This window comes from Numenius arquata, chromosome 21 (assembly GCF_964106895.1).
Source record: "Numenius arquata chromosome 21, bNumArq3.hap1.1, whole genome shotgun sequence".
Taxonomy (NCBI): Eukaryota; Metazoa; Chordata; class Aves; order Charadriiformes; family Scolopacidae; genus Numenius; species Numenius arquata.
The window spans coordinates 76,582-138,057 of NC_133596.1; the positions used below are offsets into that span (position 1 = coordinate 76,582).

The window sequence follows — 61,476 nt, forward strand, 5'->3', positions numbered from 1 at the left end:
GCTCTCGCCTTCCCCCCCGGGGGACCCCCCGCTGGCGGGGACCGGTTCCCCCCGCTCCCCCCTCCCGCCCCCAACCTTCGCCGGGGCCGGGGCCGGTCTCCGAGCGGAGCTGCCGGAGCCACCCGCGGCCGGGGCGGCCTCTCCCCCGCGGCAGCCCCGAGGGCAGCGCCGCCGCGGAGCGGCCCCGAGCGAGCCCGGCCCTCCCGCCCCGCGGCTCCCGGCGGCGCCCGGCGGGCAGGGGCAGCCGCTCCGCCCGCCCCGGCAGGCGCCGGGCCGCGGTCCGCCGGGGCAGGCGGCGGAGCAGCCCCCGCCGCGGGGCCCGTCCGGCGGCGGAGCCCGGCTGGCGAGCGGGGGCATGGCGGCGCCGGGCCCGGGCTCCCTGCAGCGCCGGCGGCAGAGCTGGCAGGAGGCGCGGCCCCGGCGAGCGGTGCTGGTGCGGAAGCTGCAGGCGAAGGTGAGGAGCGGGGGCGCCTGCCTGCGGGGAGCTGCCCGGGGCCGGGCCGCGGTGGCGGGGCCGGGGTGCCCGGGCCGCCCGCAGAGGGGACTCGGCGGAGGAGCCCTCGGGGGCCGAAGGCGCGGCCCCAGCGGGGCCCTCCCCGGGCCGGGGCTGGCCGGGTGCCGTAAGGACTCGGGCCGGGCTGGGCAGCGCTCCGGCATGTGCTGAGCTTGGGCTGCAGAGACCCAGAGAAAAGCCGGTGCCGGAGGAGCCGGCTCTGTCCCCAGGGATACTCGCTCCTCTCCATCTCGGGTCTCCCCCTGGCTCCTGCAGAATCGGCTGAAACATAGCGTTTTGGAAGGCAAGAATGCTGGTGTGCAACACAGAGAGCTGGCTCTGTGCTTTTCCTTCTGCTTCAGGGCTAAAGCAGACCTGGGAAAGGAAGAGTGGGAGCATAGGAGAGCATTCCTGGGGTTCAGGTGGCAGCGAGCACTCGCGGTCATGAGCTGAGGATACCCAACAATGGGAGACTGAGGAGAACTGATGGCAGCGACACCTTCCCCTCCCTTCCTCTCCGTAGTCACCACACTTATGCCTGGAAGAAGCCACCAGCTCCTGAGATACCCAAGGAATGGAGAAGAAAGTGATGGATGCGAACAACAGTGAAGGGAACACAAGAATTGGACTAAACATTCCCTATCTTGTCCAGGGATCCATCCCAGGCAGGTGGGAAGCCACAGAAGACCACGGCCTGGAGAAAGCCCTGCCTCATCTGGAAGACGAGCAGCAAAGGTACAAGGAGGAAGCGTTCCCTCCTACTGGGTGTCCTGGATGTTCCTGGAAGGGAGGCAAAAGCTGTCAGTGCTCCCCAGTGTCCCCACAGGAAGCAGTGGGACAAGTCCTTTTGAAAGGAGAAAGGTCTACAACCTGTTCTGTGGGGCAGTAATAGGGGTGTGTGCTGCATGGCTCTGTTTTGAGTAGGGGGTTCCTCCAGCTGAGCTCTAAGGGTCCCTTTCCAGCCTAAGTTATGCCCTGGAGCAGTAGGTGAGGGAGCGGGGACAAGGCCAGAGAAAGGGGATGCATCCAGTGATGAGGGAGCATGAGGGGGAGGCAGCCGTTACCTGTGGGCATTGTCCGAGCAGAAGAGGAAGGGAAACCAAAACTGTAGATGGATGTTGAAGGCTAAAGGAGAAGCAAATGAGTTTGCCGCCCGTGAGAGATCTTAGTTCACCTGAGAAAGTGCTTTTCCTGCCTCTCAGTTTGACACCAAAGTCAGTGTTGGGGGAGCCAGGAAATCCCAGGGCTGATGCTTGTGGAGGGGGGTTGTTCAGTGACCTCTTGGCTGTTCCTCCCTTCCCATGGTGTGAGGATCTGGTCAAAGGGAACACTGTCCTGTAGGAGCACCTCGAGAAAGCGAGTGAGGTGAATTCAGCCCTTAAAGGAGATATTGGAAAACTGAGGGCAGATTGGATGAGGGCACGGGAGGAGCTGGAAGCAAAGGAGAGCGAATGGTGCCAGGAACATGAGGTGAAGACAGGCTGCAGGAATGTCAGAGGAGATGCCGGTGTGGCATGAGAATGCATTTTATTTCTGGCCTAGAGACCTCGCTATGAGAAGGTTGTGGCTCTGTTGAGGATGTGTTGGTGTTGAGGAGCAGAAGAGAGGGTTGTTGCAGACAGAGCGATAGCCTTCACTCATATATTTATTGATATAAAATGATTTAACAAAGCTGATAGTAGATGCGACAGTTTTAACACAACTCAATGGCAAGGTAGACTTGGTTATTTACTGCACAGAGGCCAGGGTTAGACAGCTGCTGGGGACTCTCACGTTGAGTCAAGGTTTCAGAAAGGACCCCCTTGGCTTTCTGACCTTCCTTCTCAGAGAGCAGTCTGGGTGCGGCTGGATCTAATCCTAGTCCCAGGCTTGGTCAGCAGTTTATGACTAAAGGATTTCACGTGCACAATTGATCCTTTCTGTCACAGAATTTCAAAGCTTATGTGGTTTAGAGCATGCTAGTGAGGGTCTGTTGTGGCCAGGGATCTCTTAACGTGGTGGAGTAATCCTGAGCAGCATCCCTGCTCAAGGGGAGATGCTGGCATGCAGCCCCTGCCCTTCAGGAGAGCTCCAAAGGCTCTTGGGCTGTTCACTATTGATGGGGGTGAGATGATGACTTAAAATCCTGTTCGCGTGTTGCCCATAGGAGCAGTATGATGGGGAGGTGGGCGCATTGTCCAAGTCAGCCCTTGGCTGCTGTGGTGTTTTCTGTCTCCCTGAGGCCACCTTTGAGCCCTGGATGCTGCCATCAGGACTAGATGTCCCCATGATGACCCCCACAGGTGGTTATGGTTTGGGCAGGGTGATGGGAGATAAAGATGAAGTTGGTGCCTGGGAGGGGGGAGCTCACAGTCCCAGGGCTGGGAGGTGGAGGGCTGTCAGCAAATGGTGGTGATGGAAGAGGCTCCCCTGCTGTGGCCATGCTGCTCGGTCCTAAAGGCCAGTGCTGCTGCTGGGCACTGTAGGGCAGTGGCACAGGAGCGCTTGTCTCTTTGGTAGTTCTTCAGTCTCCGTCTGGAGCAGTGAGTGCAGAGAGGTCTGTGTGTTTTCACATTCCCAGCAGCCAAGGGAACAAGAGGGGCCTCCCTCGCCGACAGCAAATGTGATAGTGGCCTTGGAGAGGCTTGTCTTTGTCATCCTCCCCCAAGACTGTGAGACACCTCTGGAGGCGAGATGCTGAATGGGGGTCACTTGCTTTGCTGATGTCCTCTCATGCAGGAGAAGGGTGGATGTTCTCTCCTGTGCAGTCGGGTGGCAGGTCTGCCGAGCCTGCTCCTGTGGTGCTTCTTCAGTCCTCAATTCTCTCTTGGAATAGTTCTTGAAGGAGACCTGGCCATGGTGGTTGGACCCTCTCCCAGCTGAAAGACTTGTGCAGGGACGGCGAAGGCTGATCTGGCATTTCTTGTTGTCTTTGCATCTGTAGTTGTCTTCATGACAACTACGTAAGGGGTGAACGTAACAGTCTGCTTGGCCTGTGGCATCAGATGGACACCTTCCACCGTCATTTCCTGGAAATGAAGACTGCCAGGGACCAGTGAGTAGAAGTTGAGGGCAGATCTCTTGCAGAAAAAATGTCACTTCCCTTCACACCTCTCTGGGGTTCCTTTCTCTACACAAACACAAATAGCGCAGCCGTGATGGTACCTGCCTCTGGTGTCAGGATGCAATTTCAAACTCTGGGTTACTGTCAGCCATTTATCTTATTGGATTATAAGCCTTCCTGAATGCCTCGAGTGTGCCTGACCTACTATTTAATTCTCCTGTTCTTTGTGCTTTTTTTGTTACAACGTTTTGGGCTTATTCTTACACCACCTTCCTGAAATGTTTGTTCTGTAGATATTGTCGAGAGGCTCTGAGCAGTCACTTGCCGGGGTGTTCCTTGCAAGCCTGAGTGCAGGAGGCCTTTGGGGCAAAAAGGGCCATTTTGCAGCACGAAGCATCTTAACCTGAATCATTGTGTGACCCTGTGATTGTTGGATGGGAAATTCATACCCGTCTCCCCAAAGAGCTTGCAGGCTCTTTGATCCACTCCCTGCTGAAGGCAAAAGTGATTGTGGGAATATCTGGACTTTCAAAGTCTATCTGACCCCCAGAAGAACTTTGGCCAGGCTCGTATCCAGCATAGGAAGGAGGAGAGAGAGAAAACTAAGAGGCAGGAAGCTGTTAATTTGAGAGCACCTGAATGTTTTGGAAAGGTTCTGTGATTTCTGGAAGCTTGTTTTACTTTATCAATGCCGAATGTTTCGCCTACATCAAGGACAAAGGGTGATGCAGCTCTAGTCAGAAAATGCCAGTGTTTTGCTCAAAATTTGAGCAAATCGTCCCAACTGCCATTTCTGGGACATAGGATGTGCTCTTGGGTTTGGAAATGAGAATGTTTTTACATTCAAAACTTGTTTGTCTCTCCCCTTCTCATAGACTGAAGGACTTGGAGGCACTTGAAGAAAAATATTCCTTATTACAGTGAGAGTTGGTGGTTGTGAGCGAGACAGTGGAGGAATCGCACCTTCAGAGGGATCTGCTGAAGCAAGAGAAAGATGAGCTTACCATGGCCCTGGAGAAGGTATGGTCACCTTGTGATAGCAAGGCCACCACAGATGCTGTTTCTGGCAGCAGAAGACAGGGACAACCATAGACTCATAGAATCATGGATGTTGGGAGGAACCTTTCAAATTGTCGACTCTAACCACTAACCTCACACTGCCAGAACCTCCACTAGACCACGGACAACCCCTGCCCAGCGCTCTGCCAGACTCTTGAATCCTTAACTTTGCGTCTGTGTCCTTGTAGAAGGTACAGAATCTCTGTGTGGTTGAGGATGGGAGTTCCTCAGGGTCTGGTCCTGTCCTTTGCTGGGCCTGCAGCTGTAATAGACAGGATAACAAACAACAGGTCAGCCATCCTCACTCACCACGGACAACTGCTGCCCAGGTCTGTATCAGACCCTTGAAGCCTTAACCTCGTGTCCATGTCCTTGTAGAAGGTACAGAATCTCTGGATGGTTGAGAATGGGAGTTCCTCGTGGTCTTGTCCTTCCCCTGTCTGGGACTGTTGCTGTAAAAGGCAGAATAATATCAACAAAGAAAGAGAGCAGCCACCCTGATTAACCATGGACAACCCATGTCCCGGTCTCTGTCAAACTCCTGAATCCTTAACTTTGTGTCCTTGTAGAAGGTAGAGAATCTCTGGCACTGTGGCTGAGGTCAGAATTGCCCCATGATCTTACCCTTTCCTTGTCTGTCCCTGCAGCTGTAAAAAGGCAGGAAAATGTCAACAAATTAAGGCAGCAGAGACCATCAGTCACCATGTGTGAGAAACGCTCCTTGTCCAATAACAACGCTTCAGGCAGTGATCAATATGAAGCAGATTTTATTTAAACATTCTTGCAAGAGTGGGTGACCCAGTGAAAGTGGGCACACGGGGTTTTGGCACATTTTGTTTTTATTCCCTATTCCCGGCCGAAATTTCCCTCCCCTGTTTCCCCACTGGCTGGGTACTCCAGAGGTTACAGTCTATCAGAGACACCTAAGACTACTTCCCTTTGTCCCGCCCCTGTTTACCTCTCCCCGTCACTCTGCCTATATCAGTTATTTCACTTATTTATTTATTCCCTTCTTTGTTAATATTGCTCAAGTTTGCCGGTCTCAGTCAAACATTAATCCTCCTGTTCTGGCATAGACTGATTTCTCCTTTGTCTAAGATCCATAAGCATTCTTGCATGTCCCTGGGAAGCCTTTGTGTTGTTAATAATTCCCTAACTATACCTCAATGCAAGCTGACCAAGAAGTTCTTCTGCAAAAACTGGTTAGACTGTTCCTTTGCAAAAACAATATCTGAATTTTTCGTACACATGCACACCCCTGCCAAGGTCTCTGCCACACTCTTGAATCCTTAACTTTGCATCTGTGTCCTTGTAGAAGGTACAGAATCTCTGTGTGGTCGAGGATGGGAGTTCCTCAGGGTCTTGTCCTTCCCCTGTCTGGGACTGCTGCTGTAAAAGGCAGAATAATACCAACAAAAAAAGGAAGCAGAGACCATCAGTCCTATGGACAACCCCTGCCCAGGTCTGTGCCAGATTCTTGAAGCCTTAACTTCGTGTCCATGTCCTTGTAGAAGTTACAGACTCTCTGACACTGTGGCTGAGGATGAGTTCCCCATGGTCTTCTCCTTTCCCTGTCTGTCCTGCTGCCATAAAAAGCAGGATAATATCAACAAACTGAGGCAGCAGAGACCATCAGCCAGCATGGACACCCTTGCCAAGGTCTCTGCCACACTCTTGAATCCTTTACTTAGTGTCTGTGTCCTTGTAGAAGGTATGGAATCTCTGTGTGGTTGAGGATGGGAGTGCACATCTGTCCCTGCAGCTCTGAAAGGCAGGAGAATGTTGACAAAAGAAGGGAGCAGAGACCATCAGTCACCATGCACACCCCTGCCCAGGTCTGTGCCACACTCTTGAATCCTTAACTTTGTGTCCGTGCCCTTGTAGAAGGGAGAGTTTCTCTGGCCGTGTGGCTGAGGACAAATTGCCTTGTTGGTCTTCTCCTGTCCTTCTCTCAGCCTGCGTCTGTAAAAAGCAGGATAACATCAACAAAAAGAGTGAGCAGAGTCCATCAGTCACCATGGACACTCCTGCCCATTGATAAAGATTTTAAAGAGAACTGGCCCCAGTACCGAGCCCTGGGGACACCACTTGTGGTCAGCTGTCAACAGGATTGAACTCCTTTCACCACCAAGTTCTGGGCCCGGCCTCCAGCCAGTTTTTTACCCAGTGGAGAGTACTCCCATCCAAGCCATGGGCAGCCAGCTCCTCCAGGAGAATGCTGTGGGAGACTCTATCAAAGGCCTTACTAACTTACTAATGTCCAGGTAAACAACATCTACAGCCTTTCCCTCACCCACCAAGCGGGTCACTTTGTCATAGAAGGAGATCAGGCTTGTCAAGCAGGACCTGCCCCTCATGAACCTGTGCTGGCTGGGCGTCCTTCATGTGCTGCATAATGGCACTCAGGATGATCTGTTCCGTGACCTTTCCAGGCACTGAGGTCAGACTGACGGGCCTGTAGTTCCCTGGATCATCCAGTTGGCCCTTTTTGTGGGTGGGCATCACATTTGCTAGATACCAGTCAGCTGGGACCTCCCCAGTTTGCCAGGACTGCTGGTAAATGATGGAAAGTGGCTCAGTGAGCACTTCCAAGATCTTACTGGTAAAAAACTTAGTGGGCCCATGTTTGGCTGGGCATCGAACCCTCCAGGGCTTTCCTCAATTCCTGAATGATCTGCTTTCAACAATATGCTTTTAAACAAGAGATTAAAATAAATGCAATCTAAGTCTAAAAATTGGCTCTGCCTTGTGTCCATCATTATCTGATACTCCATCATTATTGGAGCACTGTGTCCAGTTCTGGGCTCCCCAGTTCACGACAGGGAACTGCTGGAGAGGGTACAGCAGAGGGCTACAAGGATGACTGGGTACTAGAATATCTTTTATGAGGAGAGGCTGAGGGACTTGGGTCTTTTTAGTCTAGAGAAGAGAAGACTGAGGGGGGATCTGATCAATGCCTATAAATACTTAAAGGGTGGGTGTCAGGAGGATGGGGCCAGTCTTTTTTCAGTGGTGCCCAGTGACAGAACAAGAGGGAGCAGGCAGAAACTTGAATATAAGAAGTTCCACCTAAACATGAGGAGGAACTTCTTTATTTTGAGGGTGGCAGAGCCCTGGAACAGGCTGCCCAGAGAGGTGGTGGAGTCTCTGTCTCTGGAGACATTCAAAACCTGCCTGGACGTGTTCCTGTATGACCCGCTCTGGGTGACTCTGCTCTGGCAGGGAGTTGGGGCTGGATGGTCTCCAGAGGTCCCTGCCAACCCCATATAATTCTGTCATTCTGCGAAAACTTCCCCCCGTCTCGGTGACTGTTTCCCAAGAGCCCGGAGGAAGGCCGGGCCCAGCACCGGCCGGGCCCAGCACCCGCCGTGCTGTCGCGGCCCCCCCGCCCCGCAGCGAGGGGAAAAGAAGCGGCCGGGCCCGCCCCCGCCCCGCCGCGGGAGTGCTGCGGCAGGCGGGGCAAGCGGCGGATGCCACCCCCCCTCCCCTCACCCCGCCGGAGCCCCGCACGCGCTCGCGGCGGGCTGCCGTAGCGTCCTGTGACGCCATTAGACAGGAGGTGTCCGCCCGCGGCCCCGGATGGCGGGTCGCACGGACAGCGACGCGCGCCCCGTATCACGTGTGCATCACGTGACCCCGTCCCGGGGCGATGAAGTCACTGGCTGCGGGTCACGTGATCCTTGCCTACGCGCAGTGGGGCCGGGCGCAGATGGCGGACGCTGAGGCCGAGGGGGCTCCGCGGCCCGAGATGCAGCGGCTGGTGGCGGCGCTCCGAGCCCGCCTCTGGCAGCTGCAGACGGAGCTGCGGGAGCAGGAAGTGTCGGAGGCTTCGTCCCGGGCGTACTGTCGGGGCTTCTGCCAGGTACGCTGATGGGGGCCGGGCTGGCTGGGCCGCGGCGCGGGCTGTAGGCCAGGCGGCGGGCCTGGGGCGGGCCCGGCGGGCTTTCTCCGCCGCGGAGCCCGCCCAGCACTGCCGGCGGCAAAGGGCTCCCCTTCCAGGGTCTCCGCCGGTTCCTCCGGAACTGCCGTTGATGTGGGCCGGGGCTGGCGGCGGCGTGCGCCGCTACTCAGCGGGGAGGTGCGCGCCTTGCTCCCGGGGTTGCCTCGTGGGCGCTGCGCTGCCAGCCTGAGGCTGCGCCCGTGGCAGCGTGGGGGCCATTCGCCCTTCGACTCTGACAGGGCCTGGACAGGTGGTAGCCTTTGGGAGGTTCTTTAGGGGTTCTTTGGGCAGGCGGGCCACACTGCGCTCTCTCAGTGCGATCTTGGCTCGGTTCCTAGAGTTCCGCTTTCCTCTTCTTTACATGCCCCGTGATCGAAATTATGTGTTCCACCTTGATTGCGATATGCCATGGAATAAGCAATGCTTGATGGTTTGTGAAGGCCTGCAGTTTGTTAAAGTCACTCAATGAGCTGCAGGGGTCTGCTGATCCTGTCTGAATACTTGCTTAATGCAACTCGGGCTAAGGATCAGCAGTTTCTGAATCAAGCCACAAAATTCGAGGAAGAGCTGATCTTGATTAAAGTTGAGGTGATGGAGATAACTTCTTATTAAGTAAACTCTTTAAATGGTTAAATAGTTTTTGTTTCCCCCACAGCATCATTTACTGTGAACTCTAGGGTTGAATAATTGTTGTTAGGTTGCTGGGTTGAAGAGCCATCCCTGTTGGATCTGAAGAAACTGTGGTATAAAAAAAAAAATCTGTTTTACAAGCTAGTTTAACCACCCCTCAGCTGATACAGCCACTGTATTTGACTGGCAAATGGCAAAATCGGATGCCAAATCAGACAAAAATTCCTGCTGGTGTGTTATAGATTATATTACCCTTCCATTTCATATCCACAGGTTGTGTACTTTACCGTGCCATTCTGGGAGGATGTTTAACTCATCGCTTCCCAAACCAACAAAGGGAGTTTGTTTGTTAGGTTTCAAAAGTCTTGCTTCTCAAACTGCAGGATGCTGCTGCATACTGTTACCTATGTCTCAAGCATACTCTTAAGATTTGTGACCTTGCATTTACATGGAGACTGGTATAATGCGTGTGACTTTCTCCATGTTTCAGGTTTTGCTGAAATTGTTTCCAGTGGAATTCGTTGCATCAAAACATTGAAACAAATATTCAGCTAACACTTAGTGTAGAGATTGTTATGGTGATCAATATCTATAGTGGTCAAGTCACCTAGACTAGTTTTGTGCAGGTAAAGCTTTAGAGGTACTTGATCAATGGGGTTTGATGAAATCAGTTCTGTTACCTAAAAAACAAACAACAAAAAAAAACCCCTCACACCCTGTCCCACAAAAAATGCAGACCTCTTTAGGTCATTGTGCTGTTATTGAGTGGTAGTCTCATTTTAGAACACTGTGAGAGATAGTACAGATAAAAATTAAAAAGATCTGTTTTGGGTTGCCGTTTGTTTGGGACATTTCTGATAGTCATGACTGTACACCAAGAGATACAGTGCAAAACATGAAATCACTGGTTTGTCGTGCAGGAGCTTCAGTGGAGTATAAATTTGTGATGTCATTGTGCAGTCAAACCACTGTGGTTAGGATGTAATTTTACATTGTGATTTCTCTTTCTGACTGGGGATGTTTGTGAATGTTGCGTAGAGTTTGAGAGATAAAACTTAAAAATAACAAGGTCTTCCCCCAAGTAAAATTTAAGGAGCTGAATTTTGTATTAAAAACTTGGAGGGTACCACTGGTATCTTCCTGTAAGGTTATTAAGCTACAGTAGAACATGCCTAGAGAGAAGCTGATTTGAACTGGGCTTAAATACAATCTTTTGGAAGTAGCTGTGTCCTATGAGGGTAGCTGAAATGTTTTAGGGCAGCAATGGATTTGCCATCCTTTGTACATTTGTGGCATGGTCCTGAAAGGTGCTCTTGTTTTGCTGTGGAAGTTACTGAGGCTGTTGGGACATGACAAACTGTGGACCGAATCAGTAGCTTCCCTATGCTTTGAGCTGTCTGGATGCTCTGTTTTTCTAGATGTAAACTTGTGCTGCCATGTGCAGCTTTCCAGTAGCTCTTCCTGGGAGTGATGCTGGATGGCACAGTTTCCCTGAAGATCCCTGGTTTTGAGGAGGGGAGTAAGATTGGTGTCCAGGATAACACAACAAGGAAACTTGTGAAGCCTAAATAGTGGGTTCACTCTGCAACTTCATATTGTACAAGCGTGAATGCTTTTCATATTCATCTTGGGGGAAAAACATGTCTGTTTAGTGGGCTGTTTGCATACATACTGAGCTCCCAGAATGAACAGTGTGTGTGTTTGAGGTTGTACTATATACTAAATATGAAGAGCAATTAGCAGTGAAGCAGAGGTTTTAGGACATCAAAGCGTTCTGTCTGCCAATACCCAACACCTGTTGGCTTTCTGAAATTATTAAAGGTGACACAGTTAAGGACTGTCAATTGTAATCAGGTATATTTTAGAAGAAATGGAAGGTTTTTTTGTTAATCAGAGACTTAAAGCTGTAATAACAGGTCAGGCAAGTTTAACACATTTAAGTTGGTTCTGAGCAAAAAATTGATGCTTCCAAAGAAATGTAGCTAAGCAGGTATTCCAGCATTGCACAACGTGAGAATCTCTGCAGTGTTGAGGACCTAGGCTGGTCTGTAGAATACACGGTAGGCAGACATGTGTGGCTGGCCTCTGCTCTTCTCACCCCACTCATTAATTAGATGTATTATTTTAGTTAAAGAAAGGAGGACAGTTAAAGTAGGTGGATGCGTGTTAACCAGACTTGAAATGTTAGAATACTTCTAATTACCTGAAGAGAGTAGTCATTGCTTATAAAATAGTTACTTGTTAAGCATGTAGATTATATATATCTGACAAGGTTAAAATTGCCTAATTTTATCTTTTATATAGACTCCAGGAAAAGTCTTTAGTGGACTACTAAAACTTACTGCTTGTGAAATGGCAGAAGGGCGTTTAAGAGCCTCTGTAATACAGTTACTGTGTTTTGCTTATTTGTCAGTATGCTAATACTGATAGCATAATAATATTCAAAACTACATATCTTTGAAATTCAAGCTATTAATAAGTCTCTTGCCTTGAATCTGTCCTATACACTGAAACCATCATTGCTCATCTATTTAGGGAGAAGTTTCGGATAAATGGCTACTCGATGAATTGCTAATATTAGCTGTAAGACTTGGATCTCAATGCTAGGATTGCACTCAAGGGTGCAGTGTTTTCTAGTAAGTCTGTTTAATCTTAGGAAATATTCTAACATGTTTTATGGTTTATGCAGACCAGATAGTTTATGAACTGTCTGTTTAAATAATTGAGTAATAAATTTGGCTTTTTTTAATAGAGTGGTTTTAATGGATGTATTTTTAGAAAAGTGCAGATTTGTATGTTTGACTTTCTATTTCTTAGTATAATGATAGCATTACTGCAGGGCTTACTGAACAGATGACTTTATGATAGTCATCAATGGAATATCTCTAGGGATTATAGCTTGACAGCCTTTGAATGCAATTTAATGCTTCTAATGTCACACATAATTTGAGTTATATTATTAAATCCTTCATTAGTCTGTTAGAGAATCACTTAGACTGGTTAGTTACTAGTCATTCATTGCTTCTGCTAATGATTTTTGTGCTGTGTTTAAGGATGATTTCTGTAAATCCTTAAATCTGTCTAAGCTTCCCTTCTCCCACCCTCCTTATGTTTTTATTAATATTGTGTGGCTTTTTGGAGAGCTTGTAACTTTCATTAACCTATGAGTTGTATAACTGATACTGAGTTCTAGGGGAATAATCTACAAAACAGTCTTGATTTGTACTGATTCTTAGATGGTTTGTTTTTTTTTTTCTGTTTGTTTCTTAAATTTCACAAATGGTTGTGCCAGTCTAGTGGATGTTTGCTGCTTTTCTTTTTTTTTTTTTTTTTTTTTTTACCCTAGGACTAGTATTATATAGTTAGATCACTGACATAATACCAGATAGTCCACAAAATAGTGTGTAGCTGGCCATTTATTTCTTGCTGTATTGGAAGTTAGGCTTTGTCTCAGAAGGTTCTGGCTATTATAATGACTGCACTTGGTTTTAGTAAGCTCGTTGTAGGGTCTGTTCAGTTGTGTCCTCCTTCCAGTCATAACCTGATATGATCATGTGTTTGTTTAAGGTGTTAAAATAAATTGGTTGTGTCGGAGTCCCAACTTGAAGTAATTTGAAGCTTGGTATGACCTGATCATCCTTTTAGGACAGTTTGGCTTGTGTTGAATTCCAGGCTGGGGCAATCTAAACTTTTTTTTTGTTCCATGCAGTCTTGGCCCTAAGGGTTCCAGAAAGCACAGTCTTTATCATTGTTTTTTGGTTTATTTGCAGCTGGCCTTAATCAATGTTGTTATGTCTAGGGAGGGTGCAACATGAGAGAGGGATTGTAACTGGTGAGAGTACCAGCATGACTGGTCTGGAGTTGTAGGAGGGTTTAGAGAAGGAACGTTACTTTTGAAGCAGCTGTCAGTAGAGCTAAGATGCCCTTAGCTCAGTGCCTTGCTTGCTCTCAATATTACTTTGTAGCCTGTAAGAAAATAACATGGTAGTGTACCAGAGCTTTAAAAGGCTTGAGAGATGCCACTGTTGTCCCTGTGCTGATTTTTGAAACTTATTTTGATTTATCTTAAAACTGGCTAGACTTTACGTTGCTTCTTCAGTACTGTGCCCGAGTAATGTAGAATTGCTATGGTCAAGTAGTAAAATCTAGGGTAATTTTGCATTTGAAAAATGACTACATAATGGTCTGATCTGGGTGTTGTATCCCCTTATAATGGATTCATGTTTGCTGTATGAGTAATGCATGTATCTTTAAAATACTGCAGCTGGAATAATGTTCCTAACTTTGAACTTCTTTCCTATTTTTCTGCATTCTTACTAGTCATAAAGATTCCAGTGTTACATATCTGGTTCTGTCTCCATGGCAGAACTTCTCCCTGAATTTTTATCTTAACACTTCACATTTCTGCCAGTTGCATTTAGCTTGCTCCCTAGAATTGAAATTCTTTATCAAAATAATGAAATAAATGAAAATAATTTTTAGTAAAAGGGAGAACTTCTGTTGAGGAGAAAACCTACCATTTTTAAATCTCCTTCAGAGTAAAAACTTCTCACTTCCAGAATTATTCTGCTGTCTATGCTTGATATTGCATATTGATATTTATTTTTTGGATAAAAGTGTGCTATGAGAACTTCTAATGATAACTCATTTTCTTTCAGACACTACTTCAGTATGCTGGCAGTCGGGGTGCATCGGAACATATTTTACCTTTTTTGGAAGTATATCGAATCTCCATCCAATGCTTTGCTAATGCACGACCTTACTTGACTACAGAATGTGAAGATGTTCTTTTGGTACTTGGCAGGCTAGTGCTGTAAGTTTTAAGTTGGTACATTAATATTAAAATAAAAAAAAAAAAACCTAAATGAAAGGGCAAGTTGTTGAAATAGTGTAATATTTAATTTAACAGCTGTATTTATGATCTATTATATAGTAGATGTCTTTAATACTTTTTTTAATCATATCACAAAAATGTACTTGAGCTTTTTGTTAATTAATATGAAAAAGCGGTAAGTCTTTGTTCTTCTTTATTTGGATAAATGTGCAGGTATTAGGAAGGTTCTGTTCTTTAACATTCTGAAAATTATTATTATTTTCTGTAGAAAAAGCTTTGTGTGGTCCTCATTAAACAGAAAATTTAATATTAGACTTTCATGCATGGATTAACAGCTCTGCAGTTGCTGCTTTCGTGTGTCCTCTCACTTCTAATGCAAAGTAGTTCTGAACATGCCCCTTTCTGAAAAGGAGAAGCTGTTTCGTGTTTATGGCAATATAAGCTGTGTGTGAGTGCTGTCGCTGTAGGATAGCAAAAGGTAAGAGTAGTTCAACCTGAGCTCTTTCACAAGTGTCTGTAGATATGACTTAAAGCATCGTAATTCTTCAAACAAGAGAGAACTCTTTTACAGTCCATCAGCTAAGATGGAATAACTTGTAGTTTCTCAAAGTCTGTTTGAATGCAAAGCAGCTATTTGGAATTGAAGAGTGTAGCCTGGGGGCTTTCACTTACGTTGGAGTATAATCAGTTACTACAGTTAGCCTAAAAGGGATAACTTGATGCACTGGTCCTTCCTTGCTGATAAGGCTTCATTCGAGGGCAGAGGACAAAGATCTAGAGCCTTGAATATAAAGATTTTCATAGAATAAAAGTAATTCTGTGGCAGTTTTTCAGTGGGCTGTTTTTGGTTTGGTTTTTTTTTTTTTTGTTATCAGTAGTTTACAGTCAGCTCTTCTTTGTGAGAAGGATTTTGCAATTAACTCCTTGGTCAAATACTTGGTTTGCAAAGTGCTGACTTGCAATATAAATCAACAGCTCAGAAACGGATATCTCCGTATGATACCTTGAATTATTTTTTTTGGAGTTATGAGAAAAATGTGACCTTGGAGTGGTTTTGAGGTTTTTTTTAAACCTGTTAGGAAGGGAAAACGCATGAAATCAGGAAAAGTCTGTCTTAAGTTCTTAACATGGAAACTGAAGACTTAAACTGCTAAAGTACTGGTACATAATGCATATATTATTGGCAAAATATGCTAAGTGCTTTTGCAGACTGTCCCTTTATGGGTAGGATATTCTCATCTTCATCATATTGTCATTAATTAGCTTGTGTATTCTGTTGTTTCCCGCTCATGTCACTTAGTTTGCCTTTCACTGTCTTTGTGTGCAGGTCATCCATACCTGGAGTACTTATATATTTTGCCAGTCATATACTTTGGGGCAGGAAAGTTCTGTGTCAGATACGCTTATCAAAATTGCTTTTCTCTTGTTGAGAAAAATCAGAATATTCTGCTTTTGCTCATATGGTTTCTTCCATTTTTCAGTGTGAGGAGTGAGTTTGTTGTGCCTTGTATATTCAGAAAACTGTGGTGGAGGACAGTAGAGAGGCTGACTTGCTGGAATCTCCACTGTTCTTCTGTTGATTACATATGAGAGGAATCTGAAGAATGAAAAGATAACAAGTGAGGTCACAGGGTGAGGGAAATTGCATACCTAGCTGAACTCTCCCACATTTTTCTTTTACATAAGTTTCCAAGGGAGGGACAGAGAAATTAGAGCAGGGAATTAAAGATAAATTAAGTTCCATGAAGGAGGGAGAATATTACCTGGTTAAGGACATGAAAGCATACTGTTCCCATGTAACTGATTTTTGGGGAGACAACTGGGTTACCCTCAGCTGTTGTACATGCTGTCTATTTTCAGACTTGAACTCTGATGAGAAATTAAATGAGCAAGCTTCCTTTTCTAAAGCACAAGTGCTCTACTTACTATTGAAATCCTCCTTTCCTTCCAACATCCCTCCAGGAGAAGGGGGAAGGAACTTCCTCCTCCTGACATACTTAGTGGGGTGAGCCAGTAACAGCAAAACTCAGAATACTGTGGCTTCCCCTGCCACGTGACTAGGGCAATTGTGTGTTCACAGTGTATCTGACATGATGTAGGTACTGTGCTGCCCATAAGAGACATCATGCTGATGCAGTATGAGATGTTGTTGGTACACTGTCTAACACTGTCTAACCGTAGGAAATAAGAGGAAAGCTTGAAGTGGTTGGTCTTGTAGTTTACAGAATTGGCAAATGATTGAGGAGGAACAGGAATGTTCTTGGCCATGGCTGTAAAAGTAGAATTCAGACTGCTTGTTTCTGCAGCCACAAAGCACAACACATTCCCATTAGCCCCCAGTATTACTATACCAAAGGTATTGCCTCTATAGAAGAATTAATAAAGAATTAGCTGTATCAAAGGTGTGATTCACTAAGATCTGGTTAGCTGGTTATCCTCATGAATCTTAAGAAGCCCTTGAAGCTGATTGTTCACTCGAGCTTCTCGAAGTGCTGCTTTTTTTTTTTCTGAGGATACTGACTACCATCAGTATGAAAATTTTACTTCCATCTGAAAATGGTTTATATGGTCCTAAAATTAATAGATTAAAGTTAACAAAGTAGAAAGAACGTTCCTAGTTCCTGTTGTGTTTGTCAGTAGCTGATATTTGACTGCTTTCTACATTTTCCTGTTTGCTCTGATGGCACTGGTTTGAAAGGGAGTTTACCATCTTTTTCTACATCTTTGAGAAGATGTTTATATGCTTTTCAACCATAAAAAGAGAAAGGAGAACTGAATGTCGTATCGTCTAAGTAACAAAACTGGATTCAACTCATAAGACCAGTCTACCTCAAACTGCTTGAGGTGTATCTCACCTACTGGTGCTATCTACTGAGTCTAACACGCCTTGCTTCCGGGAAGACTGTGCTTGCTTTCCATAACACCATGTGAGGAGGCACATACGATGGTTTGCATTTCTCAACACAATAAACTGTTGCAGTTTGATTCACTAACTTGCATTTACCACTCCACTGTCTGTCATTAAGAGCTAATGCAACTCCTAACAAATGCAGGATAAATCCTGGCAACAGATAAATTATTCCTGCTGATTATCCGATATACAATTTGTCACCTTTTTAACTCTAAAAAGCCTAGGATAAAAGTTTTCTAATACAATCTAAATAAACACGATTCTGGAAGCTTTTACAATTTATTTTTTAAAAGTTCTGTCTTTAAATACTAGTGAATGAGTTATAAAGTGATTATAGAATAGTAGTATGCAAATAATGGGTTTCTTTTCCCCTAGAGTTACTCCTTCCAAAATAAAGAAACTCAAATCTAGGAGACCATCTCCTAAAAGATATTTTGAAGTTGAGTGTTTGAGATGAATGATTATTTTTTTTTAATAATGGGGATGTTCAAGCACCCATTGCAGTTTATTTGTTTGTATTTCCAAAGTTTGGAATTGAGTTTTGTGTAGGTAGGTATTGTGGTACTGGTAGAGGGGGTAGAAAGGCTTGACTTCATTAAGTGATCCTGGTATTTTGATTTGTGGTCTTAGCCTAAATTCCATTTGATTGCATTACAATAAAGAAGGAAATGGCCTTTTAGGGATAGAGGTGTGTTTTGAAGTATTGTAGGAGGACCAAAAGGAAGAATTGAGCTAAATGGCCATTCCTCCCACGTGCCAGTGTGAAAAGGTGACTAGCCTTTATGCAGCTGTGTGTTTGAATCAATTCTTAGAACACAAACTTAGGCAATTGACTAATTATTTTACTGCCAACAAAATTGTAGCTGGAATGTCCTGAATATTACTTTTGCAGTTGTGCTGTAAGTTGTTCTATGTGGTGGCAATACACACGAAGCTCCAGATTTCTCATGGAGTGATTTCCATGGAGTGCTTGGTGTTGGGATCCTTAGGAAGACTTAAGGACTCACAACAAAAGAATTTTTGGTTCTTGGTTCAGTCCAGTGCTGTGTTACTACAACAGATGATAAAATATTAAAAGGAATTAGAAGAGTGGAAATAGATAGGACTGGTTGACTGTGCTTAAGTCTGAAAATGAGGTGTGCATCAAAAGCCTCTTCAAAAGCATGTTAACCGTGAAGTTTGCAAATGTTTTATTTGGTGGAATGAGTCTCTGTAGGACATGAAAGAAAATTGGACACATACTTAGTGATTTTTTGGGGGTTTATTTTTGAGTTTGGTTTTCTTTTGTTTTGGGGGGTGGGGGTGGGTATTGCTTATGTTAAAATTCAGCTGTTGTGAGACTTTGTAAATCTGTTTTTGATAGTGTAGTAGCAACCACCTGGGTCTAGGCATCTGAACTGGTGAATTAACTTGTATTGCCAGGCTTGAGTACAAGGGGAAAAAAAGTTAGTCCTGATTGTTCTATAATATTGAGACTTTTTCATGGGCATAGTAGTGATTGAGATTCTAGTGCCTGATGATGTAAATAATTACTGAATGACAGTGATGAAGGCTGTCATATTTTCTGCCTGTTTAACAGAACGCTTAGAGCGTTTGCAGGTCTAACCCTCTGTTAGGAACAGGATTGGGCAGTGAAGTCAGATTTCTGAAATGTGAAAAGGATGACCAGGTGTTAATTCAATATTTGTCTGCTTGATCTTGTTTATGATATATGACTGCTGAATCTGGCTAAAAACTGATTAGGCATAGCATTTTGCAGGTAATTGTTCAGTGTATTTATCAAAAGTCAGGAGGACGGGGGAAAGGAAAGAAATTCTTTTTGGGTGCTAAGCATTTTTGAAACTCATGTTTGCTTTATGATCATCTCTTCCTTTTTCCCTTCCCCAAGCTCAGCTCTTCTGTCTATGATAAGACTGAATGTGTTGTCCTGTTGCTCTTCTATTTAATATTTGGGAGTGGAGGTTTTGAATTAAAAATAGCATGAGTTGCAACTGTGTAGCAATGTAGGTGTCACTTATAGCAATTATTTAGCACATTTATTGTATGTGGGGTCTTAGACCAGTTTTCTTTCCTTATATTGTCATGATTTTTGAGAACATTTTTGGTGTTTGTAAATCTTGTGAATCTCTAGACAGTGTCATCAGTTAACCCATTTATAAAAACTAAACAATTGTTCTGTGCAGCAGTTTAGGTAATCCATATGTCCTGTATAAGGTTAGATAGCCCCTATTTGAGAACAATATAGGCAGTAGTCCTGCCATTGCTTTGTCTCCTAGAAAACAGTGATTCTTGTTCTCCAAGACTTTTCCCTGAAGTGAGATGAATGTGCTAAAGACATAGAGTTGTTCCCTTTTTGTTTCTGAAAATGGGTAGCATTGACCTGATGGTCTAAAAGAGGAAATGTCAACTAGGTCTTGCTTGCTTCCCCCTTGTTTTTGGAATCCTAACTTAAATTGGAATATATTTCCATACATAGGTCTCAAAATTGCTGGATATTTCAGAGATGTTAAAACTATATGAACCCTTCCTGCTTTCCTGAATTTTCATTTGGAAAATCGGATACATGGCAGAAGTTCACATGCCACTGTGATGGGACTGACTCAAATACTGATATTAATCATTGACAGTGTTGAAAATGGATGTAACAAAAAATCAAGACTGGGTGGCTAGGGTCCTATTTTTAAGCAGGAGCTTGGCTTGGTGAAAAAATAAGGAGATGTTCTTCACCTGTTTTGTGTAGAGAACTGAGCTATGCAAGTACAGCAGCTCTGTGAATTAACAATCTGGGAATTGTACAATATGATTTGTTTAACTCTGACTTTAATTTGAATATATTTAATATGCATATCAATGTGGGTGGATTTTTTTTTTTTGGTAATTCTTGAGCTTGTTGCAGTTCGCACCATAGGTATTTGAATGTTTCCCCTGTCCAATGCTATCAAAGACTCATAGGGTGTTTTTAAGAATCTATTCTGCGGGTTCATTTCTGTGCTGATGCACCTCTTAACAAAGCTTGTCAGTCTCTTGCTTTTAGGATACTGTTAGGGATCTGTTCTCTAGGTCCATTTCTGTGCTGATGCATGTGTCGTCTTCTGTCAAGCTGTTCTTTAGTTCTGTTTTCTTATATATGTCAGCACTGAAACTTTAAGTTGGGTAGAGCTGGCTTTCATTTTCCCTCTAGGCAAGGAGACCATCTTGGGGTCAAATGAGTTTTATTCAAAATGGATGTTAGGAGTCCTTTGTGAGAGGAAGGACCAGAAATCCTGTAATGCAGTGTTCCTGAGCCATGTTGAATAGACTACCTTGGATTACAACAGTAACTGCAATCTTATCCTAGCAAGGTTGTGCATAGTAAAAAGGAGCACTCTTTCCGTAGGATGACTCATGCCTCATTCTGGGGCTGTTTCTGGCCTTTAACTGACTTGTGCAGTCAAACATGTTTCAATGTTACTGTCATTTCTTATCTGAATGCTAAGTAATGTGTGCCACAGATGTCATTTAATGTAATTGCAGAATGTGTCCAGGTAGCTTGCTTACTTGCCTTTTACTTTTCCAGGAGTTGTTTTGAGCTACTGCTTTCAATTCCTGAAAGTGAATTGCCGCATGAGGTGTGGTTAGAATTCCATCAGTCCATACAGGTAAGTGTTCTGAATTCCTTTTTTACAATTTACATATTTTTTGGAGGGGAAAAAAAAAAGGCTGCTGTTGGGCTCCTGGTTTTGTGGGTTTTCTTTCCCTACTCTTCCCCTGAATTCCACCTGTCCTGTGTTGCTGTTATCCAGGCAGCAAGAATTTCTGAGTGGCCGAAGACTAACTGAAACATCAGTATTGGCAGCCTTAGGCCCAACAGCTGATTTGTAACTACACAAACAATGGCAACTGCAGCAAGAGACCTGTAGCAAATCTTGATCTGTCTAATGGTTTGTATGAGTGAAAGACTGAGTTAAATGGAGTGATGTATTACTTTGAAGATGACTAAAAAAAGCTTTTGGGGAGATGTGAGTGGCAAGTTAGTGTCTACACCTGATTTCAGAGGGATGAAATAGTGAGACAGGTCTTTAGTCCAGGTAGTTCCTAGAAGTGTTTCTTCTGAGGTGGTGCTGAAACAAGGTCATAATACTGCTATTCCTACACTCAAATGAAGATGGCTACTGTAGACTATGTAGGAGGAAGAGATGTTTTCCAGGTTTTAGTCTGAAGGTAGTACCCAGCTGTCTGCAAGGACTTGTGTTCCTTGTGGAGCTGTAAGACGGGAGTGGTAGTCTTGCTGTGTTCATACTAATAGACCCTTCCAGGACCAGGGACTGATTGTTGCTGCTATTGCCTGTTCTGGCAATCAGCTGTGACTAATGGTTGGAAGCTAATATTAGGTACAAGTTACTGAAGTGAAGACTTCAGCAGGAAGTAGTTGGAAGGAAGTTAACTTACACCTTGTAGCTGTCCTTGTGCAGACTTTACCCCAAGACTTTATACCCCTATGACTGGGGATTTCCTCAGTCCCTGGGGCTTGGCGGCTGCTGCTGCTGCAGTAGCTCTGAAGATGCAGGTATAAAGGTTCTGACGGAGCTTCTACTTTTGTTTCACCTGTAGTCGGGGGAATTGCACATGTGAAAACTCTTCAGCAGACTGAAGATGAATAAACCTGGCACTTTAAACTGAGAGAAACAATCTAGTAGAGCTTTGTAGTCCTGCTAGTAGCAGAAGGGACTGAGGTGGTCTGTGACTGGTGTTTTCAGATGTGGACAGACCTTCTTTTCCTGAAATAACCATGAACTACTTATTGTTATGGCAACCCTAAAAACAGTTGGGTGTGGTGTGTACTATGTAGTAGAAAGAAATGCAGTAGGTACAGTTTAAACCCTATGGTCTTAGTGGTGTCAAAGATTTTTCCTTTATTTTGAGTGCTGGTGCACAAGTCCTGTAACTCCCTTAGTGACTGCAGCAGATGATAGCAGACATTGCAGCACTCCACAACCAAGTCTGAAGGTATATCAGTTTATTTAGACAATACCCAGCTATGCCACCTATTACACATAGTCTGTAGCTATTAGCCATGATGTTGCAGAGGCTACCTGTTCATTTGTGAGGATGCCACAGATAAGGTTGGTCAGCCATAGGTTCATCTTTTGCGTTAGGGCTGATGGAAGAAGTTGGAACTTACTGTTTCCAAGGTAGCTCTTAAATTCGCTAATCCAGTTGTCGTTGGATAAAGAGGAGTGAATCAAGAATCATAGAATGGCAGGTTGGAAGGGACTTCAAGGTTCATCTGGTCCAACCTTTCTTGGCAAAAGCTCCCAGTGAAGACCCAGCACTGTCCAGCCAAATCGTAAAACTGTGCAGTGTTGGGGAATGCACCACTTCCCTGGGGAGATTATTCCAACGGCTGGTTGTTCTCATTGTGAAAAATTTTCCTCTTGTGTCCAATCGGAATCTCCCCAGGAGTAACTTGTACCCATTACTTCTCATCTTCTCCAGGTGGCTTCTTGTAGAAAGGGAGTCTCCATCTTCTTTGTAGCCAGAATACTGGAACATGATGATAAGGTTTTCTCTAAGCCTTATGAGCTTACCATGCACTCAAAGGCATATAGTAAGTTTGTAACCAAGATGGCCTAGGCCTGAATCAAGATGTTATTTCATATTCAGAGAATGGGAGGGCATATGCAGGCTTTTCCCCATTATAGCAGAGGTATAAAGCAACTCTAAAAATTACTAGCTTTTAACTGGAGAGGTCTGCAAGGAGAATTCTTGTTACCAAGGAGAATAATTTCTATGATGTAACAAGCATGTGTATTTCTAGGTTTCTGAAGCAAGTGATTGAGCTTTGATACTTCTGTCAATAGAGAGTTTTTAGTTGGATGAGATTATTTTATTCAGGCTGAGTATGTTGGAAGGAAACTATTAAATTCCAGGGTGAGAAGGGTGACACAAACACAGATCTCTCAAGTCAACTTTTAGAACAGAGGGAAAATTCAAGATGTGCTGCTGCTACACTTGGCTTTTTTACTGACTTTCTGAAACTGTGGCTTCCGAGTTTAGCACTCGTGTAATAGCACCCCAGAGTAAAAGATTTGGGCAAAGCTTATTAAACACGGGAGTACTCTGCAACCTTGCTGAAGAGGTTTGTGGACTTTTACAAACAGGTGCTTCTAATGAGGTTTTTAAGTAGCACTCTTGGAGAAATATGAGAATGGGAACATTTGTAACCTGCCCTGGAATATAGTAGGAACTCACTCCTCATGAGAGAAGAGGAGAGTAACAGAGAAGGAGTATGCAGTCATACAGAAGGCAATACAGACCTTCAGGCAGGAATCACTCGTAGTCTCTCGCTTGAGGACTTGTAGCTTTAAAGCCTGTGACCATGTTAATGTGCCAATCTCCAGACAAATGTGCTACAATCTCCGGTAGCAAAGCACTGCAAAATTATCTGTCCCAGAATGACAGATGTGAATGTGCTTATTCCTTTCCTAACAAAAGGGGTGAGTGTGGCTAATGAGGAATATAACTCCAAATGTAACTGGTAGTTGCAGCAAATGTGGGACAGGTATTTCTTTCAGATCTGCCTGCAGTAATTGTTGCTCTGTAACAATCTGCACAGATAGTGAGAGTCGTTGAAACTTGAAATAATTTTTCATCCTAGGAGGGGAAAAAGGTTGCATTTCAAAGCAGCCCTTTGTCCGTCCAGTGTAGGGACGGTTCTAAAGCTGAAAATGGAGTGTTAGATGTCAGTGAAACTTATACACAAAACACTGTCAAAAGCTTTATTTGGTGTCTACACCTGTTGTAAACCTGTCTAAATTCTTTCATCCTCAATAACAGTAGTTATGCCCTGCAGTTTTCCTTATATCTAAGCAAAAGCAGAGGCAACCTGTGTGAAATGAAAACAAGATGTGAGATTGTATGGCAGGAGTCTCGGCACATATTTTGTACAGTGGCAGCAGGCAAAAGGAAGTGGACATGTGTGAGGAAATGCTGTAAAGTACAAGTGAAAGGGTCGGGGCAGAATTACAACAGGGCCCTTGATACAGGTAAACTCAATCTGGCGGAGGAACCCAGCAGACAGGTACTGTGGGGATGGATGTATGTCATCTGGCCAGTTGAGGAAGATGAAACAGCGCGTTTAGTGGGAGTAGAGATGTATTGTCATGGGAATTTAATACAGATTGTGGAACAAGGATTCCTTTCAAGCCTTACATAAATTGCCAGGACTGAAAAATCCTGGTATATTCAGTAAACTTCAAAGGATTGTATTTTCTCTTTAACTTTGTCCATAGGCTATTACTATATTATCCTTTCCTGACTTCATCTAGAATGAAATTCTTTGTGTCCCTTTCTTCAGGACCTGTTTATGTGTTGTCTTAACTTAGTGAGATCTATATACTTAAATTTTGTGTTAGATTTCTTAAAATACTTTTGAAGTATTTGTAGTAGATTTTTGTAAATATTTCCATTAATATTAGCCGTATCGTCTTCAGTATGTCCAATAATTAAAGGTTTGGCTAAGCATCTAGAATAGAAGCAGAGTTTATTGTCAGTACTTAGTTACTTATGCTATGTATGCTGGTGAATTTCATATCTGGTGTTTCAGTATTGGTGGTCTGGAGTCCCCCACATCAGGAGGACATGGACCTGTTGGAGCAGGGCCAGAGGAGGCCACGGAGATGCTGGGAGGGCTGGAGCCCCTCTGCTGTGAGGACAGGCTGAGAGAGTTGGGGGGGTTCAGCCTGGAGAAAAGAAGGCTTTGGGGAGACCTTAGAGCCCCTTCCAGTCCCTAAAGGGGCTCCAGGAAAGCCGGGGTGGGACTCTTGATCAGGGAGGGGAGCCACAGGATGAGGGGGAAGGGTTTGACGCTGAAGGAGGGGAGATTGCGATGAGATCTCAGGAAGAACTTCTTTGCTGTGAGGGTGGTGAGAGCCTGGCCCAGGTTGCCCAGAGAAGCTGTGGCTGCCCCATCCCTGGAGGGGTTCAAGGCCAGGTTGGATGGGGCTTGGAGCGTGGTGGGAAGTGTCTGGTGGGAGGTGTCCCTGCCCAGGGCAGAGGGGGTGGGACTTGGATGATCTTTAGGGGCACCTCCAACCCAAACCATTCTATTAATCTCAAACACAGTACTAATTCAGCAAATCAGTTGACTTTTATAGTAGGCCCCTGCTTTCTCAGCTTCTAAGGGTTTTCTTTCAGCTCTTAATACAAAGATGCTGAAATGTGAATGATCCTCATAATGGAACTGGGCTCTGCTAGCTCTGTACTGCGTCCTGAAGCGCTTGGATTAGGGAAGAGTTGCTGTTGGGAAAACATTGTTTACATTGGATGCCTGAATCACAGAATGTCGTAATCTGTGGGATAGCAGTCTTTCCAGTAATAGTACCTCAACCGTTGTCCAAGTTGTATGATAATTCATATTTGTCAGCTACGTCTTGCTTCAGTGGTGGCAGCAGATAAGTGGTTTATTCTGTCTTTCTCTGAGGCAGTGTTTGTAGCTCCTCTAGAGCATGCAACTCAGTAGCAGAGGGGCTTGGGATACGTATCGCTGAGAGGCAATGAATCTCAGCTAGTGTAGTGTGCCATTACAAAATGTGCTTGTATGGTCTTTTGGCACTTGTTGGTTGGCAAGTGGTTGCTGGTGCCAGGATGAGTATAACTCCGTCCTGTCAAGAGTGAGGGTGAGTTCATATGATCAAGAGTTGGTGTTTCCCTTTCTTCGCCTTTCAGAACTGTGGAGAGCTGAAAATCCTGTTCGTGCGTAGCTCAGTCGTCTTCACTGATAAATGTCTTGGAGTTGGTGGAACAGATGTTTGAGTGACGCTACTATATATATGTGTGTGTATATATATGTAATATGTGCTGAGAGACATATGTACATGCACGTATGCACACACATATATACATGTAATATGTGCTGAGAGCTCTCTGTGGCTTCCTAAAGCTATGTTTCTTGCAGTGCTGCTGTACATTTTAAGTACAGTAAAACATTGGTAATTTGAGGTGATCCTTTCTCATGTTTGTTAAACTGTTTCTCAACAGTAAGGGCTAGGAAAGTCTGAGTTATATGCCTTTATTCAGTTGATGCTAGGAAATGGCATAAATTCTCAAGACTTGCAGTAAAATTGTTATTTCTTCTTGATTATTAATGCTTTGTGAAGAATCTGAACATATAAACAGTACCCTCGAAAAAAATGCAGACTGATTACCAAAGGTGGTCTGATAATGGGAACTCTTCTGATTTGTTGTTTTCTTCAAGAAAACATACTCTTTAAAAGATGTGGTGTCTTGTCTTCTCTTACAAGTCATAACTGTGAGGAACCTGGCGCTTCCTGCCTTTATTTAATACAAACCAATTGGAAGAGTTTTGCAGGTCAGTTCCACCTCTTTCCAAGGCATAACATGTGCTGGATGCCTTTGCAGAGTGCTGTAGCCCAGTAATTCTCATTGAGTTCAGTCTTCCAGGTGAAATTCAAAGTCATAGGCTGTTAAATCCTGATTTTTTTTGGACTTAGTGTTTGACCTGATCTGCAGTTGAGCCTGATACAGGTTAAAGCTGTAATGTTAGTATATGGGAGGAGAATGCTCAATGGATGCTCTAGCAACCTGTTGTATTGAAAAGACTTAATGTATGGTGCTGCATAGTTGAGAAAGGTCAAAAGTAGAGATTGTCCAAACGGGCTTGTATTTATTTTGTGGGCAAGACACAGTATCCCTTCTACCTGCACACCTGTATTTGTTTTCCTAATCACCCAAGTCTGAGGATAAAAAGATATACATTGACTTCCTATATGATCATAACTTCCACTTAAGGAAACTCCAGACTGTGCGTTAACAACAAACTGATGTAAGTTTATACCTGATACTTTTAAAGCTGTCCCGAGGCTATAACTTGTGCATCTTCTGGCAGCAGCACTGACTTAAGTCTCTCATTCACCTGCCTGATTCTACTGGCTGTGTGTGAAGCGGGGAGCTGATTGTGCTTTAATTTGTAAAAACAAAACAAAAAACCCCACTGATCCCCTGAGGCTCTTTGTGCTGAATTTGGTTTTCTGAACCAGATTGCACAGAAAGGAAAGACTTGATAGGAGGAACAGCTCTGTGAGCATGAGGATTGCTTAAGTGATGTTCTCAAATGCTTAAATACAGCCTGCAACCTTTGTGTGTTGTACCTTATGTATTAGTCTCAATGTTGTTAGTTAAGAGCAGTTTCAGCTCTGGTTGAGAACATATGAAGTTACTTGCATCTTCAGGATGCAGCTGTGAAACTCCAAAATATTATTTTTTGACTTTGTGAGTAATGTTTCAGGCTCAGGGCCGGAAATCAGTCATTGGAAGCAGCACACTTGGCTATCTTTGCAAATTAGCACCAACTCTTGTACTGGTATCAACAACTGATTTTGAGGTGGTCTCACTGTGATAGCTCACTTGCTAGTTTTACTTTCTTTATAACGATTTTCAGAAATATATTATTCTTTAATAAATTATTTTAGTTAGCAAGTATGCTAGGAGCTAAGAGTTGCAACACAGTGACAGCAGTTATCTAAAAATAAAATCAGCACTGGGGCAATATTTACAGAAAATCTTGGGTAATGCTAAGGAATATGAGATGGTTAAAGTTACCAAAACTGCGAGATTATTCCATTCAGCTATGAGGCTTTTAACTTAGGAGGTGGAAGTCTGCACCATAGTTCTTAATTTGGAAAGAACTCCTAGTGTGTGCTTTTACACTCACTTCTGATGTTAGTTTGGTTTTGTTCTTGCAGGCAGGGAAGAGCCTAATGTAGGGCAGAACCACTGACTCCCATTAAGTGTGCTTTCAGTATGTCTGGTAAATCCATTGAATGTGCAGCCCTCTGAAGGTGTCTATTGTGAGTCATAAGGTACATCAAGTTATCTAACCCACCTCTTTGCTCAGAGTAAGGGCTGTCTTGAATCAGGTTGCTTAGGATCCTGCCCCACCAAGTGTCTCTAAGAATGGATATTGCACCAGCTTTGGGTAGTGTTTTGTCTTGGTTTCAGCTGCTGTGTTTTGGACTTAGTATGGGAATAATGTTGATAACAGGTATTGGTTTAGTTGTTGCTAAGTAATGTTTATATTAAGTCAAGGACATCTTCAGCTTCCCATAGCTGAGAGGGAGTGTAAACAGGACAAGCTGGCCAAAGGAATATTCCGTACCATATACCATTCTGCTCTCAGGAGGGGCTGGTCAACTGATCATCGGGTGGTGAGAGAAATTTTATTGCATCACTTTATTTGGTATATTCTTTTACCATTTTTTGTTTCTCTTCCATTATTGTTCTCTTAAACTGTCTTTATCTCAACCTATGAGCTTCTGTGATTCCTCTCCTCCCTCCCCTGGGGCGAGGGTGTGTGTATGAGTGAAGGGCTGCATGGTCCTAGTTGCCAGCTGGGGTTAAACCATGGCGTCTTTTCAAAGTGAGAGCACTGAAACATTGATACGCTTTCCCTGCACACTTTAGAGAATTTCCCTTTATGTGACTTGTCTATTGACGCACTAGACACAAACTACCTGCTGGGGAGTATAGCAAAGATAAAGACAGCACTAAAATTTCCCTCTTCACTCTCTCTTCCTAGGATTGTGGAGGCCGTGTGGTGGCTTTTGCTTGACTTCCTCCGCTGTGGCAAATGAGTTGTACAGGAGAGCTACAAACTGAGTGTTGTACTCCAGTGCAGTCTCAAAAATAGCAAACACAGAGGAATAAACATTTCACCAACCTCCTGGTTATGCTCTGTTTAGAAACTGTTCAGCGTAGTTTGCTGCCTTTGCAGTAAGGGCTCACTGCTGACCTAAGTTACAAACCCTAGAGGCCTGTTGTGCCAAACTGGAGCCTGGCCTGGTCACCAGCCTCTGCTGACACTTGGGGTTGTGCCAGGTGCAGCATTTTGCATTTGCCTGTGTTGAACTTCAGTGGGTTCCTGTCAGTGATGTTCTGCGGCCTGTTGAATGTCTTTCTGAACGGCCTTCAGTGCCAGCTGCTCTCCAAGTTCTGCATGAACCGTGGACTCATAGATAACATGCTTTGTCCCACTATTCAGACAATTAATAAAGATGTTAAAAGTATTGTCTCGGTGTTGACCCCTGAGCCTTGTATTTACTCTGCTGTGTGATTGGTGTCCAGGTATATGAGCAGCAAGTGGTGATAGCCTAAGGACAAGCTGTGGCAGCTTCTTTGCAATATCCCAGATCCAAGTCACTGTGAAGCACCAAACCTTGTGAGACATGAAGTCTGATTAGCAGCTGGAGGTGGCGAATGGTTAGGTAGGATTTTAACAATGAAAACTGATAGCTTGCTTTGCTTCCTTCCTCCTTTCCCATCTTGTCTATTACATTAAAGACTGGTTATAGCTGGAAATCCTGTTTTATTCAAAAGGTTAGTCAGCATATCACATTACTTTAATGTCATGACTAGCGTAGGAAGAAGATTAGCTTAGCTGTGGAGTACAGTTCTAGTTTCTGGAATCAGGAATACATTTTGTGCTATGTTATCAGCTTACATGGGAACATACAGAACATGCTTTACTTTTCCTTGACTTCCCTGTGCTTCTTGTGACAGTAAGATCTACAGATAGTTAACACGTGCGTTTCAGAACACCCCCCAGTGTTCTTGCTCATCCTCTAAAATTTCACAATTCATTGTGTGTTATAGATGAGCAAGCAGGAAGGTGGTTTCTGTAATGAGCTTTGTAGGAGTATATGCATCTTTCTGTGGTCCCCTTTTGATTGTTGGATTCTTCACTTGGTACTTGCTGGGAATGACTTCTGAATTTGCCTTTGTTCTCAGGCATGTAGTGAAAGAATGCCCTAAAGATGTCTGGATGTGTAGACTCCTTGAAGAGTGCCATATGCTTAGTTTCATATTCTAGAGACTGTCAGACTATCCAGGGGATGCATGGATCCATATAAACTTGCCACTGGACACAGACTTCAGTGGAGAAGTAATACTCAAATTTTTTCCATATAGTATACAAGCATGCTATGGTATACTTGGAGCAGATACACATCATCAGGGAGTGAGGAGGGAAGAGCCTTATGTTAGCTATGCTTCAGTTTAATTTAGGATTTACTCAGTACCGTGTCTGATAGTGTGGTTTTAGAGTTATTTGAGAGGAGTCCTTTGAGAAACTTCTGAGACTATTATTTATGACAGCTGTGGATCAATGTAGTTGAAACCTTCACTGCAAGAATGTAATTTTCCCCTCGTGACTCTTTAGCTGGGAATGCAGCTTCACTCCTTAGTGGGTAGATGCTTTGCCCAAGAGTTAAATCCATGTTCTCCTGTGCAGAGATCTATGGAGTGCAGTTTGCTGCAGGATAGTTAAACACCAAAGTTGGTCTGAAATTGGTCCTCTGATGTTGAATGTTGTCCTGGTTTCAGTTGGGATAGAGTTAACTTTCTTACTAGCTGCTGGTATAGTGCTATGTTTTGGATTTGGGATGATGGCACACTGATGTTTTTGGTGGTTTTTAAGCAGTCAAGGCCTTTTCTGCTCCTCGCACCACCCTGCCAGCAGTGGGCTGGGAGTGCGCAGTAAGTTGGAAGGAGATACAGCTGGGACAGCTGACGCCAGCTGACCAAAGGAATTGTACTGCATGGTTAAGGATGGCAAACTGAGATACATACGCAAACCAAATAAAATTTTATCTTGATTGATAATGGCGTGTTCAGGCTAAAGGACATTAATCAGAACATCTACTATGCAGTATAAAAGCTACAGCTACTATTCATTACAATTATAATTTACTAAATCAATAATTTGAAGCTAGCGTGATAAGTAATTATTTTCTAGAGATTGATATTACTCAAGTGGGTGAGCAACTATGGGTTGCTCTCTCACACAGCCTCGAGGGGTAACCTTGAGGAGTGTCCTCACTCGGGTGGAATCCCAAACACACCCATGGAGGGAAGGGTACTGGAATCCCTCCTGGTCAAAGATGCGACTCAGCTGTTATATTATGAATTGACTGTCAGTCATTTGTTGCTAAGCCAAACCATCTTGCTCAGTGAAACACTGTTTTATTCTTATTATTTCTTTGTTCCTCCTGGAGATATCTGGTTTTGCATCTTAGCCTGTGACATTTGTTTTGGGTCTGCTTCAACACTAAGGACCATGTGACCTCTTCACATGTCTGGTAACTTTCCACCAGAAAACCCTTACAAGAGGGGCAAAGTTCAAGTCAGTGCTAGGCAGAGTGTCCTGCTGCAGGAGTATTCTATGCCATATGACCTCATGCTCAGTACATAAAGCTGGGGAAGAAGGAGGCAGAGGGCTATTTGGAGTGATGGCGTTTGTCTTCCGAAGTCACTGTTATGTGTGATGGAGCCCTGCTTTCCGGGAGATGGCTGAACACCTCCCTGCAGGGAAGCAGTGAATGAATTCCTTGTTTTGTTTTGCTTTGCTGGCGTGCACAGCTTTTGCGCCACTTATTAAACTGTCTTTATCTCAACCCACAAGTTCTCTTACTTTTTCTCTTCTGATTCTCTTCCCCATCCCAACCAGGGGAGTGAGCGAGCAGCTGCATGGTCCTAGCTGCCGGCTGGGGTTAAACATCAATATCTAATTTATTAAAGGGCATCTATCTAATGCAAAGATGCCTTTTACTGTTAATGGGAAAGTCTTGGGTATTTTCATGACAGATTCACTTGGTTGTAGAAGGTAGTTCAGTCTCCTTTGAAACTAGTTCTTAAACTTTAGATGTGTTGTGACTCATGTGGGAAGCATTTCTACTGAACATGTCGCCACAAATTGCCTACGGTTAGTTGGCTTCAGTTTATCAGTGTTAGGAAATTCTGTGTGGTGATATTTTAATTTTTTTCAGTGCAAGTTGCCCTAGATCAGTTTTCCTGCTAGGGACATGAAATGCTAGAATCTTTGCTTTTTCTTCTGTGTTAGACTCTAGTCGTCTTTTCATGTGTAACACCTGTTTTTTTTCTTCCCTCCTTCACTCCTCAGATTTCTAAAATTAAAAGTGGTAGGTCCTTGGTCACTTTGAGTGTTGTGCTGTATATACAGGTTTGATGGATGAACTTCAGCTGTAGACCTGTTCGGTGTGCAGGGTCTCTGGGTCAGCCTTCACAGCATCAAAACTGTCAGGATCAGAAATTGCTGGTTCTTAGAGTAAATGCACTGGACACGAATTAGTTTCTAAGGAAATGGTGTATCTGTACCCAGTAGAAGGATGTTTTCATCTTGGAAATTATTAATGTTCCAGTTTGGTCTGGACTCTGAGTGTTGTACAGCAGTCACTGCTGTGGGTATCGTGCTCTGCTTTCTCTTTAAGTTCCCTGAAACTTCTTGCATCTCTAACCACCAGGAAACCTGCATCTTCATATGACCCCTACCTCTTTTGGCAGATGAGAGTAATTTCTGAGCATCTCCCATTGCACTGCTGCTTATGTAGCTTAAGCATGTTTCCCCCCTGCTCTCACTTTCCTCTGGCTGGTGAGTGATTGCTTAAATAATTCTCAGAGAAGTGAATTGACCGGCTCATCTTGGTAGCGTTAACACTAAATGTAAAATTTTACAGTCTCAGCATTTTGTTACTCATTTTGAATCCTCATTCCAACTTCTTAAATGGCACTAAATGCTTTGATGCAAAATCATTCTTTGTCTTTTATACAGTGATTTCTCTAATTTTATATGTATGCATATACATGGCAAAACATAAAAATTCTGGAAGAGTTACAACTGTGGAATAGGCCTTTCAAGTTAAGCCATTTCAGTTAACTTTAAGTACTTTGAAATTGGGAAGTTTTGCTGTAGGATTAGACAAGTGTAAGGACATACTGTTAAAATCCCAGTGCAAACGTGTCAAAACAGTAACGACTTAGAAGAAATGTATGAATTTATTAGAATACAGTCAAATATTAGGACAGATGATGTAAAATTGCATTGCTTTACTTTTTAGCAAAGACTTGTAATGATTTTTTTTTTTTTTTTTTTTACATTTTGTAGGATTCACATGATGCTTTACTGGAATTTGGGAATAACAACCTCCAAGTATTGGTGGATATCACAAGGGAAGGAGTATGGAAAAATCCAGTTCTTCTTAAAATTCTATCCCAGCAACCAGTAGAAACTGAGGAAGGTAAGAATGTCACTTTCAGAGATGATAACGTGATTATTAAGAAATTACTTGGTGCAGTTTTGGTGAGGAACCAGTGATGTAAAGTCAGAACAGAGTTGTATTTTAAATTGCATTGTACAGTACTGTTTATAAGTTGCTAAACAATATTTATGATGGAGCTGTCTCACTGGCACTCTGAATAATGTGTCCTTGCTAATGCATCTCTGCTTGGGCAGTTTGAATATTTTGAAACTCCTTTTTTCAACAGAATTATTTCTTTTTTCCATCATAAAAATAGGAAATTTTACTCCCTGAGGTGTTTTTTTCTTCATAACTCCGTGCTTTTAAATGTTTTCCTGAATGCTTCACAAGGAGCAATTGTGCACATTCACACCTTTCAGAGGCATGTGGAGGGGCAACATGAGTGTATGTGTTTCCTTTTATTAAGCTCTGGGCTGGGAAGCTCATTGTGTTTAGACTATGGAAGTAAGATCTTGAGTCAGAAAATGTTCAGAGGTGAGGAAAAGGAGACTTTAGTGTCACTTTGTATAATTTTTGAATGTCTTAAGTTCTCTTCTCTTATTCACTGAAATTTTTTCATATCTATTAGTGGTACCATTAAGTACTTGCAAGTATTTCTTTTAACTGTTCCATAAACAGTACATCAGACTGCAGTTTATCTCGGTTGCGATATAAAGTTAAAAATAATGTAGAGGGGAAGAAGAACTTAAAATATTTTCTTAAAAATTTAAGAAGCGCAAAAAGAGATTTTAAGTCAAGCTTTCTTCCACAGCAGAATCCTTCTTTCTGGCTTTGGGTGGCCTCTCTGAGTTGTGTTAAGTTAGTACTTTTTAATAATAGAGAAGCATGCTAAGGTTATTTGAGAGGATATGTTGCTTCCCTGTGCTAGAAAGCATTAAAAAAAAAAAAAGCAGTCAAGGGTGGGCTGCAGTTTTTGCTAGTCTTCACTTCAGGTATTTGATAGTATGGCAGAAACATCTGAACTCCAAACAGCACTTAATCTCAACTCCAACATGTCTTGAAAAGAATTGCATTCCATACTAGCATCCTGTCTTGGAGTCTTTCATTTACAGTATTATTAGGCCGTCCAGTTGCACGGTTGCTGCTCTTCGTGTATTTCTACTCAAAAGGACTTGCATTTCAAAATTTGGTCCATATTACTAAAAACCTTCAGCCATTGAAGAATCCCTTACTTGGAGTGTGGTATGCCAGTGAGGGCTAATGGTTAGCTAGCTTTGCAAACTTCCTTTACCTGTGGCAAGCCAAGAGCTGCTCTGGAGGACTGGTGTGAATTCCAGTAGGAGCAATTTCCTCAGATCCTGTGTGCGCTCCTTTATAGATTAATTTGCTTCTTACACATGGGACTCGTTTTATAAATGGCTATAATGCTAAATTCTGCTACACTTCTTTGTTCCTGTGCAGGAGGACTCTGACGTGGTTCAGACTACCTCTTGGGTTCAGCACTAACAGGATAAAACTAGTTTGTTCAGTGCTTTGGCTTTTAATTTGAGCTGAAGTTTCTGCAGACACAGATTGACTGACATATCTCTGACCCTGTTGAATGGGACTGAGTGTAGATTGCCATTTCTCAGGTCACTTGGCAACCTTGAAACTCATGATTTCTTCACAGTCTTTATTCAGTACATATTTTTTTGTTTAACTAGATCTGAATACATACACAGAAGAGTTGTCCTCATTGATGTTTCTTTCATGTTGATGCAAGCAGAGGCAACAGGACGTTCATTGGAGCTCTTCTGGAAATTTTGTAACTGCACAAGTGCTTTCTGATATAGTCTGGAGTAGTCCACAGGGATGCTTAAACAGCTGAATGTGACTTTTGAGTATCTTGTTAGACCAGTCTGTCAAAGGCATGTTTCTCAAGTAAATCATAAGGTAAAGATTTAGGCATCCTAAATAAAGGGAGGTTTTAAGAAGCCAAACATCTGCCTAAAACATTGCTTCTTACTGAGTGTCTTGCTTTTGTGACAGTTGTGGAAACCTTGTTTTGATTTTTTCCTTGCTTTCAGGATATCGAAGAGCAGATAGACTTGAGAAAAGTGTCATCTTTGTGGCCTATTGACATGCAACGTAGCTGCCTAGAAATATCTAAACGATCTTTGTACCAGCTTTCCAAGCTATCTGAATGTGTCATCTTAGCACCCAAGCAAGATGTTTTAATATTGGTTGAGTGCTTCCAAGTGACAATGCAGGGAACAATAAGTAGTAGTAGAGCTCGTGTGGTATGTGTTGATGTAGAAAGAGAGCGAGAGCACCATGCGAGAGTGTTCTCCTGTTCCTTCTGTTCAGGTTTGCAGCAAATACTGTCAAAGTGGTAGATCAAAGCAGTAGCGTTATTAGTAATGGAAATGGGAAAAGAGCAAGAGTGGAAATGGGAGTATTTAATAGCTACAAATACTCTAATGCTTCAGTAGTTAAATAATTCTGTGCCCTTACATTACAGAGGATGGAGGGGTTTTTTATTTGCTTGGTTTTGTTCTTCTTAGCCTCTTGAGAGGTTAAGAGCATATTGAACGGATACTGAAGATGTGCAGGGGGTTGTAGGAGAGAACATAAGGCTGGGAAAGAATGTAGGACATAGGATTCAGCCTCCTGTAACTGTTGCTAGCTATTCAATAACATTTCAAAGAAATCAAAATAATGCATATTGTGAGTCACTGTGAGTCATAGAACTCTAAAATGTTGGAGGGAGAGAAGTAGATTGAGGGCATACGTAAAGTTTACTCTTCTCTGAGAAGGCAAGGTGAATGTGCCGGATTTGTATACCCTGCACTCTGGTGCATGGCAAAATGAACACTTGAAGAAATCCTGCTCTCTATCCCAACAAATTATGGCACGGAAAATCTTTTGATTTCTGAATTGTGCTTGTAATGTAAGTGGTTTATCTTCTTGACATCATCAGACAAGTGTAATTCAGTGACTACAGAAGTTATTGCTGAAATACCAAATAATCATGAAGCTGTATCATACCACATTATGATTAGTAAAATCTTATTGGTTGTGTTTTACTTCAAATTCTTTGTTCAGTCCCTCCTTTTCTCTGCACCAGGGAGTCAGATGCTGCCATTGTATTACTTGGCTTGCAGAAAGTCTGTCTGGGAAGCTGGAGTTACTCTTTTGGCCTTGTATAGGACATGGTTGGAGCTGGGATTCAGTGACTTTCTCTACATGTCTACTGGTTTAACTTCATAGTTTTTTACCTTCAGAATCATGTCAAGTAAATGCTTGTAGCTGTAATAGGAGTTCATAAGTCACTGATTAGTTACTGGGTTTGTCTTCCTTCTACTCCTTTTCACCACTTTGATCTGTGTGATGTTCTCTTCTGACTGCCAGGCTCCATTTGATAGAAACAGCAGGAATCAAAATGCAGTTTCTACAGGTCACAGCAGGGATGACAGTTCTGCTGCTTGGCACGTTGAGGAAGGGCTGCAGAAAGAGCTCTAGCACAATAGTTTTTCCAGTTGTTTTAGTCAAACTGCCATTTTATCCTTCAGTACAACAACAGTGTTACAGAGTGTCTTCTGAAGTGGTGGTGTAAAGGAATGCTATTTCAGTCATCTAAAACTTAGTTTCTTTGAAGAGCTTGTATTTCATGCTTTTTGGTTTTTTGTGATGGCATGTCTGAAAAGCATTCCTAGTTGCTTTTTTTTTTTTTTACCAGGGGGTGCTGTGGGCCCCTGGTAAGTCAGATGTGAGAGGAGCTCAGCTGGAGCTTGTTTTGTGAAATGGTAGTTCATGTTAATAATCATCAGATAATTACTTGAATTGAAGATTCTGAAAATGTGACATGTTCCTGTCTCTTTTGATTAAAGTTCTTAATGTTTCTTTAATTTCTTTTATTTTTTAATGCACTGGCCCTGAAAATGAACTGATACCAACTGTAAATATGGCTTACCAAATTTGTTCCGGCAAGAGTTTCATAGCAGCATAGGTTCTGTCTGCTGCTTCTATGGCTGTTAATAAATTAAACTGCCATGTGTCTAGCGTGGTTGTTGCTGTTTTGTACTGTCAGCTGCCTCAAGATGGTTGTTTTGGGCGTGAATATTTGCTTGAGGAAAGGGCTGCGAAAAACATCATTGCTGCTTATGCCTTTTAGATGGCTAAATGATATGAGCATCCCAAAGTGAACATAATAGATGCTGTTCAGCAGTCTTGACCTCCAATGTTCTTCTATTCTATTCTAAAGAAAGCTAGCTTTAATACTCTTATTTCAAGATACCTTTTTTTTTTTTTTTTTGGCTTAACAAATATATCATTCAGGAAGACCAAAAGGGTTAGGGTGAGCTTGTTGCTGTGTGCAGCAGATGAATACCAACATCTTGATATGTCTCTGTTGACATGATTTGATTTGTAGGAAAGCTGGGAGAACTCTCCACCACACTGCTACTGTAAAATATACAGACCTCCAGGTGGTTTGTGCATACTTAACATACCTGAGTGGACTTCAGCTCATTGTTGTCCTGTTCCAGAGGCACTTTCAGTGAAAATGCTCACCCAAAATGCTGTTTCTCTTGAACATTTCTCATAGTGGCTTCAGAGTCTTTTAATATCTTAATGCCATTCATGCTTTATAAAGGCTGTATTCACAATATTGGGGTATAACTTAAATTCATCTTATATTGCCAGGTGGTTTGGGTGAGAAGGGAAATCTCTTATCCTTACTTTTTGATCCTGGGAGAAGAGGGACTGTTAGGTATGTGTAGAGTTTGAAACTGCACTGACCCTTTACTACTCTGAAGGGTTTGGAGGAGGGAAGGAATGCAAGGTGTCTTTGCATGGATTTTTATATCAAGCAGTTCTAGTCCTGAGATGCTTGGTAGAACATGGGGACAGAACAGACAACAGCAGGAGGTCTAGGAAGAGAAGGAACAAGAAAATATGTTAATGGACATGTTTGGAAACATAACAGATGTAGGATTGAGTGCAGAAGGGGAAAACAACTGTTCTGAGGAATAGGCAGCAAAATCAGGTTTTGTTCCCTTCTCAGGGCAAATAGGGTTGTTGCAGGCTGCTGGAAAAGAGTAGACACTTCAAAGGAAAACCAAGTGCTAAGATGGAGATAAATCACTCGTCAGGTATCTGGCTTTTGCTCCTTCCTTCATCACTTAAAACTGCATGGCTGAGGAGCTCAGTTTGTCATTTGCCTCCCTGGCAGAGTTCATTGCCCCCCCTGGCCCAGGCAGGGAGGGGTGGGCCACCCTTGGGTGAGGAGGGGGTGCACAGGCTTACTGCCCCCTCCCAAAGACTGCAGCAGGTTGAGACCCCCTTGTCCATACCAGCAGTGAGTCCATCTCCTGTATTTAATTAGCAAGTTTCTCATCTGTGCTTAGAGATAAAAACGTGACTGTTAAGCTGAAAATATTTAACTTGCCTGGCCGACTGCAGGTACTCTTAAAACACTTCCCATGTCTTGACTAACTGACTCTGACATGTCAGTAAAAACTTCATTTGAGCAATTTGAGCGCAGCTCTAGCTGTGGAGCGAAAAACGAGGAATATAAATCATTCTTAGAGCAGGTAAATAGAATTATCTTATTTTCGTAGTATTTCTTTTATTCTTCTCATGGACTCGAATTTTTTTTTTTTAATTCTTCTGTCAGCCAAGAGCTGTAGAAACAGGGACTACAAACTGCTTTGAATGCTTGTGGGCACTAAAATCCACTACTGACATGCCCATGAATAGTATTCCTTACCTGGTTAGATTACTTGTTTTTGAGGTTGAGTAAGCAAGCCTTCTTAGAGTTCTCCTCAGCAGTAATCTCTTAGCCACCTTGTTATGGTAGCAGTCTCTTATATCACATAGGATGGATATTGCAGCATTGTTAGTTTTCCTTGATAAATTTTCAAGCACAATATCTTATACAGATGTAATATTTAAGAGATAGTTGCTTCTTTCCTAGCAGCTGGAGATCTTACTGCAGATTCTGTCTTGGTCAGCCAGCTTTTTTTACCTTCTCCGCTGAAGCTGCTATAACTTGAGGTGTCAGTGTCGGCTATGTCAAGAGCTTGCTGCACAGAGGTTTTTCCCATGAAAGATGGAAACCAGTATCATAGACTTGAATCTTGAAATGATCTCTAATGGGCCGCTAAGCAAACTTCTGCAGAGTATTAGCAAGACTCCCTACGAGCATGTAGTATGTACTTGGAGTTTTCTGTTTAGGTGTACATTGTAAGCCTTCTGCCAACTAGTGTAGTGTCTGTTAGAACATGTTCTTCTTCTGTTTGGACAATAAGTGCAGAAAGCACGAGAATTGTATTGGTCAGTTTTAGGGCCAGTGCTCTTTAATGTTTTTATAACGTTCATCTGGGTGCAGGAGTCAAGCGTACATTAAGTAAGTTTGCCAATGATACTGCATTAGGAGGAGCTGTGGACTCCCTCAAGGGTAGAAAGGCCTTACAGAGATCTGGATAGACAGAGCTGAGCAATCGCCAACCCTATGGAACTTAACAAGAGCGAGTGCTGGATTGCGCAGCTGGGATGGGATAATCCCAGTTACATGTACAAGTTGGGGGATGAGGCTGGAGAGCCGCCCTGCAGAAAGAGATCTGGGGGTTTGGGGTTGACAGCAAGTTGAATAGGAGTCAACAGCATGCTCTGGGCCGCATCAAGCAGAGCATTGCGAGCCAGTTGAGGGAGGAGATCAGGAGGCCGCATCTCAAGTCCTCTGTGCAGTTTTGGGCACCTCAATAGAAGAAAGACCTCAAACTAATAGTGTGTATACACAGGAGGGTGACCAAGATAGTGAAAGACCTCGAAGGCAAGACATATGAAGAGTGTCTAAGGTTGCTTGGTTTGTTCAGCTTGGAGAAGAGAAGGCTGAGGGGTACTTTCATCGCAGTCTGCACCTTCCTGAAGGGAGGAGGGGGGAGATGCTGATCTCTTCTCTTTGGAGCCCAGCATTGAGGAAATGGAATGAAGCTGTGTCAGACTGGACAGGAAGAAAAGGTTATTCACTGAGAGGGTGGTTGATCCCTGGAACAGGCTCCTCAGGGAAGTGGTCAGCGCACCAAACCTGTCAGAGTTCAAGGAGCATTTGGACAGTGCTCTTAGTAAAATGGTTAAGTGTCAGGTAGTTCTACAAGGAGCAGGGAGTTGGACTAGATGATCCTTATGGGTGCCTTCCAGCTTGAGATAATCTGATTAAAAATGTCACATTTATTTTGATTCTCTTCCCAGGACTTATCATAGAATCACAGACTAAGTCAATTTTGCTAACTACTTACAAAAACACACTTTTATAAGTATTTACAAAATAATGTATTTTGTAGCTGATGTTAATTTTTTAATATTGAATTAGTTCGTCAAGTACCATAATGATCTGTTACATTGGGTTGATCTAGAGCATAATTAAACACAATTCTTCTAAAGTACCACAAAGATAAGGTTTTCACCCTCATCTTCACTTTGTGTATTTTGGCATTATGTGGGATTTTAACAACTTGGATGGGAAAATCTCTAGTTCAAAAGTACGTAATGCTTAGTTTGAAATAGCTTTGGTTCTTTGGAATATGAAGCTACAACTAAAAGTTGAAGGCTTTGAATCTCAGCTAAACTACTGGTATCTTGTTCAAAATACTATATGGTCTGGTAAGTGCCCTTTAGTCACTGCTGGGGCACACTTATTGCCTTAATGGATGCTATCTTTTGATTGGGGGTGGTGGAGGGGTGGTGTGTGTCTATTTTCTATAGCCCAGCATTCTCGTCCCTACACAGTTGGTCTGAACTTATAATAACTTATAAATATTCCATTTATTGCTGTCACTTTTTATTATACCTAGAGTTTCCTAAGAAAGCTGAGCATACTTATGCAAGTTTGTTAATAAAATAAAGTGTGAATGCAAATGCAGTAAGACAATTTCACTTAAGTGTCAGCTGTAAATTGGTGTATTCTCAAAGGCTTTTTTCTTTTCCTAGCTAATAAATTGATTACGCGAGAAGGGCCTTCCTTTCTGCAGATGCGAATAAAACATTTGATGAAGTCAAACTGCATCCCACAAGCTACTTTCTTGTCGAAATTGTGTGCAGATTCTCCAGAAATTGCAAATGTTTCATCTTTTCGTCAAGCCTACATCACATGTGTGTGTTCTATGCTGCCTAATGAAGACTCCATTAAGGAGGTTAGTAATCCACAGTCACTTTTTAATTATGTTTATCAAGCATTTTAGAATTTATTTCTGCAATACTAAGGACTGAAGCTGAAGAGTGTAACTGTTGCAGCAGAGTTCCAAAAGAGAAATGGTCTATTGCAGACTGCAGTAGGAAAGAACATTTCTACTAACTGCTGGTGTACTAAGTCTGTATTACATGCTTGCATTCGCGGTTAGATGTGTTTCAAAGGTTAAAATAAAGCTTGTCACTTTAGCTGCCCTTGTAAACAAAATACAATTGGAAAGCTGTCTTTCCTGACTTAAATACTAGTACTAGAGTAGTTACTTCTTCTAGTTGTTCTAACCTAGGAAAGAGAAAGTTAAAAAAAAAAAAAAAAAAAAAAAACAACAACAAAAAAAAACCAAACAACAAACCACAAAACAAAAAGAAACCCCGTTAGAGTTATTGTTCCAGAACCGTAAACTTATTTTTAGTAGTTAGTCTTCCTGTTAGAGTAACAGTCATAGTAATGATTTAACACATTGCAGTCATAACAGCAGCCATACAACTCTTGACTCTGTTGCCTCTTGATCTCACACATCTGTTACTTTGTCAATCTCGCTGTTCTTGTTAGAGTTGTATGGGTTTGGTGTAATTTTAAATGTGAGACTTGAACGGGAGTAAGCTTCTGTGAAACTGAGGGAAGCTTCACTTTTTTTTTTTTTTTTTTAAAAAATGCAACTCTAGTGTCTATACTTCCTGAGCAAGTGGCAGACATATTTGGAGTGTTCTTATTATACATGTCAACTGTTTAAAAAGCATTCCTTTAAAAATATTTCTTTTGAAAAATAAATACTTGGATAAGGGTATCCTCAGTCTCTTCAGTTGTTGTACTGGAGGAGCAATTGATGCATTTAATAGCTCACTGCAGACACAGTCTGTGAACTGGAGGCATTGGGGATAAATGGGTAACTTGCAACACTCTCTTTGATTGGATTAGCTACTAAAGATGAATGACATAGAAATCACATGGGATTGTATTCAGTTTTTAGTTTCATTTGAGAGTTGTGAATTGTAGCTGTATCTGTTTTACCTAGATTCTCAGAAAAGTCTTTACTTGCCCATCAAATATAAAAGCTAGAACACAGATTGATAGATTGAATCAAATTATGGTAATCACTTAATTAAACCTTTTATGGGAAAATGAAGCTACTAAGCATCAGAGCAGTATCTTAAAACAGTATGGTTTACAAAGACTTAATGACACCTGAAGCCAAACTCTTCAGGTCAGAAAGCTGATGTAAATAACGGGCGAAATGAGGATTTGCATGTAGCGCTGCTTGCATGCTTGGTCACAGCTATTGTGTAGCTAACATTCTTTCCAGAATTGCTGAAATCTGAGACTTCTAAAACACTTCTGTTTCCGCCTTTGTTTTCAGAAGGAGAGAATTGTATTTTATGTTCATATCTTCCTCAGGTAGAAAGTTATCAGGTCTAATAATAAGTGGGGAAAATAGATGGATAAAAGGTGAAAGATGAAGAGCTCAAAGAATGGCAGCTGTTGGAGAATGGTGGCAATGACTGAAAACCCAGCAGGCAGAAGCGGGAATTAACTAGTAAAAGAATTAAAGGTTAAGTGAAATTTGAAGTTCAGAGTAGCAAATGTTACAAAACAGTGGATATGAGTGAGGACAGCTTGGGGAGGCTTGGAGAGGAAGAGTTTCTTTTGGAAGATTAGACAATGTATAGTCAGGAACCAGAAATGGTTGGAATGGCTGGGTCCAGGCTTGGAAGTTAAATTGCTGAGCTCCTAAAAGTTAAGGCTGGTGAGCTACTTCTACCTATAGACAATAATGTACATATATATGTGTGTGTATGTATACATATATATACAGAGGGTGGAAGTAAGGACAGGTAGGCTGGGAGGAATACAGAGAAACCATCCAAGCAGCTGGGGACCAAGTTAGGCAAGCTAAAACCCTGATAGAATTAAATCTGGCCAGGGACACCAAGGGCAACAAGAAAAGCTTCTGTAGGTCAGTGATTAAAGGAAGATGTGGGCCCTCTCCGGAAGAAAATGGGAGACCTGGTCACTCAGGATATGGAGAAGACTGAGGTACTCAGTGAATTTTTTTGCTTCAGTCTTCACCAGCAAGGACTCTAACCACACTGCCTGAGTTGCAGAAGGCAAAGGTAGGGACTGTGAGAATGAAGAAGCACCCACTGTAGGTGAAGATCAGGTTCGAGACCAACTAAGGAACCTGAAGGTGCATAAGTCCATGGGACCTGATGAAATCCATCCATGGGTCCTGAGCGAGCTGGTGGATGAAGTTGCTAAGCTGCTTTTCATTATATTTGAAATGTCATGGCAGTCTGGTGAAGTTCCCGCTGACTGGAAAAGGGGAAACATTTTCCCCTTTTTGAAAATGGGGGTTAAAGGAAAGCCTGGGGAACTACAGGCCGGTCGGTCTCACCTCTGTGCCCGGCAAGATCATGGAGCAGATCCTCCTGCAACCTCTGCTAAGGCACATGGAAAATAAGGTGATTGGTGACAGCCAGCATGGCTTCACCATGGGCAAGTTGTGCCTGACACATTTGGTGGCCTTCTGTGACAGGGTTACAGCATTGCTGGATAAGGGAAGAGCAACAGACATCATCTACCTGGACTTATACAAAGCATCTGACACTGTCCCGCATGACATCCTGGTCTCTAAATTGGAGAGAAACAGATTTGATGGATGGACCACTCGGTGGATGAGGAACTGGCTGGATAGCTGCACTCAAAGGGTTCAGTCTGGAGAACAGAAGGCTCCTTGGAGACCTTATAGCAGCTTTCCAGTATCTGAAAGGGGCTAACAAGAAATCTAGAAAGGGAATTTTTAGAAGGGCATGTGTTGATAGGACGAGGAGTAATGGCTTCAAACTGGAAAAGGGGAGTTTGAGATGAGATCTGGGGAAGAAATTCTTTGCTGTGAGGGTGGTGAGAGCCTGGCCCAGGTTGCCCAGAGAAGCTGTGGCTGCCCCATCCCTGGAGGGGGTTCAAGGCCAGGTTGGATGGGGCTTTGAGCAACCTGATCTGGTGGGAGGTGTCCCTGCCCAGGGCAGGGGGTGGGACTGGATGGTCTTCTATGCTTAATGAAATACTTTTGACATAAAACATGTTCTTGTGTTAGATCTTGAGACAGCAGCTCCCAAATTCTTGCAGCTATAGCAGCATTATTAAGTAAAGTAATATGCTACAGAAGAGTAGCCTGCATTTATAGACTTGAGAGTATATTGTCCCAACTCAGCTAGGGGGAATTTACACTCTCTGAGCTGAAACTAAATTGCTTTTGGCTGGTTCATGGTACATCTCTAGCTCCTGAAAGGAGAGTAAGTCTCCCTAGATAAGAGACTGGGTGCCCCTTTTTTTTAAGGAGTATTAACATGATGTCCTACTAAAAAACTAGTGGAAGGGTTAGATTAGTGGTAGGAAATTTTTATGATGACATAAGAAATGAAGTATCTTTGTAATGTTAAAATATTTTCTTCAAACTAAAATGATACGGAAGAAAAAACCAAAATAAATCTTACGTTCCATGGAATAACTTTGAGGAATAAACTGGCATCCTTCTTGCTAATGGAATGTTGGGAGGATGACGACATTTTTCAACAATTCTAATTTAAAATATCTTAGTACTGTTCATTCTGTAGTCTCTCAACTTTTGTTCATCTGTTGGTCTTGTTGGGTTTCTAACACAATAAGAGAAGCACCGGTCAGCATTCTAGGTTTAGTAAAGACACTTTGATTTAGTAAGTGCCCGATTTGTCACTTAAGTGACTGACTGGGTATTGCTGGATGATTTCAAGCTGTGGAATTTTTGTCTTAAATGTTATTTAAAAAAACCCACCCAAATGAAGAAAACAAAACAAAAAATCTAAAATGGGATGGATTATTGACAAAGTTTGAAATAAACAGGACTTGAAAACAAATGGCCTTGTTTCTTACTCAGTACTTATTGTCCTGAATATGAGTGAATTTGGCCAAAAAGAATAAACTTTCTGTGAGGAGAGCAACTCCAATGTGCTGTGTAACTGCAGGCTGCTCCAGACACCACAGACATGCCTGTTGCTGGAGGAGAAGCTCCAGGCATGTTACAGTGTGAATCTGAATGAGGAGCAACTGATGGTTATTAAAAAATATGGGTGTTTTTTTCATTCTGTAGACTAGGAAACCCTAGTAAGTGGGTTTTAAGTTTGTAGTTTTTAAAACGGTGATTGTTCCTTTAATGGATCTGGGAAACCTGGCCAAGGAGGTCACAGATAGGCTGCCAGGTTGTCTTCAGTTTTGTGGAGGAAATATATCCTATATTTACATGTACTGACAAGTTTTGTTTTTCTAAAAACAAAGGCCTGGAAGATCAGGCTTGTATTGAATCACCGCAGGCAGCCTCTTGTGTTATTTAAGAACGTTTGCTGTAGCACTGGGGAGATGGCAGTATGTAATTCTGGAAATTAGCAAAGACAGAAGTTTGGGTCACTTAGTTTTGTTTTCCTTTTGTTTTCCTTGTTTGCTTTATAAAATGTGCTGATGGAAATTGTGATCTATAACGAATTGGAAAAAATGAGTGGAGAGAGATGATAGAATACTGTGAGAGGATGGGAATTGCCCAGCTGTGGAACAGACTCCCCCCAGGAGTGGAAGGCTGGTGCCTGCAGGCACCCAAGGCAGATGAGAACAGAGGAGAGGTGCTGCTGGCAGGGGGTGTTGGAGGGAGATGGTATGCAGCAGTATCCTTTTTTTTGTTATGTGTAAGCTAGCTAGAACAGCCATGTTCTCTCCTACGCAGTGATGAACACCTTCAAAATTCTTTCATGTGGCCATTGGTATGGGCTTGTTTTCTGTCTTCCCCAACCCGATAGAAGTGGCGCTTCATTTGCAGATATTCTAAGTGCTTACTATCTCTGACATGCAAGGAGCAATGAAGTCTGTCCCCTTAGTGTTAGCAAAGCATTGTCATTTAAATCAATTCTTGAGGTTTCTCTCTTGCCAGAGGCCGGAGTCTGTGACAAAACCCCTGACCAAAATAATTTGCTACATCTTACTCTTTTTCAAATGCAAACCTGACACATCTGCAAGCACTTGCAGCTCTAGAAATGTCTGCTGCAAAAGGACAGTCACGGGTCTCAAGTCGAACACCCAAAGTCAGTGGACCCTAGAAAATGTTGACGTTGGCCAGTCAATGCCTGTGTGAAAAACTGGGGTAATGTACCTGCTTCTGCTCTTCCTGCTGAATGAGATGCTTGTGAAAATTAGTTTGATGTATTTTACCCTCACTTTGTTCTTTCTATATCTTTATTTTTCATGATTAGCAAGAGGTTTGAATTGTTTATAGTAGCAACAGCTGATTAAAGTGGATGCTGCTTGAGTGCAGCCTGTTCTGTGAAGTGGAATGGATCTGGTGGAAAAAATGTGTTAAAAATAGTGTTGTCTTAATAATAAAAGCACTTCCTAATTACTGTTGGTGGTCTAAAATTCTTGGCTTATAAGCAAGGTACTGCTCTGTTTTGATACACAGGTACTACATTTAAGTAGGCTTTCCAGAACTTCCATGGGATTTGTTTCACCTCTAAACACTTATGTTTTTAACATGATGCTTTGGAGAGTGATGTTCAGAATCAGCACTTATGGACAAAGAGGACAAGAGACTGACACTTCCACATCTCTTGACCTTTTTGGACTTGGGTTTTAATTTTTTAAAGGAAAACAGGGATGTCTGCAAGTGCAGAGGAGCGGGAAGTTTTAGATTGTTCCCTGTACGTAAGTATTTTGCTAAAGCTGCCCAAAATGGAAGATGGTCCCAAAGAAAACTAATACTGAGAAGGGATCAGAAGTAACATACCTGAACTTCTCATGCTACAGAAAGCTGAAAGGTGTGGTATGATCTCTGGGTATTAAAATGGGACATAGTGTTTTGTTCATGTGTTTGAGAGACCATTTCCTTTGATACAGTAAACATGCATTTCTTCTGTAAACAGGCTGAGAATAAAGTGCCTTTTCTTTTAATTTTCTTCTTTAAGATTGCAAAGGTGGATTGCAAAGAAGTACTGGACATCATATGTAATCTGGAATCTGAGGGACAAGAAAACACCGCGTTTATTCTTTGTACAACATACCTTACTCATCAGCTTCAAACAGCTAATGTGTATTGCTCTTGGTAAGTAACAAGTGTTACTGGTACTCCCAATCATTCCTTACTGCCTTCAGCACAAGAGAACTGAGGTAATATAAATAAGGATTTATCTTGCTACAATAATAGAGCAGTTTGATTTAAAAATTACTTTTGTCTTTTAAAAACGAAACAGCACTCATTGTTAGCATTAACAGTAGTGCTTCAACAATATGTGAGCTCTGTAAGTAGTGCTGGGTCAGTGCTGTCTGGGTTGATGTTAAGCCCTTAAGCTTTGTGGTTCCACAAAGGGTGTTGTGATTTAGTTCTTCCCTCTTGAATACTTAGACCCATGAGAGTTTGCCTTTTTTTGCTTCTTCCACAGAGATGTAAGTAGTAAGAATGTGCAGAGGCAGCACCCTTTAACCCCTCCCCCCCAACCCCAGACAGTCTTTTTATGTCTTTGTAATTTCTGTAACTGAGAATTGTAGTACTAGATCTTGGCCAAATTGTGACTTTGGATGCATGCCTAAATGTGTAGTTTTCTTCTGTTTAAACACTGGTCTGGATAAAGCTTTACATTACCAGACATCTGAGTGTATCTTGGGAATTTGGATTTGGTTAACTGGCATTGTTCATTTATTCACTCCACATTTTTAAGCTGTAAAGCAAAGTTTTCATAGCACTTAAGTGTCAACAGGATGATTGATAGTTTAGCATGGTCCGATGATCTGTACAAAAAGGCCGGAAGTATTTTCATATTGCTTCTGTTTCAGGCCAGCAACATCTTTTTTAAGCAAAAGCGTTCCTTGTAGAGAGATGTGAACTTGTGGAAGACTCAAGAGGGGAGAGCCCACCACACTTGGAAGTTCTAGAGGCTGAGTGGTTTTTGCTACTGAAATGTGTCATTAAAGACAAGATTAGAGCCATGTCCAAAGAGAGACGAGACTGAAGTCCATCCCATAATCTCTTTTTAAAGGAAAAAAAGAAAAGAAAAAAAAAACCAAACCAAAAAACCCCTCAACAACAACTAACATACTTTCAGGGCGACCTAAAGGATTTGCTGTTAAGCAGTTCAATCTAAAAGCTGTATCCTAGGGTGCAAATGAAGAGAACTGGACTTCATGTGTAGCTGAGAGTATTGGGACTGAAGAACGGAGTTCAGTGATGTAGCATTTATTGTTGCAGAATAGCATCTCTTTTTAGGGACAACAGTTGTGGGTAGTGTTTCTGCTTGCAGTACAGTGTCTGCACTGAAACTAGTTAGAATTTGAATGAAACTTGCAGGTCCTGTAACTCTGTTTTCTCCTGACTAACGAGTTGGGAGAGAACAATTAGAGCTGTAGATTTCTCCTCTCTGTGCCAGTCTGGCCCATGAAGGGGCCTAAGCCTGCACAAAATACGGTGCAGCTCTGACCTGAGTGGTGCTTCCATGTCAGCTTTAGAATTGGCCAGCCGAGGTGACAGCAGTGAACGCTTGAAGTTACAAGTGTTAGCATGGTCTAGCCACAGGTATGCTCCTACATACTTGTGTTAGCAGGTTTCTGTCACTTGAGCTTCAGTCATGTCATGTCTATGCTGTTGTCAGTGATTGTTCGAGTGAAAGGAGCTGGTTCAGACTGTGCCGCTGTGTCCATGTGTGCCACGGTTGTCCCCTCTGCTGCTTCTGGACAAAATCCTCAAGTTCCAGCTGCCTTTCCCAAGGGACAAGACAGGAGAATGAAGTCTTCTGTCTAACACTGAAATTGTGTAGGTATTCTAGTATTGTACATAGTACTCCTTGTGCAAAAGCATTGCACACAACCAATGCGGTCTGTACACACTGAAGAGCAAAGCTTCCAGGATGCTGGAGCACAGACTGAAGAAGTTCACCTTCTGATGAACTCCTGCTTGTGAAACTGGTGTGACCATCAGGTTACTTTCTCGCTTTAAGGCTGTACCTCTAAGTCTGTTTAGAGAGTACTGTTGCTTGAAAATAAGGGTGCCTTGCTGGTCTAATGGTCAACTGCTGTTTGATGAAGTGGCCTTTATTGACCTCCATCTACTTTGCTTTTGGCAGATACAGATCTAGAGATTATTTAGCCACAGGGCAGATGAACTCAAGTGGCTGATATGACATAAAACTTAGAAGATTACATTTGTCAGATCAGCCAGCTTTACTGATTAGGTGTGAGAGATTACATGTTACAGATGTAGTGGATATTATGGCTTACAAAAATGAGGAGGCTTCTGCTCCATACAAATCATGGTGATCTATGAAATCATTGCAGAGCTGATTTGAGTCAGTACCCTGGAAAAGAGATAAGGTGGTGTTTCTTTCTCTGCAGTAGTAAATTGAACTCAGTCAAAAGCGTGACAAATGTCATAGCCAGCTGGGAGGACAGGAAATGTTAAAATGGATTCACTGCCATATGCTTATTTAGCCTAATCCTACAGCTAAAACTAATGTGGAGGTATCACGCTAGAGGTTGCTCGCTAGCCATTATATAGGCTTAAGTACAGCATAAATACTTAGTTAAACTGAATACATAAACTGAGACATACTGCTTTCTGTGATCAGCTGCTGGCTTTAAGGGGCAGCAATTGCTTAATTCACTTCAAAGAAAGTCCTGTCTGGTTCAAAAAGACAGCACTGTATTTGAAAGGTTATTTTACTCTATGATGTTTGATCTACTCTTTATTTGGACTCTACTTACAATTTTTCTAGCAATGTCATTAGTGCCTTTTTAGATTTTGATTGTTAATAACAAAAATGTAACTTTTTGTTGTATTTAATCATAAGCCTGCATAATGGTGTTTCAAGTCAGTAAATAAATGATTTAAGCTTTAATCAGTTTTCATAGTGTACTTCTGGTGCACTATGTAATTTGATAGACCAGAACTGAGTGGTGCCAAAAACATTGACTAAAGATCTTTGAGAGGAGAGCAGGGAGTAAGAAGAGCAGAAACCCTTTGGTACAGTGTCATTTGCAGGTCAGCTTCCCTTTGTGCTGTTATGGAATTTGATTCAACAGACAAGCCATGGCATATGCACTTGGAAATGTTTCACTCATCTGTAGGATCCTTAAATAAAATAGTTTGCTGGCAAATTTTCTGGATCATGTCCTTGATTTTTAGCATAGCAGTACATTGAAACATTTTCTGTTAGCCCCTGGCTGGCCTTTAACAGGCACTGTGAGCAAGTATAGTGTTGTCTGACGCAGTCCTGCTTGCTGCCAGCCACCCATTCCCATTATTCTGCTCCATATCTTGCTTTATGCAGTGTCAGCACTTTATGACTTTATGAATCAGCATATGTAATCCAGATTGAAAGTATTCTAGTTTAGACAAAGGAGAAGACCTGTTCACAGCTGTGAGCAGCAGGTGGATGTGAGGATGCTTTTGAGACTCTATTTGTGTGGGTGTGTGTCTTACATAGTGGATGGAGCTTTGGTGCCATACTCATCCTAACAATTTGCTGCTGCCAGAAAGTGGAAGATAAATTCTTGCCATATCGTGGTGCTGGCTGCACAAGTCTGCCTCATCTCTTGTTCTGGCTCTGGGCCCATCTGACCCACAGATGAGCACATTCATCTAACCCAGCCAAAACCACGTACAGCTTTCTACGGGTTAATGCTTGATTAGTTTACCATGTGGTCAGACAAGTACCAGCAAAGAAGTGCAACACTGGTGCTTCTGGAAGTTTTAAGCTGTTAAATCTGTTCAGCTGTTAACATCACTCTCGGTCTAGGGAAAAATCTACCTCCCTTCCATCCCATCTTCACTGCTCTAGCATCTGCCTGATGGCACAGTGCTAACTCTCCAACCCAGCACAAACCTCCTTTTATTATTCTTGCATATTTGGAGAGGTTAAGCTATTTCGTTAGCTTAGCTCGACTTATCCTGTAGCCTCAAAGAGAAGACTAGTAAAACATATATGTATGGTATGTGAATTAGTGCTTTTGGTGTGAAGCTTCATTTCACAGCTGAAGATGAAAGCAAACTTAGGTTTGTGTATGTTATTCCTCACCAAAGTTGGAATATTTTGCAATGATTGTTGCTGATAATCATAAAATAATGTGTAATGCTACTTTTAAGACCAGAGGTATCTGCCGTATTTGTAACTTTATCTAAGAAGTAGTGCTGCTCTGGGCAGTAGTTCTGAGCTAGCTAGTCTCCATGGAGTCAGGCAATTCATCACTCCATAAAATAATGTAATCTTTACCATTAACACAAGAGGCATTAAGTATGCAAAGCACAACTTCTAAAAACTTCTCTGTGGTCTCATATGCTATTAAGATTTTTTTTTTCTACTTTAAGTATTAATAGATACCTGTCTGTCTGGAGTTTTTTCTGTTCTCTGCACTGTTTCACGTGAAGTTTGAAATGGAAAATGGCCCAATACTGAGAGTTTTCCCTTTTTGCCTTTCTATGTGTGTGAAGATTATCTGAGGAACACTTCTACATCACCATCCTCAAGGACCCCCTCCAACAACATACTTCTGCTTTGCAGAAAGAAGGGGTGGGATGAGGAAGAGAACAGGGCAAACTGACAACTTTTTGCTCTGCCAAAACCTCTTAGGAGTAAGGGATTATCCAGAGTGAAACCCTCCTCTCATCATTATTATTCCAACTGCCAACTATGTAAATATACTGAATAGATAGACAAAATGACTGATGTACTGAAACTTTTTTTCAAGTTGTTCTGGTGATGCTGAGTTAAACTATATGGCAATACTTTTCTGTATATGTATATTCTGTGCCTTCCTTGTGTAAGCTTCCCTTCATGTGATTCTTCCTACTAGTCATCCTGATGTTCGGCTGAATTTTACATTTTGTCAGCTTATTGGGGCTAAAGGGCAGTAGAAAAAGTTGCTGATATTGTGGGTTTCTGCCTTGTTTTCCTCTCTACTTCTGTTTTAGGATTTAAAATTTAAACACCTTGACTTATACTTCATGTATATTAGTTTCTTGTAGGCCTCTCTAGCTTCTCAGCTGTCTCTTCCTCACTATGAAAGACTGATAATTGCATTTCTAGGCCTTTAAACAGACAAAAAAACACAAAAAAAAAAAAAAAAAGAAACTGTTACCAGTAAATATTGTCCATTTGTGCGCAATAGATGCGTCCCAGGTCATATCCATAAGAGGCCTCATTCGCTGGAGCCCCTCTGCTGTGAGGACAGGCTGAGAGAGTTGGGGGGGTTCAGCCTGGAGAAAAGAAGGCTGTGGGGAGCCCTTTCCAGTCCCTAAAGGGGCTCCAGGAAAGCTGGGGATGGACTCGTGATCAGGGAAGGGAGCAATGGGATGAGGGGGAACTATTTTAAACTGAAAGAGGGGAGATTGCAATGAGATCTCAGGAAGAACTTCTTTGCTGTGAGGGTGGTGAGAGCCTGGCCCAGGTTGCCCAGAGAAGCTGTGGCTGCCCCATCCCTGGAGGGGTTCAAGGCCAGGTTGGATGGACCTGGATGGGGCTCGGAGCAACCTGGTCTGGTGGGAGGTGTCCCTGGCCATGGCAGGGGATGGAACTGGATGGTCTTTCAGTCTCTATGAATCTAGGTTATCAATAATTCAAAGTAAAAACCTTGCCAGTATTCACTGTAAGGTTTGCCTAGGTGTGGGGTTTTTTTATTTTTGATTCTAGAGTCTATGACTGACCTGGCATCTAGAAACCTCTATGTATAATTTGATGCACGGAGTGGTTAAGTTAGCAAAGGTGAAGTTTACTCTGCTAAAGGAAAAGAAGAAAAACATTTTTCAAGTGATATGAAAGATACAGATTCTATCGCTCTCCTGCTTTTCCATTTCTGTGGTATTCATTGTGATGAGAAAGCAACACAAAGTGACAGATTACTTCATTCAGTGGCTATGTTGCCTTAGAATAAATTGCTTAACAAACGGTTCTGTGCTCAAATGCTACTTTTAAAGCACTGAGTGGCAGTTGCATGATTTGAATGCAGTTGTCAACATCTAAGCTACTTCCCTAGTGGGAGAGAAGTGGCTACTTTACATGATGATTCTTCTTACCTATTTTAAATAGAATTCTGTGTAAAAAGTTAAGTCTTTGTAAGTGTGCGGGGTTTTTTCTTGTCTAGAAGGAAAGTCTGTGCAGCTACAGATGCCTACATTAAGCAAGATGAATCCCATTGCCAGTGTCTTTCCCCATTAAATAACAGGAGATGCACTGTGTTTTGATCTGGTGCTTGTTTAGGAGTAAGGTACCTTCAGCATCTCAGCGATGGGGACCTGATTGAAGTGTGTGCTATTTTTTAATAACGCTTAAATTGTGTGGCATCAACTATGAACTACAGTGTGTAGACTCTGGACAAATTTAGTATATCTGCAATGTTCTTACATTCTGCTTTCAACTTTTTGCAGGGAACTGACGCTTTTCTGGAGCAAATTGCAGAGAAGAATAGATCCTTCTTTAGATTCCTTTTTGGAGAGATGTCGTCAGTTTGGCATCATTGCCAAGACGCTACAGCATTTATTTTTCTTGATAAGAGTCATACAATCTGAAGTAAGTAAGCTGCAGTCCAGAGTCTTCTGATGCAGCAAGAACTGTTTACATGAAGTTACTGTTGTCTTAATAATTCTACTGAATTGATATGAAGTATAGTTTATTTCATTAGCACTTAATCAGACAGTATGAGTAATAATTTACTAATAAAAATATCTAAAAAATGCCTGCCACTGTAGTCTTGTGTCAGCTTGACACATTGAAGTGACCTTCAGTGGGTGTGGAATAGTTCATTTGTTACTCTGCAAATACAGTGTGACAGTATTTTGCAAACAAAGCAGAGATGTGTTTTGATCTGATACCTGCTTAGATGTGAGGCACAGCAACAATTTCCTGCAGCATCTCTAAGAGGTGGAGACTTGGCTAAAATGTCTCATATTTTTGCATTCTAAGAAAATACCTTTTCTCAGAATGCGTGATAACAATCACATCTGGACTTTTACCTTCTATTCTGATGCCTATCTTTAGAAAGTTGCAGAAAGGTTCAAGAGATGTTTAACAGCAATTTTTATAAACTCGTAATCTCTGCTTGAGAAGTAATGGAAAGACTTCAACTGATTCATCTACCCAGGAGGCAGATACAGCATGTTCTTCATAAGCTTACACGATTGTCCTTTTAACAGATAGTAGAGGAGAGTCCGGAACTCTAATTTGGCAAAGATGAATTCCAGTAGTGATTGCACAGAGAAATGTTTGCTCCTAGTTTCTCTAAAATTGGCCTATTTCGACTTCTAAAATGTGCGTGAATGTGCACTTTATAAATAAGCGTTATATTGCTAACTATATACCAGTTCTTTCTGTTTCCTGCTAAAGCACATTAAATGGCTTCTCCTGGGGAAATAGATTTTTTTATTGCTGTCTAGCAAATAAACACTGTTGTTGAATTAAAGAAGTATTGCATGACTTCCAATAGCCAGTGCACAGTGAGTATAAGAGCTTGCTCTTCTTTTAACTTTGGTCTCAGTTCTTTTGTATCTTTACCATTGGAGCTGATGTGGTTGTGTGAGCTGACTGTCATCTGTACATTATTCATCAATATCTTAACTGTTACCTATCTTTACTAATGATGACTAAATAGTTACTTAGTGCATTCAGATTCTTTATGCTGAAAAGGATGCTTTTGGAAGAAGGTAACTTTCAATTATGTCCATGTAGAATTTGGGACATGCTGTTTTTCTAAAATGAGCGTGTGAAGAATATTTGTAGGTATACTGTTGATACTATTGAGCAGCATCTCAAAGTTGCATAGACTTCTCAGAAAATGTTTGGAAGCAAAATGCCAGTTATCTTTACTGAGAATCATTTCTGCTATTGTGCTGCGTATGCTGTTGAAGGTTGTTTTGTTTCAGGGTGTGAACTTAGATTAATTTCCTTATTACACCGTACCGCATGTTCTAAACTAATATCCTGTATGACTGCTGAGGGAGGAATGTATATGGAAGGTATACATCATTCTCTTTTAGACATCTGACTTAGTGATGATTGACAGTCACTCAACGAAGAGAGAGAGGAGTTAGAAAGATGTTTTGCAACATCTAATAGCCGAAGTAGTTCATGTGTCTCCTCCACAAAGTGTGCTAAATGTGCAGTGGCTCCCCTCACTGGAAAAGTAGAAGAGATCCCCCATGTAAAATAAACTATGATTTTTGAGTATGCTCAGTGACTTACTTGCGCACTTAACACTTAGAAGCCTGAATACATTCTGAATGGGCTGTAGTCTGTTGGATGCTTGTTGCATGTTTTTTTCATAGAACAGTTCTGGAGAGAATGTAATTATCAAAGAAAATTAACATTTGTGGCTGTTTGATTTTTATTTTTATTTTTCTTCAAAACAGGCAGAAGAAGCAGGACTTGCTGTGTCTGTTTTGTTATGTGTGAGAGCCCTTCAGATCAGATCAAACGGAAGCGATGAAATGAAGACATCAGTATGTAAAACAATTGCATGCCTTTTACCAGAAGACCTTGAAGTTAGAAGAGCTTGTCAGCTCACAGAATTTTTACTTGAGCCAACTTTGAGTGGATTTAACGTGTTGGAAGAGCTCTATATGCAACCAGATCAAAAATTTGATGAAGAAAATGCACTAGTTCCAAATTCACTCCGTTGTGAGCTGCTGTTAGCTTTAAAAGCATATTGGCCATTTGATCCTGAATTTTGGGACTGGAAGACTTTAAAGCGACATTGCCTTAAACTATTAGGAAAAATAGCTTCTGATTCTGAGGATGATGCAAGTTGTAATATGTCAGTCAATGAAACCGACATGTTAGAAACTTTCTTTAGTGACTATGATGAGGCAAAAGAACATAAATACTATGATGAAAAAGACACAATAAACCACCCAAAAGAAAAAGGAAGAGTAAAAAAACCAATTGGTTCTTCAGAAAGATACCAGAGATGGCTTCAATACAAATTTTTTTGTGTGCTCTGCAAAAGGGAGTGTATAGAGGCTAGAATACTGCATCATTCTAAGATGCATATGGAAGATGGAGTATATACGTGTCCAGTGTGTACAAAAAAGTTCAAGAGAAAGGAGTTTTTTGTACCACATGTAATGGAACATGTTAAAATGCCACCTAGTAGAACACATAGACCTAAAAAGAAAATAATACTGAAAAAAGAGAGATCACCACAAAAGACAACAGCATCCAGCAGCCCACCTCCAGCGTTTCAGGAAAAGTCACATCAGGCACAGCTGCCTGAAGACTTTGACACACAAGAATATGTCACATTTAGCCAACTGGAAAATTGCCAGCTACAAGACAGAGACATCTATCCATGTCCCGGAACAGATTGTTCTAGAGTATTTAAACAGTTTAAATACTTAAGTGTGCATCTGAAAGCTGAACATCAAAACAACGATGAGAATGCAAAACACTACTTGGATATGAAAAACAGGAGAGAGAAGTGTGCTTTCTGTCGCCGACACTTCATGACATCCTTTCATTTGCGAGAGCATGAACGCGTGCACTGTGGACCTCAGCCGTACATGTGTGTGTCGATGGATTGTTACGCTAGATTTGGGTCAGTTAATGAGCTTCTCAATCACAAACAAACACATGATGATCTTCGTTATAAATGTGAGCTAAATGGCTGTAATATTGTTTTCAGTGATTTAGGGCAACTCTACCATCACGAGGCACAGCACTTCAGAGATGCATCGTACACCTGCAACTTCTTTGGTTGCAAAAAGTTTTATTATTCAAAAACTGAATTTCAGAATCACCTTGCAGTGCATAATATTGAAGTCTCAAATGGGGAAGTGAAGCAAACGCTAAAACTTGAACAGTCAGTTTCAAAAGACAAATGCAATTATCTGCCAGAGTCTCAGCTGCTTGAACAATCTGAAAATTCAAGTCTGAATGATAACTTGGATCCTTCAGGCTCTCAGGAAGTTCCACAGATAAAGGAAGAGGCTCTCTCTGACAGTGAAGATCTAGACAGTGAAAGTAATTGCAGTCTTCATTGTGGGGACCACAGTGCAGACGCTGCAGTAAACCAAGGCCAGGTGTCTCCTCTACTGATTGAAACAATGGCTCACAATCAATCAGTGCCAGGTTTTCTCGTGTCCCAGGAAGGAGTCTTTCCAGCAGATGTGAAACAACAGGGTTCTAATGTGCCGGTTTGCTTTGATGACAAAAAACTATCCTGTGGTTTTGAAGGCTGCTGTTCCATACACAAAAATTCCAGAAGTATGCAAAAACACCTTCGCAGGGCCCATCCATATAACTTTAAAGGTAAAAAAAGTACAGAGGTGAAAACAAAAGACTTTCTTGATCTTTTGAATGATGCTCAGGACAGTAAATCCCCTACAGACATTAGTACAGAATTAGGTCATAATTCAGATACAAATGCTGACTCTCCAGAAAGCTTGTATTGTAGTATAGATGCTAAAGGAAGCAATGGCTTGAAGGAAGAAACTTGTCCTTCTTCCCCAGAAACATCTTTTTGTGACAGTACTAAAGAATCAAATATTGAAGATAACATGTTGGAATTAATGTTAGGCTTGAAACACCTAAGCTTAAAAAACTCTAACATTCAGAATTCTTCAAGACATAAGCCTTTTCTGGGCTCTTTACAGTCCTATTCATCTAGGGATGCCAAGTGCCCTGAGTCAGTTGAAGAAACTACCTCAAAATCTCAGCTTCAAGAGCAACAGGATAGTTTACCCAGCCAGTACCTTACTCAACTGGCAGCTAAACCGTTTTTCTGTGAATGTCACGGATGTACGTGTGAGTTTGTGACCAGAGAAGCTCTCCTAATGCATTATGTTAGAAAGCATAACTATTCAAAGGAAATGGTCCTTCAGTTAAATATGTTCCAGCATCGGTACTCACCGTTTAAGTGTCATATTTGCCAAAGATCTTTTACAAGAAAAACACACCTGAGAATTCACTATAGAAACAAACATCAAATCGGCTGTGAGAGGGCCGCTCACAAGATATGTTCTAATGCAAGATTTGATCATGCAGGTTTATGTACAGATGACATGCATAAAAATAGCACTGTTCCAACACCCGTCTGTGCAACCAACGTGGAATATGTTGAACGTTCAGACCACTCTGAACAGCTCTGTCATCCTAAAAAGGGAGACTGCAGTTCTGAGACGGATTTGGAGTCCAGTGAAGAGACAGACAATGTAGCGAGAAAAACATCTAACCTGGCTTCCCTGGAGAGTCATAGGGAAGAACTGGAAGCAAGACAGGGAAGAGGAAGCAAAAGAACAGTTGCTAAAGGAAACTTATGTTATATATTGCATAAGTACCACAAACCATTTCATTGTATCCATAAAAGTTGCAACTCAGCATTTACCAACCAGAAAGGTTTGATTCGCCATTATAGAACCGTTCACCAGTATAATAAGGAACAGCTCTGCTTAGAAAAAGACAAAGCAAGAACAAAAAGGGAACTTGTTAAATGTAAAAAAATATTTGCATGCAAATACAAAGAGTGTGGTAAGCGTTTTTTATGTTCTAAAGCTCTTGCTAAGCATAGTAGTGACTTCCATAATGAACACATAGAGGATCAAAAACTGCTTTCTGAAGCTGAATCTGCAAGATTTGCTTGTAACCAACCCCACTGCCCTGCTGTATTTTATACCTTTAATAAGCTTAAACAGCACCTAATAGAAGAACATGCCAATGAAGAAAAATTAAACAAAGATTTTGAAATCCATTGTGACCTTAATGGCTGTGATCGAATTTTCACAAATTACAGTCACTACTCTCAACATGTGTATTTCCGACATAGTGAATATTATGATAGTCTCTTTGGAAATCGGAGAGAGGAGGAAGATAATCAAGATAAAGATAAAAATGAACAAAGTTATTTGAAAGACAGTTTTGAGATAAGCAAGCAGAATGGGAAGCAGTTAAAAGAAAAATCTAAAAGAATTGGCAGAAGTAGAGAAAAACATTTGATGAATTTCAAAACAAAAGAGGAAGCCCTACAAATGTGCAAAGAGAAGTCTAACCAGACTCAGTACCCGTGCATGGTTCAGGGATGTTTGTCTGTTGTCAAGTTGGAAAGCAGCATAGTGAGGCACTATAAGCGCACGCATCAGATGACCAATATGTATATAGAGCAACGGATTCAGAAACTTGTTGTTTGTGTTAAATGTGGCATCATGATTGAAAAACAGTCCTGCTCTGAAACGGCTTCAGACTCGGATAAAAAAGGTGTAAAAGAGGATAAACCAGCTAATCCTGAGAATGTGCAGGAAAGTGGAAAACCTCTTGTTCCAAATACTGACTGTGGCCCTCAAGATGTAAGCAGTGAAGACCAAAAAAGATGTCCATCCAGTAGTGTGGGTTTTGATGCGAGTGCCTTTATGTATTCAGGCACTTTAAAATATAACCACAGTTCAAAGAACACCTGTTTTGAAGAGCATAACATCAGGGAGATGGTTACACATAAAACTGAAGATTTTTCTGAAAATAGTGAAAGAGAGAATAGCTCTTATTTCTCCAGTTTACAATTAGAGCTGCCAAGAGAGAAAGACCCAGAAGGATGTCAACATAGTGCAGTTAATCAAAATGCAAAAAGAAATGTACTTTGTGCTGCAAAAGACAGAATTCAGAAGCCCCCAGTGTCCAAACCTTTTGATTTAAAGACATACAAACCGATGGGATTTGAGTCTTCATTTCTAAAATTTATTCAGGAAAGTGAGGGAAAAGATGATGACGATGATGATGATTTTGATGAGGCAGTAGAATGGGAGTCTCCTGAGCAGTTGCCAGTAGATAAGACCTTGCAAAAAGAGGGAGACAGTCAAGGGGATATACAAGTAAACAACTTTGTAAATGACGAAAATGTAATTATACCCCAAAATAATCACAGGCAGCTAACAGAAATCCAGCCCTTGTTGTCAGAATCATCATCTGCCCCTTCGTTAGAAAATTTGAGGGCGATCTTGGACAAGGCACTAACAGACTGTGGAGACCTTGCCTTAAAACAGCTTCATTACTTAAGACCAGTAGTTGTTCTTGAAAGATCCAAGTTTTCCAAACCCCTCATAGACTTATTTCCCACAAAAAAGGCAGATGAGCTTTGTGTAGGAAGTACATAAGTAGTTTTGCTTAGAGCGGATCGCCTCCACTACTGCTATATGGGGAGAACTTCAAATTAGAACAATAATTGTTACAGTACACACTGTTTAGGTTAGTTTAGACTGTTTAATTCCATGAATGTATAATAGCTGTCAAAAGTATTGGCCAAGTTAATTTAGCTCCCCATTTTTTTTCAATGGACTATGCTGATTTTGGTGCTATTTAACACATCGAATACTGGGGGCTTCCTCTTGAAGAGTAAATGTGCATGATTGTATATGGAACAAGTACTAGGGTACCAGGGTTTGGGGGGCGATGGAGTTATTACTTGACTTGAATGTGCACCCTAGGGTGCTTTGTGTAACATATTGTACACTACAGCATCTTATATTTTTTGAGTTATGAGTTTCAATAAATTACAGTTTTTCACCCATTTGTTTACTTTACAGTAAATCTTCAATGTGCTTAATTGTAATTGAATTTGGGACCATTCTGAGTGCATTGGACAATGTTGCTTACGTTTTATGCATTTGTAGATAATTTATCAGACTGAAACAATACAGATATAGAAAAGTAAAGTATTACATTTTATTTTATAATATTCTCTGTGCTTTTTTTAGACTTGAAAAAATTACAGTTAGTACAGGCAGAAAACTGTAGAGATGAGAAAGGCCTAGTTACTTTTCCCTTTAAAGGAAGAAGAGGCTTCTGACAGTGTAAGGTACAACATAAGTGTTTGAAGAGCGTCACCAGACTTCCAAGAGAGTTGTGTGACACTAAAGTATGGGTGCACGTTTTGGGTTCCCTAGTTAGCTTTTTGGATAATTAAAAAAACCTAGCTGTAAGATTCACCAGAAGAGTAATGGAATATTTTAAGATCTGTTTCTTCTTCTTCTGTGTCTTGTTCCTTGCCGTATTTCTGGATACATCGTGAGGCCCAGAATCTGTTTCCCCTGTAGGTGGCATTTCCCAATCTCCATAAGGATGCTAATGAGCAAGCAGCAATCACAGCTTCTTATTCACTGAAGGCTTGGGTTTTGTTGGAGCGTTTTGGGTTTTATAGTGTGATCTGAAAAGTAGCAGTAGAAAGGAAATGGAGAAGACTTTGGGAAATGTTGTTTAAAACAAACCATGAATATTGGCTAGGTGCAGGAATGAAGGCAGCTATCTAAAAAACTATCTGG

At 42.0% G+C, this 61,476-nt stretch overlaps 1 protein-coding gene across 1 annotated transcript; it reads left to right on the forward strand.

Annotated features, from left to right (window-relative positions):
- The first annotated feature begins 8,244 nt into the window (after positions 1 to 8,244).
- RLF (RLF zinc finger) lies at positions 8,245 to 60,718 on the forward strand. The gene is made up of 8 exons (XM_074161943.1): positions 8,245 to 8,457; positions 13,824 to 13,978; positions 20,467 to 20,548; positions 32,866 to 32,998; positions 40,931 to 41,133; positions 47,165 to 47,301; positions 53,608 to 53,749; positions 55,585 to 60,718. Exons 1-8 carry the CDS (start codon positions 8,245 to 8,247, stop codon positions 60,310 to 60,312), a joined length of 5,793 nt encoding a protein of 1,930 aa, XP_074018044.1. The 3' UTR covers positions 60,313 to 60,718.
- The last annotated feature ends 758 nt before the right edge of the window (positions 60,719 to 61,476 follow it).

Bases quoted from the DNA above. Each gene is read 5' to 3' on its own strand.
- RLF (XM_074161943.1), top strand. From the start codon at position 8,245: ATGAAGTCACTGGCTGCGGGTCACGTGATCCTTGCCTACGCGCAGTGG. The intron at 13,979-20,466 runs GTAAGTTTTAAG...TTACTTTTCCAG, and splicing joins GTACTTGGCAGGCTAGTGCT to GAGTTGTTTTGAGCTACTGC. The intron at 41,134-47,164 runs GTTAGTAATCCA...TTCTTCTTTAAG, and splicing joins ATGAAGACTCCATTAAGGAG to ATTGCAAAGGTGGATTGCAA.